The 72,089-nt window shown below is 39.4% G+C and overlaps 3 protein-coding genes across 15 annotated transcripts; 1 reads left to right on the top strand and 2 right to left on the bottom strand.

Annotated features, from left to right (window-relative positions):
* The first annotated feature begins 22,951 nt into the window (after positions 1 to 22,951).
* LOC123500360 (oocyte zinc finger protein XlCOF15-like) lies at positions 22,952 to 61,794 on the top strand. Of its 10 annotated transcripts, none has more exons than XM_045249072.1 (4): positions 22,952 to 23,269; positions 35,717 to 35,860; positions 53,075 to 53,226; positions 61,014 to 61,758. In XM_045249072.1, the coding sequence occupies exons 1-3, from the start codon at positions 23,240 to 23,242 to the stop codon at positions 53,147 to 53,149; spliced, it is 249 nt and encodes an 82-aa protein (XP_045105007.1). In that variant the 5' UTR covers positions 22,952 to 23,239; the 3' UTR covers positions 53,150 to 53,226; positions 61,014 to 61,758. The 10 variants fall into 10 exon arrangements, 4 of the variants coding, with proteins under 4 accessions (XP_045105007.1, XP_045105005.1, XP_045105006.1 ...); XR_006673283.1 differs by lacking the exons at positions 22,952 to 23,269; positions 35,717 to 35,860 and adding exons at positions 48,416 to 48,684; positions 49,193 to 49,315 and having other exon boundaries at positions 61,014 to 61,757; XR_006673287.1 differs by lacking the exons at positions 22,952 to 23,269; positions 35,717 to 35,860 and adding an exon at positions 46,993 to 47,287 and having other exon boundaries at positions 61,014 to 61,757.
* On the bottom strand, positions 31,289 to 34,070 carry LOC123500358 (protein ALP1-like). The gene is made up of 2 exons (XM_045249063.1): positions 33,623 to 34,070; positions 31,289 to 32,360 (listed from the first exon to the last, which is right to left on the bottom strand). Exons 1-2 carry the CDS (start codon positions 34,049 to 34,051, stop codon positions 31,536 to 31,538), a joined length of 1,254 nt encoding a protein of 417 aa, XP_045104998.1. The 5' UTR covers positions 34,052 to 34,070; the 3' UTR covers positions 31,289 to 31,535.
* LOC123500359 (oocyte zinc finger protein XlCOF15-like) lies at positions 43,180 to 49,281 on the bottom strand. Of its 4 annotated transcripts, none has more exons than XM_045249064.1 (2): positions 48,882 to 49,281; positions 43,180 to 44,707 (listed from the first exon to the last, which is right to left on the bottom strand). In XM_045249064.1, the coding sequence occupies exon 2, from the start codon at positions 44,580 to 44,582 to the stop codon at positions 43,845 to 43,847; it is 738 nt and encodes a 245-aa protein (XP_045104999.1). In that variant the 5' UTR covers positions 44,583 to 44,707; positions 48,882 to 49,281; the 3' UTR covers positions 43,180 to 43,844. The 4 variants fall into 4 exon arrangements, with proteins under 4 accessions (XP_045104999.1, XP_045105000.1, XP_045105003.1 ...); XM_045249065.1 differs by having other exon boundaries at positions 48,921 to 49,201; XM_045249068.1 differs by lacking the exon at positions 48,882 to 49,281 and adding an exon at positions 48,746 to 48,769.
* Positions 61,795 to 72,089: the final 10,295 nt, after the last annotated feature.

Here is a 72,089-nt window from a genome sequence, read left to right as displayed (position 1 = left end):
ACAGGTCTGTTGCTGTTTGGCTTTCCTTTGTATTCCTCCTCCTCCTCCTCCTCCTCCTCCTCCTCCTCCTCTCAAAAGATAAGCTACATGCATCCCGCTTGTGTCTAAAATATTAGCAAATGTCACTCTCTCTCTCTCTCTCTCTCTCTCTCTCTCTCTCTCTCTCTCTCTCTCTCTCTCTCTCTCTCTCTCTCTCTCTCTCTCTCTCTCTCTCTCTCTCTCTCTCTCTCTCTCTCGTTTTCTCCGAAGAGAGAAGCGTCCACTCTCCTCTTCGAAGGCGATATAGTGACTAAAAAATAGCAGCATAATACACAAAGACGACAAGTATGACAAGCTTGCATAAGTTTCCCGCGCTCGGGCGCGCGGCACTACCACCCATATATCATACAGATGGGCTTTTTTAACATCCGGCGCGAAGGGGTTAAACTGTTTCACGTCTCAATATATCTTTGCGGGAAACTATATTTTTTAACATCTCTCAGACATCTTCCTTCTCTCAGCTTTTTACTATGCGATCTTGTGCTTCGGATGGCATATTCTTTTCTCAGGATCAGTTTCTCATTATCCACTTGGTCCATTCCGTTGATCAATTTAAAAACTTGTATCAGGTCTCCTCTCTCCCTTCTTTGTTCCAGGGTTGGTAGATCTATAGCCTTTAGTCTCTCTTCATATGTCATCCCTTCAAATTCTGGAACCATTCTTGTAACCAGTTTTTGTAGTCTTTCCAATTTCCTTATGTGTTTCTTTTTATGAGGGCTCCACACTACTCCTGCATATTCCAATCTGGGTCTTATTATAGTACTTATCAATTTCTTCATCATTTCTTTGTCCATGTAGTGAAATGCTACTCCAATATTCCTCAGCAAATTATATGTTTCTCTAAAAATTCTATCAATATTGATAGAATAGTTGATTGTTTTCTTCCATCGTCACTCCTAAGTCCTTTTCCTTTTTTACTTTCTCCAGTTCTACTCCATCTCCCATCTTATAGATTCTTTCACTCTTTCCCATTTCCATGACATGGCTTTTGTTCACATTGAATTCCATTTCCCACTTTTTGCTCCATTCCCATATCTTATTTAGGTCTTCTTGCAGTATTTCACAATGCTCTTTTTGCTTTATAACTCTGCACAGTTTCGTATCATCTGCAAACAGATTTATGTAGCTGTTCACTCCTTCTGGCATGTCGTTAATATAAATGAGGAAAAGTATTGGTGCCAATACTGACCCTTGTGGCACTCCGCTTTCTATTGCTCTCCACTTGGACTTCATATCTTTAACTACTGTCCTTATATCTCTCCCCCTCAAATCATTTTCTATCCATCTCAATGTGCTTCCTTTTAAGCCACCCTTCTCCTCTAACTTCCATAGTAATCTTGCATGTGGCACTTTGTCAAACGCCTTTTTTAAATCCAAATAAATACAGTCAACCCATCTCTCTCTCTCTAGTACTCTATCAACTATTCTAGAATAGAAACTCAATAAATTAGTTACACACGACTGTCTTTTTCTAAAACCAAATTGGCTATTTGATATTAATTTGTTGTCTTCAAGGAACTCGATCCATTGTTTCTTTATTATTCTTTCACACATCTTGCATATTACACTAGTTAGTGATATCGGTCTGTAATTTAAAGGTTCTTCCTTCCTTCCGCTCTTATATATGGGAACCACCTCAGCTCTTTTCCATTCTACTGGTACTGTTCCATTTTCTATTGAGCATTTTATGATGTTGTATATAGGACTTGCTAGTTCTTCCCTACATTCTTTCAGTATTCTGCCTGAGACTTCATCTGTCCCATTGCCTTCTCTTCATCCAGTTCTTTCATTAATTCTTTTATTTCAAGCTTGGTTACTTTAATCTCTTTCATATAGACTGTCTCTCTCTATTACCCTGTGGCCTTTCAAATTTAGATTCCTTAGTAAAGACCTCCTGGAATTTATTATTTAATAGTTCTGCCATACTTTTTGGGTCTTCCACCATCCCGTTCTCTCCTTTTAACCTTTCTATTGTTTCTCTGTCTAGTTTTTCCATTTATGAATCTATAGAACAATTTTGGTTGCTCCTTACTTTTTGACAATGTCCTTTTCAAAGTTCTTTTCCTCTTCCTTCCTCACCTTAACATATTCATTTCTCGCTGCCTTGAAGTTTTCCTTATTTGTTGGATTTCTATTTCTCCACCACCTTTTCCATGCTCCATCTCTTTTCTCCTTTGCCCTAGCACACCTTGCATTAAACCAATCTTTCTTTCTTTCTTCTTTAGGTCTATATTTCGGGACATATTCTCTGACTCCAGTTTTATATATTTCCAAAAATAAGTTATACTTCTCTTGCATCATCTCTGAGTTTTCCATCTCCTCCCAGTTAACGTTTTTAAAATAGTTCCTGAGATTCTCAATATCAGCCTTTCTGTAGTTTAATCAGTCTCCTTTGTATGAATCGTCTCTATCTTCCTTTCCCTCTTCTATATCTATTTCTAATATTGCATGATCACTCTTTCCCAATGGGCACTTATATCTTATATCATCATTCATTTGTATACCTCTTGTAAAAACTAGGTCCAATCTCGCCGGCTCGTCGTTTCCTCTGAATCTTGTGCATTCCTTTACTCTCTGGTCCATCATATTGTCTATCATTAGGTTCCAGAAACTTTCTCCCGGGCTTCTTCCCCCATACCACTCTCATAATTTTCCCAGTCCACTTCTTTACAGTTGAAATCTCCTACTAATATCACTTTTTTCCTTTCTTTAACGATTCTCGTTAGACTCTTTATTGTGTCATCTATCATGTCTCTATATTCTTGATTGGTCCATGAATTTGTTTTTGGTGGCACATATGTTACAATGATTGTTAACTCTTTTTTATTAATATGCATCTTAATATACAATACTTCTGCTTTTCCTTCCCCACATTCCATTTCATTTATCACTATCTCCTTCCTTAACATAATCATGACTCCTCCTCTTCCTTTACCCACTCTGTCTCTTCTCCATACATTATACCAATTATCCAAGACTATTTTGATTGCCTCATTTAGTTTTGTTTCAGCCAGGCATACAATATTTGGATTTTCTTTCTTTATGTAATCTCTTAATTCTAATTTACTTGATAAAACCCCGTCTATGTTCGTATACATCATTTTTAGTCTCTTGCCTTTATCACTTTTAGTTAAACCTGTTCCACTTTTTTCTCTTCCTTCTCGTTTATATACCATTTCCTTATCTTGTCTCCTAGAATTCTCCAAAAAAATGCCTTTTTTTCCTCTTCTGACCTTTCATTATTTTTTTCCCTTACTGCTGCTGCCAGTTCATTGTATCTCTTCCTTTCTTCCTCATTTCTATTTTTCTTTATATAGATATCCTTGCAGCCTTCTGTTTCTCTAAGTTTTGTTGTTCTATATAATATTTCTTCTGTTGCTGCTTGTGATTTTAGTAGTATTTTAATTGGTCTCGTTTTTCCTTCTTGATATGGTCCCATTCTGTTTATTTCTTCTACTTCCTCTGTTTTTTTTTTTTTTTTTTTTTTTTTACTTTCATACTGGCATGCGGACAAGCACATACATAGGCATTCACTCAGGCAAAACAACTTTATTATTTATACATATGGGTACAAAACATGATTTATAGTCCTTCGCAACTAATGGGGCCGCAGATGGCAGCTCTTCTGCAATGGCAAGGCTGATGGGTTGCCGCAGCCAACCTGTCTCGAGGCTCCCGCTCTTGGGTGATTCTTCTACCAATATCATCCAGTAAGTCATTGAAGTCTGGCCCGAGCACACCGCTAGTCTCCACAGCAAGCGGTGAGAAATCATACCTCCGGGCCAGGTCCTCGTAGCGATGGCGCTTGCTGTTCGGGCAGCTCTCCAGCAGCCAAGGCACAGTTATTAATGTGGGTGCTGCAGAAGGTGTTTACACAGGTGGCATCCCACATCAACATCTTGCCTCGTCTGAAGGAAAGACTGTAATGCCGTCTCGGCCGTCCCCACGATCCAGGCCTCTTCAAGGGTGGCTACTATCTCAGCCAGGCGCGGTACACCACGTCGTTGAGAGCAGCATCGTGGCAGGCGTCCGGGATTCCGCTGGCAGGACAAACTGTGGTCCTATCTGTTAAGACTCCACAGCGGCAGCGGTGAGGCTGTTGAACCCGCAGGCCCAGCCTCAATGCAACATTTATTCATACAGCATCATTAGGAGGCCGAGACTCTCTATAGCAGAGAGCCAGGCTCCGCTGTGTGGTGCTGTGGCAGCGAGCGGAGCGGTCGACCTGGTTGGCATGGCTGAGGAGGTCATCAAGGCGGTGTTCAGGCTGCACCGTCATCCTTTCAAGCTCCAGCTCTGCTCAGGTCTGGGCACTTGTTACTGAATCGCTACAGCAGAGTCCAAGCGATCCAGTCTTTTGCCATTGGGGCGGCGGTTGATGGTACAGACCAGGTCCCTGGAGGCCTCTAATGAAGCAATGTAAGCTGGCAGTGCTACATCTATCAACCGTCTCACGCCCAAGCCCCCGTAACTGAGTGGCAAGGAGGCTTGTGTCCAAGAAGAATTGCTGTCAAGCTGGACGTTGCAGCACTGAGATATTGTGTGTGTGTGTGTATTTACCTAATTGTATTTACCTAATTGTAACATACGGGAAAAGAGCTATGCTCGTGTTGTCCCGTCTCCATATCTATTAATGTCCAGCTTTTTCTTAAAATCATGAATATTCCTTGCGTTGATCACTTCCACGTCTAAACTATTCCATGCTTCCACCCTTCTATGAGGGAAGCTATATTTTTTCACATCTCTCCTATAAGTGGCCATTTTTAGTTTTTTCCCATGCCCTCTCGACATTCTTTCATTCCACATACACAGATCTTCCCTATCCATTTTTTCCATGCCAATCATCACTCTGTATATTGCTATCAGGTCTCCCCTTTCTCTTCTGTTTTCCAGGGTCGGAAGTTGCATTCTTTTCAGTCTGTGTGTGTGTGTGTGTGTGTGTGTGTGTGTGTGTGTGTGTGTGTGTGTGTGTGTGTGTGTATTCACCTAGTTCTATTCACGTAGTTGTAATTTTACAGGGCCTGGGTATCATACTCGTGTGGCCCCGTCTCCATATCTACACACATCCAACTTTCCTTTAAAACTATGCACACTCCTCGCTGACACCACCTACTCACTCAAACTATTCCACACCTCCACACATCTTTGTGGGAAACTATATTTCTTCACATCCTTCAAGCATATTCCCGTGGCTATCTTTTTACTATGCAGTCTCGTAGTTCTATTTAAATTTTCCTCTCTCAACATCATTTGCTCATTATCCACTTCATCCAGACCGTTCAACAGTTTATAAACCTGTATTAAATCTCCCCTTTCTCTTCTTTGTTCCAAGGTAAGCAAATTCATTTCTTTTAATCTCTCCTCATAGGTCATTTCTGCCAATTCTGGAACCATTTTTGTTGCCATTCTCTGCAATATCTCCAACTTCCTTATATGCTTCTTTTTATAAGGGGACCAAACCACCCCAGCATATTCCAATCTTGGTCTAATTACCATACTTATTAATTTCTTCATCATATCTTTATCCATATAATGAAAAGCTAATCCAATATTTCTAATCAAATTATATATTTCTCCAAACATCTTGTCAATATGAGCCTCAAACTGCCCATGGTTTTGTATTATCACTCTCAAATCCTTTTCCTTTTCCACCTTTTTCAACACTACTCCTTCACCCATCTTGTATGACCTTCTTGGCCGTCTTCCACTCTTCCCCATCTCCATCACATGACTTTTGCTCAGATTAAATTCCATCCCTCACCTCTTGCTCCATTCCCAAATCCTATCCAGATCTGCCTGTAAAATTTCACAATCTTCTTCACTCTTCACACACCTACACAATTTCGCATCATCCGCAAACAAATTAATATAACTGTTTACTCCCTCTGGCATATCATTAATATAGACAAGGAAAAGTATTGGTGCCAGCACTGAACCTTGTGGGACTCCACTCTCCACCACCAACCAGTCCGACTTTGCATCCCTTATTACCGTTCTCATCTCCCTCCATCTCAAGTAGTTTTCCATCCACTTTAACAATTTTCTCTTCAGTCCTCCATAAATCTCTAATTTCCATAGCAGTCTCATGTGTGGTACCTTGTCAAAAGCTTTTTTTAAATCCAAATATACACAGTCCATCCATCCCTCTCTCTCTCTTGTATTTTGTCAACCACTCTCGAATAAAAGCTCAGTAGATTTGTTACACATGACCTCCCTTTCCTAAAGCCAAATTGATGATCCAATAATAACTTATGATCCTCCAAGAACCATAGCCAATATTTCTTTACCACCCTTTCACAAATCTTACCGACCACACTTTTCAAAGACACAGGGCTATAGTTAAGAGGCTCTTCCTTACTGCCTCCCTTATAAATGGGCACCACTTCAGCTCTTTTCCACTCTACCGGTACTTCCCCGGTTTCTAATGAGCACCTTATAATATCATATAATGGATCTATCAATTCTTCTCTACTTTCCTTCAATAATTTGCCTGAAACTTCATCTGGTCCCATCGCTTTATCATCTTTAAGTTTCTCCAACATTTTATATAACTTTTTAGGTATTTTGATGTCATCCATGTGCACATTTCCTTCTACATTTTGAAGCTTTACATTGTTTCTTTAGTAAATACTTGTTGAAACCTATTATTTAGCAATTCCGTGATATTCTTAGGGTCATCTACTATCCCTTGCTCTCCTTTTAATCTTTCAATGGACTCTCTCTTTTTAAGTTTATCATTTATGAACTTGTAAAACAATTTTGGATGTTCCTTACCCTTGTCTACAGTATCTTTGTCAAATTTTCTTTTTTCCTCCCTCCTTACCCTCACATACTCATTTCTCGCCACTCTATAATCTCCCTATTTAGTATATTCCTGCTCTTTTTCCATCTTTTCCAAGCCACATCTCTCTTTTCTTTAGCCTGAACACAAGTTGCATTAAACCAATCCTTTCTTCCTTCCTCTCTTGGTTTATACTTTGGTACAAATTTCATAACTCCTTCTTTATAATATTTCATAAAAATCTCATATTTTTTTTTTTTTTTTTTGCATTTCTCTGATTTGTAACATCTCCCAATCTAATGTTCTAAAATAATTTTTCAAATTTTCTGTGTCCATCTTTCTATAATTCAATCTACCACTCCTGTATGTCTCATCTCTCCTTCGCTGTGTTATTGCCATCTGCATTTCCATAACCACATGATCACTCTTCCCCAATGGACATTTATATTGTATATCCCCACATAGGTACACTTCTCGTGTTAACACCAAACCCAGTCTAGCAGGTTCATCATCTCCTCTATATCTAGTATTTTCTTTCACCCTCTGTTCCATCATATTTTCCATCATTAGATTAAGGAATCTCTCCCCATGCTTCCTCTCCAACACCACTTACTAGATTTCCCCAATCCACTTCTTTACAATTAAAATCTCCTACTAGTATCATCTTTCTTTTTCCAGTTAATACACTTTCCAAACTCTGTGAAGTATCCTTGATTATATTGTCATATTCCCTTAATGTTCAAGAATTTGTTTTAGGAGGTACATAGGTCACCATGATTATTAATTCTTTTCCATCACTTTTTAACCTTATGCTTATCACTTCTGCATTGTTCTTCCCATACCAAACCTTATCCACATTTATCTCCTTCTTCATCATAATCATAACTCCTCCTCCACCTTTATTTACCCTCTCTATCCTTTCTCCATATATTATATTTATTATCCAAATTTACCTTTGTTTTTTCATGTAATTTTGTCTCAGTCAAACACACTATATCAGGCTTCTCCACCATCACATAGTCTTGCAATTCTAATCTACTTGACAGTATCCCATCTATATTAGTATACATTACGGCCCACCTACTGCTCCCTTTAGGGGTTCCTCTGCATTCCTTCTTTCCACATACCATTTTCTGACTCTCCTATAACTCTCCAAAAAAGATTTTCTTTTTCCTCTTCAGACCATTTATCATTTTTCCTTCTCGCTTCTTCCAACAATTCCTTATATCTTCTCCTCTCTTCCTCATTTCTATTTTTTCTTACATACCTCTTTACAACCTTCTACCTCTCTTAATTTTTTATGTTCTATATAAAATGTCCTCCGCAGTTTGTTGTGACTTCAGTAATACTTTAATCGGTCTCCTTACTCCCTCCTTATACGGACCCAGTCTATGGATCTCTTCCACTTCTTCTTGTAGGTCTTTTTTTCCTCATCATTTAGATTTTTGAACAGATCTCCTGTTTTTAATTTTTCTTTAATTCTCTTAGGCTTATATGTTATATTTTGTTCTTTCATCCCAAATATTAAAACTCTCTTCTTTTTTGCTATTTCTCTTATCAATGTTTCCTTATTCTTCATAACATTAACCAGTTCCTTAGACTTTTCTTTTTTGTCTTCATTCAACTGATCTTTAATTATTTCTTGTAAACCAACCATCTCAGCTTCCCTCGACTCAGTCCATTGTGTTTTCTTCAGTTCCCACTTCCTTTCAAACCTTTCATTTTGCTCACTGATCATTTCCTTAAAGTCATCTTTCTCCTTTACGACTTTCTCCATTTTTTCCTCCAACCGTCTCTTGTATTTTTTCAACCTCCACTCTCAAGTGTGCATTCTCATCCACCAATCGTTTTTCATTTTCCTCCAGTCTCTTAACTCTTTCCTTCAAAGCCTTGCGGAATTCTCTATCCTGCTCCTCCTCACTCCTCTGAACTTTTAATTCCTTCACCAACTCCTCAAATTTCTTCTCTAACATAACCAATCTACCTTGCATTGTTGCCCCTGTTGAAGATGGACTCATATTTTGTATGGCCAATTTTGGTTTTGCTCCCTAGGCCTCATCGGCATATTTTGAATTTGGTAACTTATTTCTTACAGGTCTATCCATTTCATTTCACTCTTCCTGGGAGTGTGTGGGTGTGTGGTGGGGTGCACTGGCAGCCAGGCCTGGTAGCTTTGTGTGTGTGGGGATGCGTTCCTGTTTATGGCTGGCCCTTGTTTGTTTCCCGCGCCGTCGTCTGGAGCACAGAGACTCCAACACCTCCGATTACTATTATGCACACTCCACCAGGCTACGTTCACTCTGTACACTCGTTCACTCGCTCTGGTTGCCCTTTTGTACTAGTGACGGTTCTCACTCCAAGCACATTGTTTAGCATGTGGAGTGTTAGTTAGACTACACTCTGAGCAAGGAGGCACGTCCGCTCTCCATGGAGCGCGGAGTGTGTGTATTTACCTATTTGTGTATTACAGGGCCTGAGCTAAGCTCTCTGTGTCCTGTCTTCTTGTCCATTCCTGTCATATCTCTCTTTCATCTGATTGACACACACCGCGTCAACGACATCACTGCTCAGTTTATTCCACTTATCAATGCTACTCAAACTGTATTTTCTCACATCATTAAGACAGATGTCTTTTATTAGCTTTTTTCCATGTCCTCGGAGATGATTACTTGTGGTCACCTTTATCAACTCTCTGTCCAGCATGTCAATCTTGTTCACCAATTTATACATAGTTATCATGTCTCCTCTTGTTCTTCTCTCTTCTAATGTGGTCAGCCCCAGCTTCCTCAGTCTTTCCTCATAGTCTAACTCCCTGAGTCCTGGTACCATCCTTGTTGCCAGCCTCTGTACCCTTTCTACCTTCTTCATATTTTTCTTCATATGCAGTGACCAGACACAAGCTGCATATTCTAACTTCTTATTAGTACATAATATCTTCATCATTCCTTCATCTAGGTAGTGGAACGCAAGGCCAATACAGGCAACCCCCGTTTAACGAAGGTTCACACAACGAAATTTCGCTATAACGAAGGTTTCATTTAAATACCATCTGCTCATTTAACGAACACCAAACTCGCTTTAACGAAGTTTTATCCAGGTAATTTTTTTCAAAATATGAAAGCCCCACTGTATCATGCAAGCTGACAGGCTTTTGAATACATCAGGAGCTGCTGGTACTAAGGCCTGCCTCAGGAGAAATCCTGAGACACCTGTAGAATAAAGATCAAGATCAAGCCTCTTGTGGACAACACATGTGACTGCATGGAATGAAAGTAAACTAGAAAAGTTAGAAATAGGGCAGAATAGAGTTGCAAGAATGGCACTAAATGCACCTAGATATGCAGCAGTAGACCCTTATGATATTTCACTTTTAGAGAAAGGTATGTAAAGCGACCCTAAGGTATAAGGCTTTAGAGCAATCTGCTAGAATAGTGAGAAAAGTGTTTCTGTGGAATGTCATAGTAGCAAGTATTTCAGGATTTGAAGAGTCCTAATAGCTAGTTCTTTTCAGCATAGACACTTAGAGAAGGACTGACTTTGATTTAGAAATATAGAGAATTTAAGGAAGTAGGATTGAGATAGACAGAGTAGTAAATGTGGGACTGAGTGACTGGAAGAATAGGATTCAGAAGAGTACCTTGAATTATAGAGAGAAAGAGGCCCAATGTATGAAAAGTTATGATGGAAGCCTTTCTTCTCTTCCGAGCTACACTGTGCATATGTGAATGCAAGGAATTATAGATGGTCTGTCCCGCAGCAAAGTGTCCAGATTTCTATGATCTCTGTTGTGAAGTTATGCCAGAGACAGGTATGACATGATGCCTTGGCACATCTTGCATTAAACCAATCTTTCTTTCCTTCTTCTTTAGGTCTATATTTCGGAACATATTCCTGACCCCAGTTTTGTATATTTCAAAATAAGTTATATTTCTCTTGAACCGTTAATGAGTTTTCCATCTCCTCCCAGTTTACGTTTTTAAAATAGTTCTTGAGATTCTCAATATCAGCCTTTCTGTAATTTAATCGGTCTCCTTTGTATGATTCATCTCTATCTTCCTTTCCTTCTTCTATATCCATTTCTAATATTACATGGTCACTCTTTCCCAATGGGCACTTGTATCTTATATCATCGTTAATTGGTATATCCCTTGTAAAACTAGGTCTAATCTTGCCGGCTCATCGTTTCCTCTGAATCTTGTGTTTTCCTTTACTCTTTGGACCATCAAATTATCTATCATTAGGTTCAGGAATCTATCTCCCAGGCATCTTCCCCATACCACTTTCATAATTTTCCCAGTCTACCTCCTTACAGTTGAAATCTCCTACCAATATCACTTTTCTCCTTTCCTTAATGATTCTTGTAAGACTCCTTATTGTGTCATCTATCATGTCTCTATATTCTTGGTTAGTCCATGAGTTTGTTTTTGGTGGCACATATGTTCCAATGATTGTTAACTCCTTTTTATTAATATGCATCTTAACATACAGTATTTCTGATTTTCCTTCCCCAAACTCCACTTGATTTACCACTATCTCCTTCCTTAACATCATCATGACTCCTCCTCCTCCTTTACCCACTCTGTCTCTCCTCCATATATTATACCTTTTATCTATGTCTATTTTTATTGCCTCATTTAACTTTGTTTCCACCAGGCATACAATATCTGGTTCTTCTTTCTTTATGTAATCTCTTAATTCTAATTTACTAGATAAAATCCCATCTATGTTTGTATACATCATTTTTAATCTCTTGTTCTTATCATTTTTAGTTAAACTTGCTCCATTCTTTTCTCTTCTTTCTCTTTTATATACCATTTCCTTATCCTGTCTCCTATAATTCTCCAAAAATGCCTTCTTCTCCTCCTCTGACCTTTCATTATTTTTTCTCTTGCTTCTGCCACCAGTTCATTGTGTCTCTTCCTTTCCTCCTCGTTTCTATTTTTCTTTATATATATATCTTTGCAACCTTCTGTTTCTCTGAGTTTCGTTTTTCTATATAGTACTTCTTCTGCTGCTGCTTGTGATTTTAGTAATATCTTAATTGGTCTCACTGTTCCTTCTTGATATGGTCCCATTCTATGGATTTCTTCTACTTCCTCTTCTAAGTTCTGTCTATCCTCGTCATTCAGATGTTTTAGTAGGTCTTTTACTGATTTCATTTCGTCTTTTTCCCTTCTTGGTCTATATTTAACATTTTTTCTTTCAGTCCAAAAATAATTACACTCTTCTTTTTTCCGCAATTTCTCTTACTAAATTTTCTTTTTCTTGAGGACTCCTATCATTTTGCTTGTCATATTTTCATCTCTTTCTTTTAACTGTTCTTGAAATACTTCTTGAAATGATTCCTTGTCTTTCTTATCTTGGATTCTCCATGCTTGTACTTCTTTTTTAATCACGTCTTGTACTCTTTCTTCTTCTTTGTTAACTAGATCTTTTAGCTTCTCTTTTCTTTCTCGGCTTTACCGAGTCCTTCTTCCATCAATTTCTTATAGTTCGCTATTTGGACTTTTAATTCTTCATTTTCGGTTCTTAGCCTAGTTTCGTTTTCTTCCACTCTTTTTATCCTTTCTTTCAATTTCTGGAGCTCTTTATCCTGTTCTTCATTCTCTTTCATTCCCATACTCTCCTTTATCAATTTATCTAATTTACGTTCGATAGTCAAGACTATCAAATAGTGAAGTTTGCGCCGTATCAAAGCCTTCAAATTCTCTTTCTCCCTCACCAACATTGTCATCATCAGCTTTCATTCTTTCCCTTGTCACATACCTGCATTAAGATGGAATCTCTTTCTCACTCATTATTATTTAACACTGTATTCATGAAAGGAAAAATGAGTCCACACTTTTCGCCCAGGCCACTGTAAACCCAAACAAAGGTAGTGAAGATCAGCTGATTCTCGGGAGCGACGGTATTGCGTCCTTCCTCTACCGCGTCTCGTGTGTGTGTGTGTGTGTGTGTGAGTGATTCCCTTGATCAAATCACTGCCTGGAGATTCATTAGGCAACTGGTGTTTGTGTAATTGAAAAGTATCTTTTTATCTCTATAACCATTAACCAGTGCTGCTTTAATGATATTTTTGACATAATTGGTTTACATCTCAAGTTAGTGTGTGTCTCATAATATTTTTAGCTACATATATTTACAATCTAAAATGTCTGTTTCACTAGATTCAGTAGTGTAACAATGTCAGTGAGGCATATCTGAGCACTGGTTAACCCCTTCAGTACTGGGACACATTTTTACCTTGAGTTTTGGGTATGATTAGACAATTTTGTTAACATTAGGAATGGTCTATGAAGGCCAGAAGATTAATAGTGACAGTCTTCTTTATTTTAATCCCCACATAAGTTTCTGAAGCTGTATAAAATCAGCAAATAGTGAGCAGAATGAATATGTAAGTGTTTTGTGGTACTGAAGGGGTTAAGTGTACCTGTGTGTGATGACTGATTCCTTCCAAGGCACCTGTAGATCTGACTGTACTGAGATGTAAAGTTGTGACTAATATATTTTTGTTCACCAGTGTTTCTCTTCTTGCCCAGTGAGCCTTGAGCCGTGGTGTGGGAGGAAGGATTAGCGTGTCAATACACTACACTATACAATTCATCCTTGGCTTTTTGGTTCAGTATGTGTGTGTTGTGTTGTGGTGTGTGAACTCCCTGCCTCATTCTGTATTTCAATTCCTACGACGACTTCATTGCAGAGGGAGAGCTCCACACATTTAGTTATTTTATTTTTTATTTAATTAATTAATTTTATTTATTATTATTTTATTTATATATTTATTGTTATTTATTTATTCATTTTTTATTTATTTTTTATTTATTTATTTTTTATTTATTTATTTGTTTATTTATTTATTTTTATTTATTTATTTGTTTTTTTTTTTTTTTTTTTTTTTTTTTTTTTTTTATTTTTTATCTGGGACTTTTTTTTTTTTTTTTTTTTTTTTATTTATTTATTTTTTTTTTTTTACCCTTGGCCACTTTTTCCCTGGTACATAAAAAAGAGTGAAGATAACTGGGTGTTCTTTCCTGCCTTCCCTCAAAGTATTCCCTAGACAGTTCTGTAGCTCGCCTTGCAGTCCTTTCAATTTCCAGGAGTCTTGAACAGCACACCAGCAAAGATTTTCATATATTTGTTCTATTACATTCAAGTCAGTGGAATAGTGCAACCTTTTCTGTCCTGAGTGATGGTGTTGTGACTGTCACTTTCAGCAAGTAGTATGTTACGAAGACTACGTTACCTGACTACATTACATAATAAATAGTATTTTTTTTAAATAAAAGTCGAGTACTATTAACCTGAAAAATTAGTGAAAAAATTAGTATGATGATCATTTTGGTTGACTCTCATCCTTTACACTGGCTTGAGACAGTTGAGTTCATTATCAGGAACAATCTTTATGCATAAGCAAGGCACAATGGTGTGGGTCTGTGGAGAAAGATCAGGCAGGATTAAAAGCCGTGTTGTTGTCCGCACGTGGTCCCCCCTGCAAGTAAACAGAGGTTGTGATTGGCCGAGCACGGGGGCGTAGCGAGACGCTCGCAGTTGATTGGCTCGCGCACCACTACCACCAACCATGGGTTATCCCCAGCTTGCACTCACTTCCAATGTTAGTCTCGATTTTTTTGTGTGTGTGAGTTTTGCTCGACTTTAGACCTTCATAACACCCACCAAATGGTCGATTTTGGTATGGCCGACGTGCTTAGGACCTTTTGACACTCTTTGTGAGCATGTTGCCACCCGTAACTCGATTTCACCATTTTTGAGGGTTATCCCCCTCTTGCAATACCAGCCTCATTTACTGTTTTGACAAACAACCATTGCTGGACACGAGAATGATAAAGAAAGAGCTCACAAATACCAATACATTGATATCTGAATTTTGTATAAGTATAGTATATATCTCATTTATAATATATAGTTATCATAGATATTTATGCTTGGGTAGACACGTACTGCCGTCACAGATAGCTGCAGTGGTGGTGGTGGTGGTGGTGTAGCAGGACATACGGTAATGATGCAAGGACGTTATATTGATGGAGACGCTGCGCGCTTATCCCGCTGTGCTACAAAAAGTGAAGCCAGTGGGCGGAGCTTACAATCGTAAACATTGCCTTCTCCCGTGTTAAGCAATGGGAAATTGCCGCTTTCTTTTCATTACTAGAGGAAATCTAAGGAAAACTGATGGTTTAACTAATGTAAACCACATTATAGATTGCTAAATATATCAGGTAGACCTGTTATTAATGGTGTAAGTCTGAAATAGCTGCAATATTGAAGGAAATACAGCAGGACGTTTCCGGGAGAAATTACGGCAATAAGATTACTTTTTCTCGTTTAATGCATGACAAGGAACAAATAGTGAAGAAAAAATTCAGTGATGCTTTGCCAACGCACAGTGACGTGTAATTGCACATCATTCTAAATAAAAGCTAGAGAGAGAGAGAATATTAATTAATGTATATATCTTTGAGAGAGAGAGAGAGAGAGAGAGAGAGAGAGAGAGAGAGATACTAATACATTTATTTGGCTCTATAGTCATGTACATAATGGGCAGTTAACATAGTGTGTTGCGAAGCCAGGCCCGTTAAGCCGAAGCTTTCTTAGGGCCTGTAGATTATTATATGGTGAACATCATAGCAAGGGACTTCTCATATACAAACATATAGCAAAATTAAATAGTATTAGCTGTTACAAAAAAGTATACACATACACAAATTAAATAACGTACAAAAATAGGACCTATTAAATAGTGTTATCTGTTATAAAACCATATATTCAGAGTATGTAGTATTTGTGAAATACTATACATTTATACATTGTCATACGAGGCGAATATTTCTTTTATTAATTTGCATTTAAATGATGGTATATTTCTATCGGATTTTAAGTCTTGAGGTAGATCATTCCAGGCTTTAGCTCCTCTTGACAGGACACTCTGCTTGGCATGCGATGTCCTGCACAGCGGAAGCAGTAGGTCTCGTGTTCTCCGCGTAACATTACTAGGCATTGAAGTAAAGCCACATTCGATGGGAAATGAATATAAAGATTTATGTACAAATAAATGTGTCTGTAGATGTAAAATGTCTGGAAGCTTTAACAATCTTAGATCTCTAAATACATTGTGTGTGTTCGTAGCGTTGTTTGTAAGTAATGACACGTAAAAGTTTCTTTTGAGTAATAAAAATGTTGTTTATATACGTTCCATTCGCCCCTCCCCACACGGCACAACAATATAATAGGTGAGGATATACTAATGTTAACCCCTTCGCACCGGATGTTAAAAAAGCCCGCCTGTATGATATACGGGTGGTAGTGCCGCGCGCCCGAGCGTGGGAAACTCGTGCAAGCTTGTCATACTTGTCGTCTTTGTGTATTATGCTGCTATTTTTTAGTCACTATATCACCATCAAAGAGGAAAGTGGACGCTTCTCTCTTCGGAGAAAAAGAGAGAGAGAGAGTGTGTGTGACATTTGCTAATATTTTATACACAAGCGGGACGCATGTAGCTTATTTTTCGAGAGGAAGAGGGGGAGGGAGGGAAGGGAGAGGGAAACGAAGGGTGGAGAGAGAGAGAGATTAGAAAATTTGTTGTTTTTGTATTTGTGTGTGTGTGTGTGTGTAATTCACTGTTTAATCTGCTGCAGTCTCTGACGAGACAGCCAGACGGTACCCTACGGAACGAGCTCAGAGCTCATTATTTCCGATCTTCGGATAGGCCTGAGACCAGGCACATACCACACACCGGGACAACAAGGTCACAACTCCTCCATTTACATCCCGTACATACTCACTGCTAGGTGAACAGGGGCTACACGTCAAAGGAGACACACCCAAATATCTCCACCCGGCCGGGGAAACGGGTCCTCTGGCTTGTGAAGCCAGAGGACCGGGGTGTGTGTGTGTGTGTTTTCACGAATGTTACAAGGCGGGACGCATGTAACTTATCTTTCGAGAGGGAGAGGGGGAGGGAGGGAATGGAGAGAGAGAGAGAGAGAGAGAGAGATGGAACAGTCTATGCCATTGGGTAATTTTAGACACAAGGTGGGATGCATGTAGCTTATCTTTAGTGATTGGTGGAGACAAGGATGGTGGAAGGAGCACTAGGATTTCAAGGACAGCATACGGCGTGTGTAGTTGGTATCCAACACACTATACGGGACAACTGAACTGAAGAAAGCTCAGAAATGAAATATGACGTCTACGTAGGCGTCACCGTATATGCTATTGGGGCTTCATGACGCCTACATAGGCGTCACCATATTGAAGGGGTTAAATAAATTTGACGTAAACAGTGAACATTCAAGTAATCTCTTATTTTGAAAACTATTCTTGTTAATAAAGATATCTTGGATCTTATCCTGTCAAAGTGTTCTTTCCATTTCAATTTTCTATCGATGATGACTCCTAGAAACCCAAAATCTGAAACTTCATTTAGTGTAATATTATCAATTGTAACTGATGTGTGTGTTTGCCGAGACATAAGTGGATTGGAAACCATGAAATTAGTTTTATTGATATTTAAGGTTAGTTTATTGCTCTTGATCCAATTAGAGACTTTTGACAACTCTGTATTTAAAGTGTTAGTGATACTTTCAAGACTAGATCCTTGAATAGAGATAGTTGTGTCATCAGCGAATAGTAAAAAGCTTAATTTGTTGTTGCTGCAGGTGGTCATTAATATAAATTAAAAAGTATAGGGCCAAGGATTGATCCCTGAGGAACCCCATATGTGACGTTATTACAAGGAGATGAGGCATTGTTAAAAGTGGTGCATTGTTTTCTATGGGATAGGTAACTTTTAAACCAGTTGTTAGCAATACCACGTATTCCATAACAATGCAGTTTATGTAGTAAGATGGAATGAGAGATAGTGCCAAATGCCTTAGTAAGATCACAGAACACAGTTAACTGAAATAATTTGTTATCCATTGCATTGTATATATCTTGACAAAGACTGTAAACTGCTAACTCTGTAGAGAACTTTGGGCGAAAACCATACAGGGATGGCGAAAGAAGTGAATTATTTGTGAGGTAGTCTGTAAGCCTTACAACCATTACTTTCTCCAAAATTTTACTGAAACTGGGCAACATGGAGATTGGTCTGTAATTCTGTGGTAGAGTTGTCACCTTTCTTAAAGACAGGGACAACACATGCGATCTGCAAGTGATGTGGAAACGTTCCCTCCTGAAATGACTTATTTATTATAAATACTAGAAACGGTGAAATGATGTCACAACATTGGATAATAATTTTTGAGTGAATTTCATCATGGCCGGGAGTAGAGATTTTCATATTAAGAATTACAGATTTAACTTCAGCCAGTGTCGTAGGTCTTAAATAAAAGAGTAAGGGACAGGTTCAGGAAGATACGTGTTGAAAGAAGGCTGTATATCTTGGATGTTATTGGCAAGTAAATTACCTATACTGCTAAAATAATCATTAAATGCTTTTGCCACATCATAATTATTAGTAATAGTACCTCCATTAAAGTGAAATGATGGTGGAGATTTCGGATATGTTTTTCCCATTAAGCTATTAATAGTTCTCCAGGTCTTCTTTGTATCTCCAGCACAGTCTCTTAATTTGTTCTTATAATAATTTTCCTTGGCTGATCTTATGATGGATGTCACTATTTCTGAAAGATTTAAAAGTTGTTTCTTACATTAAGGGCCATTTGGCGTAAAGTGCTTGTAGTTTATTGCGTTGCTTAATTAATAGGAGAATAGCTGGCGTGATGTATGGCTTGCCCAAGTGTTTTTCTTTAATTATGGTAGTAGATACAGTAAAGTGTAGGTTGTAAAGTTCAATAAATTTCTCTATATACTGGTTGAAAAGATCATTTACATCACAATTTGTTGAATGTAGTTGCCAGTCATAGTGAGATAGATTGAGTTTAAAGGCATTTACCTCTTCATCTGTAAATTTCCTATTAATGAAAGTTACTGATTGAGGGCTACTGTTGTTCTTCATGTAAAATGAGCTGAAAATAGGTAAATGGTCACTGATTGAGTTATTTAATATTCCACTGGAAATATAATGATCAATGTCGTTTGTCCAGATGTGGTCTATAATAGTTGCTGAATGACTAGTTACACGTGTTGGCTTATTTATGGTAGAGAAAAAAGAATAGCTATGGAACATATTCACGAGATCTTGGGCGCTTCTTTCGTGATCATTCAAGATATTAATATTGTAATCACCCATGATATAAATTGGTATTCTGCATTTGGATGTAGAAGTAATAATGTCTATCATAGAAGCAAGAAAATCATCAACATCAGAATTAGGTCTATATATCATTTCTACAATGAATTTTTGTGGCTGGGTTATTTGAAGAAACAAGGATTCAATGTGTGGCAGCTGGAAACATAGATTACTAAGTAAGGAAGTCTGGAATGATATGTTGACGTATACAGCCACATCCCCACCTTGAGTACTCTTGTTGTTATAGTATGTGGTATATCCTTCAATGGAATACAGTTCACAAATAATATCGTTAAGGTGTGTTTCACAAAATCCTATCACATCAAATTTCTTATTGCTAACGACAAGACACTGATTGACAAAGCTATCTAAATGAAGAGGCAAGCTGCTGATATTAACTGCTAGCAAGTTCAAGGCTTGAGGCAATTTATCACTAATTGCATTAGTATCACAAAATAAGTAATTACATGATGGTTCCCAGGTATTATTTTCAATGGTGAGGTGAGTAACATTGTTACAATCATAATATCTGAAAGGCTTGTAAATCATATTATCAATAACATGTAATGGGAAACTGTGTATAGTATTATTGTTTAAATGATGCATCAAATCGTTATCATCTAAATTGGAAAAAGGGAAAATATCATGATCCATAAAGGTATGGAAAACATTAAATTACCCAAGCAAAAACACTTTCCTGGAGGAAGTACGTATTACTTCGTGCCTTTCCGTGTTCTGTAGCTAAGACGCTGGGACGGCGGGAAACCGACCGTGGTGTTTTCTTCGCATCCATCACTGAGACGCTCACACCCACAGCTCCAGCAGGGTCCCGGGCGTTGACCACAGCAGACAATCCATCGCTGACGGTACCAGAGGAACCACTGGTCAAAACCCTTGTTGGAACCGACCACAACGATTGGTGCTGCGGCAGCACCACCACCGGTGATATTCACAGCTACTGCTTCACTTGTGATCCCGCTGTTCGAACCGGGGTTTACTGTTCTCTCTTTGATTATCAATTTAGTATGGCGGAAAAAAGCCACTTTACCTTCACTCTTGGCCTGTTTTAGCTGTGGGAGCTGTGCCTTCTTGATTTCTTGAGAAGCCGTGTATAAGTCTTCATTTACATATATGCGAGATCCACGAAGCTTCACAACGTTCCGCATAACTGCTTCACGGTCACAAAATCTTGTGAAACGGGCAATGATGGGGCGTTGACGGTTTTGATAGTGTTGACCCACTCTATGAGCACGCTCGAGCTGAATATTCAGCAACTGAAGTTTGTTTTCAATAAGATCACTCACTTTCTTGGCAGACTGCTCCCATGTTTCGTTCGAGTCTTCCTCAATTCCAACGAACTGAAGATTATTGCGCCGATTATAGTCTTCTTGATAGTTGCATCGGCGGGTCAGTATTTCAATAGATTTGAGACTTGCTTGTTGATCTTCTGAGAGCTTGTTGATGAGTTGTCTATCATTCGAGCTTTGCTGTTTCAGGTGGTTCACTTGATGTTTCAGGTCATCCACTTCTTTTTGCGAAAACTCCAAACTTGTCCTGAGTTCTTGCACTGTAGACCGGAGTTCTTCGCACTGCTCATTGACTGATTTCACAAATATCTCCATGGCTCCACGATAACTTTGTTCCTGTGCAGCCAGCAGTGTTTTTAGAACAGAGGAATCCATTGCAGACCAGTAGTTGATAGTCAAGGTGTTAGACGGAGCGAGGTCCAGACACGTCCACTCGCTACAGTGGTTGGAGAGAGAGAGAGAGAGAGAGAGATACTGATACTGATACATTTTATTGGCCCAAGAAAAGAATCATACAATATACATTTAGTTATATATACAAATCATAGGGCTAAGTCTGTTGAGTTAAGCTCTTAAACAGACCTGAATTATATACTAACAGTCATTAGCCCACAAGGGCAAAAATGGGCCTTCTAAAAATAAGTAACTAAGAAAAAAATAAATAAATAATAAAATAAAATATATATATATATATATATATATATATATATATATATATATATATATATATATATATATATATATATATATATATATACAAGTATTACACAAATTAAAACTACTTGCAATAAATACTATTACAGTGTGTTCCCTAAGTACATTTTCTTTAATTTATTTTTAAATACATTACAAGAAGGGCTATCGTTCACGTCTTGGGGAAGTTGGTACCACTGCTTCACTCCTCTGTATGTTATATACCTTTGAGCATGTGATGTTCTATACAATGGTAGTATTAAGTTATTTGTCCTACGAGAATTATAGGTATTTGGCATAAACTGAAAACCACAGTCAACTTGAAAATTATGAATTGATTTATAAATAAAGTTACAATTTTGCAAAGTTATATCATACAGGTTTAACAAATTAAAGTTTTTGAAAAGCGGTTGTGTATGTGCATACCTATTACTGCTGGACATGACACGTAGCAATTTTTTTTTTAATAATAGATAAGGCTTCAAGGTCAGTGTTTATAGTCCCCCCCAGATTGCACAACAGTACATAAGATGAGGATATGCTAAAGCTAAGTAAATTTGCCTAATACAATCCACTGTTAAAGACCTGCGTATTTTGTATAATATACCAATTATCTTACTGAGCCTTGTACAGGTCTCATTGACATGACCACTCCACCTCAACTTGCTGTCTATAGTTACCCCTAAAAATTTACATTGTTCCACTTGGTCTAGTAATATGTTATCTAAATATATTTCTTTAGGTGGTGATTGATGTAATAATGATGAAGAGATCATATAATGAGTTTTGGAAACATTAATTGTTAGTTTGTTGCTTCTAATCCAATTTAAAACTTTCAGCATTTCTGAATTTAGGGTATTCTTTAATTCATGCAAATTATTACCTTGTATATATATGGTGGTGTCGTCAGCAAACAAAAGCAATTTTAATTTATTAGTAGTGCGCGTTATGTCATTTATATACAATAAAAATATAATTGGACCCAAAATTGATCCCTGAGGTACACCATGGGTGAGAGGAGAAAATGATGACACAGAATTATTAACAACTGTACATTGTTTTCGGAAGCCAAGGTAACTTTTAAACCACTGAAGAGTTATTCCCCGAACACCATAAATATTTAGTTTCCTTATCAAAATTGAATGTGATATACAATCAAAAGCTTTAGAAAGATCTCAGAATAACGAGATTTGAAATTCCTTATTATCAATAGTATTATTTATATTTTTGCACAACTGATAAACAGCAAGCTCAGTGGAGTAGCCATGACGGAACCCGTACTGAACATCAGTTAGAATTTTACAATTCGAGATATGATTAAACAATCGTACAACAACAACCTTTTCAAAAATTTATCTGAAACTTGGAAATATAGATATAGGCCTTTAATTTAAGTGAAGAGTTTTTTCCCCTTTTTTTATAAACAGGGATAACTTTAGCAATCTGCAACTGTTGAGGAAAAGAACCTTCTTTAAAGGAACTGTTAATTATATGGACAAGAAAGGGGGAAATTTCATTAGAACATTCTTAGAGAGAGAGAGAGAGAATATTAATGTACATAGCTTAAAGAGAGAGAGAGAGAGAGAGAGAGAGAGAGAGAGAGAGAGAGAGAGAGAGAGATAGATTAATTTATATATCAGAGAGAGAGAGAGAGAGAGAGAGAGAGAGAGAGAGAAACATTTGAACATTTATTTATAGGCAGGGAGTACATGTTATTATGTAATCTTACTACATAAGCCCTTTTTTAAACGCTAGCTTTTCAGGCAACTTGTAAAAATGTAACACAAACATACACACACAAGAATGAAAATAATGAAAACTAATTAACTTACACATAAACAAGTAAAGAAAATACAAATACGTACAAAAATAAATAAATAAATAAATAAAAACAAATCTAAGTAATTCTGATGACGTATGTACACAAAATGGGGCTAAGAATGAAACCTGAGTAGTTATTATTATTATCACAAACTAAGTGAAAAATAACGATCATCTTCGGTAAAAACAAGCACAAGAGTGTATAGTACATTTTAGACAAGCATTGGTAATTATTTAGGATGTCTTTTTCATTTATTTTTTGAAAGTTGCTAATGATGGTGAATTTTGAATGCAAGTGGGGATTTGGTTCCAGTGTACAGGTCCCAAGTGTTGTGGTGACCGACGACATTTTAAGAGACGATGAGGGGGAGGACGTAGTTGGTGACAATGACGTGTATCTTGGGTATTGGGTATTGGGTAAGGAGGACAGTTTGCGTGGATATCTTGTTAGCGTACATTAACCCCTTCAATACTGTGACATGTTTTCATATTTATTCTGCTTACTACTGTTTGGCAATTTTAAAGAGCTGCAGAAACTCATTTGGGAATCAAAATAGTGAAGATTCTGTGCATTAATCTTTTGACCTCCAAAGATTCTTCCTAATGTAAATGAACTCATCTTATCATTCTCAAAACTCGTGGGAAAAATTCGTCCCAGCACTGAAGAGGTTAAAGCAGATATAGCAATTTTGGTTATGTCTTCTAATCTTAGGGAGGAGTATGTTGTAATTAAGGGCTATTTGTAATTATTCTAACAATTTTTTTGAGTTGAAGTTATAAAGGCATCAGGTAAGTAGGATATGTAGTGCACCATATTGGATTACAGTAGGTAAGTAAAGGGTGGATATGGGCATAATATATACATTTCAATACCTGTAGGGGCATTAGATCTTTAATTTGATGGAGTAAGGCAATGTGTCTGGAAATTCTTATGGTGAGATTATCAATATGAAGTTTAAAATTCATGGATTTATCATAAATCATACCAAAGAATTTAGTGTGGGAGGATCTAGAAATATTACTATTATCAACATGGAGTGGGGGTAGCTGGTGATATTTTCTAGTTGTAAATAACATGAAGTATGCTTTATCAGTGTTGATAGGAAGTCTACTGGATGTGCACCATTGGTATGATTGATGAAGTTCATTGTGTGCTGTATTGATTATATGTTCTGGGTGTTGACCAGTTAAGTACAGTGTCATATCATCAGCAAATAGGATGGTTTTTGAGTCTGTTAGTACATCAGATATGTCATTTATGTATATTAAAAAAAGGATTGGGCCTAGAATACTACCCTGAGGGACTCCAAGTTGAATGTTGTTGAACATGGAACAATTACCTTTAAGTACAGTTTGGTGGGTTCTATTTGTCAAGTAATCTTTGAATCATGAATGTATGGGACCACGTATGCCATAATGATATACTGTAGTTTATCTAAGAGGATTTTGTGGTTAACACTCAAATGCTTTGGCAAAATCAATAAACACAGACAGAACTGATAGTTTGTTGTCAATAGTGGAGTAAATGTCTGATGAAAACAGGTTTAATGCTTGAAAAGTGTTATAGTTACGTCTAAACCCAAATTGTGTTGGGTTTAGTATATTATTTTTCTCTAAATAACTCATTAAGTGTTTTTTCATTAAAGACTTTAAGATTTTTGAGAATATATGTAGATCAGAGATTGGGCAGTAGTTTTTAGGGATATTATTTGTGCCACTTTTCAGAATAGGGGTGACTTTTGCTTGTTTTAGTACAGATGTGAAAGTCCCTGTTGTAATAGATTGATTGAAGAGGATGGTTAATGGTATGGCTAATAGCTCAGGATTATGTTTTAGTACCAAAACTGAAATCTCATTTACACTAGAGTTTTTGTTTTCTAGTGATGTGAGAGCTTTTTTTGTATCATAGATAGATACTGGTGGCAGCAACATAGAATGACAGAAATGTTTTTTAGGTAATGAAGTGTGCTTCTGTCAGACTTAGGTAGTTTATCATTTAGCTCGGGGCGATATTGCAAAAGTAATTATTGAAGGACTGAGCTATGTCAAGAGGTGTATCTAAAGTTGCATTATTGTAGTGCAGGGTTGTTGCATTCTGTTTCAAGTCTGTATTGTTTCTTATGTGATTAATCATTTGCCAAAAATTTTTAGTATTATTTCTGAAATTACAAAAAATCTGGTGATAATAGTTAGACTTTGTCTCTGTAATTAGTTTTGTCACATGATTATGGTAATCTTTATAAAAAGTATGAGTTACTAAACCCATCTTATAGCTCTTAATAAAATACATTTGTGTTTTATAGAGTTTAGTAGACCAGTCGTGATGCAAGCGCTTTTGTAGCCTTTTACTCGAGATATATTTTGTTTTTAGAGGGAAACATGCATTATACAAAGTGTTTATTTTATTTTTGAAAGTGTTGAAGCTTTCTTTTGTATCAGAAGAAGACAACACATCGCCCCACATTGCTTTAGATAATTCATTTGTGAAGAGATTAGGGTTTGAGTTGTTGAAGATCCTAAAGTTGATTTTATGCTTGAAGTCTAGAGTCAAATTTAGAGTTATGTTAATAAGTATAGGTAAATGATCAGATAGGATTAAATGGATGATGCCAGAGGAAGATGGTGGAGTAAAATCTGTCCAGATTTGATCCAGTAAGGATGTTGACCAAGATCAGGGTTGTCTGGGAATCTTGTTGGGCAGGAAATATGGGGAAAGTAGTTTAAGGCATGCATTGTATTAAGGAAAATATTTGTAGGGAGGTGAGCAGAATGTTCTAACAGATTAATATTAAAATCTCCAAGTAGAATAGTTTTATTACATCTAAATATATCATTAGAGAATATTATTATAGGAGGAGGTAATAGACACCTACGGAAACAATAACTTACTCCCAGTGAGATCTAATAGCACTAGTTCAAGAGGTGCTGTGAACCTTCCATTAAAGCTAATTGTGATCTCACAACTTTGTGTCTCACAACTCAAGGGGGTAGTCACAGCCTACCCTCTAAAGACAGCTCTCCTTCTTCACACAAAACTACATGCAATTACCACACATACACCCTTCACTCCAAATCAAAATTTAAAAGAAAAATGGGACCCAAAATAAACAACGCCTCGGAGTCCCCCTCTGGGGAGGGGACCAAAAATGTCCCCAGGTCGGACACCTCTCCTGTTTAAGACCACAAATGCCTTGACACCTCCCTCAACTTTTTCTACATTAACTTCTGCAACATTCGCGGTCTTAGATCTAATTTTCAATCTGTGGAACACCACCTCTCCTCTACTAAACCTCATCTTCTTTTCCTCACCAAAACACAGCTATCTGAGGCAACTGACAGTAGCCCCTTCTCTGTTCCCTCCTACTTTCTCTATTCTCATTTTCATTCCAAAGCTGGATGTTGCGTCTATGTACGCAACGACTTAACTTGCTCTCGTGCCCACGCTCTTGAGTCTTCGAATTTTCCACCATCTGGCTACGACTTAACAGTCACTCTCAAACTAAATTCATCTGTGCTGTTTATCTCTCCCTAACTCTTCTGACTATAGTAATTTCTTCGACTACTTAACTTCTAAAGTGGAGCACATTCTGTCCCTCTACCCTTTCGCTGAGATTTCCATTCTTGGAGATTTCAATGTTCACCACCAGCTTTGGCTTTCCTCTCCCTTCACTGACCACCCTGGTGAACTAGCCTTCAACTTTGCTATCCTCCATGACCTAGAGCAACTGGTGCAACACCCTACTCGTATTCCTGACCGTCTTGGAGACACGCCCAACATTCTTGATCTCTTCCTCACCTCTAACCCTTCTGCTTATGCTGTCACCCTTTCATCTCCGTTGGGCTCCTCCGATCACAATCTCATTTCTGTATCTTGTCCTATTTTTCCAATCCCTCCGCAGGATCCCCAAAGCGAAGGTGCCTCTGGCGTTTTGCCTCTGCCAGTTGGGGGACCTGAGGAGGTATTATGCTGATTTTCCTGGAATGATTATTGCTTCCGTGTCAGAGACCCATCTCTTTGTGCTGAACGCATAACAGAGGTGTTAGTATCTGGCATGGAGGCGTACATTCCTCATTCTTTTCTCAACCTAAACCTTCTAAACCTTGGTTTAACTCAGCCTGTTCTCGTGCTATACATGATAGAGAGGTTGCCCACAAAAGGTACTTGAGCCTTCCATCTCCTGAATCTCATGCACTTTATATCTCTGCCCGGAATCATGCCAAGTCTGTTCTTCAACTTGCCAAACACTCTTTCATAAATAGGAAATGTCAAAATCTTTCAAACTCAAACTCTCCTCGTGACTTCTGGCATCTAGCCAAAAACATCTCAAATAACTTCACTTCTTCATCTTTCCCTCCTTTATTTCATCCTGATGGCACCACTGCCATCTCTTCTGTCTCTAAAGCTGAACTCTTTTCTCAAACCTTTGCTCACAACTCCACCTTGGACGATTCTGGGCTTGTCCCTCCCTCTCCTCCTCCTCTGACTATTTCATGTCTACAATCAAAATTCTTCGTAATGATGTTTTCCATGCCCTTGCTGGCCTAAACCCTCGGAAGGCTTATGGACCTGATGGGGTCCCTCCTATTGTTCTCAAAAACTGTGCTTCTGTGCTTGCACCTTGCCTGGCCAAACTCTTCCAACTTTGTCTATCGACTTCTACCTTTCCTTCCTGCTGGAAGTTCGCCTACATTCAGCCTGTTCCTAAAAGGGTGACCGTTCTAACCCCTCAAACTACCGTCCTATAGCTTTAATCTCTTGCTTGTCTAAAGTTTTTGAATCTATCCTGAATAGGAAGATTCTCAAACATCTGTCACTTCACAATCTTCTGTCTGATCGCCAGTATGGCTTCCGTCAAGGTCGCTCTACTGGTGATCTTCTGGCTTTCCTTACTGAGTCTTGGTCATCCTCTTTTAGAGATTTCGGTGAAACTTTTGCTGTTGCGTTAGACATATCAAAAGCTTTTGATAGAGTCTGGCATAAAGCTTTGATTTCAAAACTGCCCTCCTACGGCTTCTATCCTTCTCTGCAACTTTATCTCAAGTTTCCTTTCCGACCGCTCTATTGCTGCTGTGGTAGACGGCTACTGTTCTTCTCCTAAACCTATTAATAGTGGTGTTCCTCAGGGTTCTGTCCTGTCACCCACTCTCTTTCTATTATTCATTAATGACCTTCTTAACCAAACTTCTTGCCCTATCCACTCCTACGCTGATGATACCACCCTACATCTTTCCACGTTCTTTCAGAGACGTCCAACCCTTCAGGAAATCAACAGATCACGCGGGGACGCCACGGAACGCCTGACTTCCGATCTTTCTAAGATTTCCGATTGGGGCAGAGAAAATCTAGTAGTTTTCAATGCCTCAAAACTCAATTCCTCCATCTATCAACTCGACACAACCTTCCAGACAACTATCCCCTCTTCTTCAATGACACTCAACTGTCTCCCTCTTCCACAATGAATATCCTCGGTCTGTCCTTTGCTCATAATCTTAACTGGAAACTTCACATCTCATCTCTTGCTAAAACAGCTTCTATGAAATTAGGTGTTCTGAGGCGTCTCCGACAGTTTTTCTCGCCCTCCAACTGCTTACTCTGTATAAGGGCCTTATCCGTCCCTGTATGGAGTACTCTTCGCATGTTTGGGGGGTTCCAGTCACACAGCTTTGCTTGATAGGGTGGAATCAAAAGCTCTTCGTCTCATCAACTCCCATCCTCTGACTAACTGTCTTCAGTCTCTTTCTCACCGCCGAAATGTTGCATCCCTTTCTATATTTTATCGCTATTTTCATGGTAACTGTTCTACTGATCTTGCTAACTGCATGCCTCCCTCCTCCTGCGGCCACGCTGCACAAGGCTTTCTTCTTCCTCTCATCCCTATTCTGTCCAACTCTCTAATGCAAGAGTTAACCAGTACGCTCAATCATTCATCCCTTTCACTGGTAAACTCTGGAACTCCCTCCCTGCATCTGTATTTCTGAATTCCTACAACTTGTCATCTTTTAAGAGGGAGGTATCGAGGCATTTGCTCCCCTAATTCTGGCTGACGGTTTTGGCACTTTTTGAAGTCTTTGGAGAGCCAGCACTCAAGTGGGCTTTTTCTAACTTTCTTTTTTTTTGCCCTTGGCTGGCCCTCTTCCCTACGTAAAAAAAAAAAAAAAAAAAAAAATTAGAAATGGTATTGAATTCATTGACTACAATATGTTTGCTGTAGGGTCTATACATAACTGAAATAACATATGAGGAATTTAATATTTTTAGTTTAGTTGTGCAGATTTCTATGTCATCATTTATGAAACAGTAATCGTGTATTAGTTCAAAGGAAAAAATATCTTTAATGAAAATTCTTATGCCACTGTGTTCTCTATTTGAGGAGTCTCGTGCTGAAGTAGCGTAACCGCCACCCTGACCATTTTTGAGTTAGTACCGGTTCCCGGTAGATGGCAGTCTCGTACGCCACATGACAACATAGAAACACCCGATAGCCACCTCTATGACCCCAAGGCAGAGGGTTTAGAGTTAGGTACCAACACGCTATAAATGTGTGGAGGAGGTCTGAAATTCCAGAGTTGAAGTAGCTTATGAGCCACCACGAGCTAGCCAATGGGAGCGCGGGTTGCGGGAAAGCCACCGCTTGGCCAATCATGGCCACGTTACCATCCCGCTTCTTCAGTCAGGTGGCGCCATTCATACAACACGTGTTGCATCTCCCTGGGAACTCTCCCTGTTTTCAGCCATTTTCTTGTGGATTTACCTGCCAAAATGAGTGACCAGAGTGGAGGGGAGGTGTCAGTGCTTAAGGTGAGTAAGCATAGATGGCCGGAAACGAGGGAAGAAAACATGAGGAAGGCAAAGAGAAACCGAGGTGAGGAGTATGTGAGTCAGGGAGGGAAGGTTGTGGCGGCACGAAAGGTTAGCCCAGATTGTAAGTGCAAAAATAAGTGTTTTGCCAAGGTTGGTGCTGATAATATTAAAGTGATACTTGATGCCTTTTGGGTCAACACCTCATTATCAATAGAGTTAGGATGAGTAGGAAGGAGCAAGGATAGGGGGAGCAGGAGGTAGCAGAGTTAGAGTGAGTAGAAAGGATCAGGGTTAAGTTGAGCAGGAGGAGCAGGTTAGGATGCACAGGAAGTGGTAGGGTTAGGGTGAGCAGGAAGGAAGAGTGTTAGGGTAGGAAGGAGTGAAAGTAGGATGAATAAGAAATAGCATGGTTAGGATGGGCAAGAGAGTAGGGATAGGGTGGTAGGAAGGATAAGAAATAAGGTGAGGAGAACGAGCAGGAGTTTGAAGGAACAAAAGTAGGCTGGGTAGTAAGGAACAATAGTAGGATGTGTAGGAAGGAACAAAAGTAAGGTGGGTAGGAAGGAATTAAAATAGAGAGGGTAGGAAGGAGAGAGAGAGAGAGAATATGAGGAGCCCCAAGGAGAAGGGGCCAAAACGCCAAAAAGTAAGTTTTGAGTTATTCGCCTTTAAAGTCCAGGAAGTAGTATACAGTAAAAAAAAAGATATTAAGTAAGGGTATGATACATCAAAAGAAAGGTCTTGACGTCGCAAATTAAATGGGATAACAAGTGTTTGTGTAAAACCCAAAAAACACCAACAAACACCAAATGGTGTTTTTTTAGGTATACGTGTTTCTTATTCAAATGTATTCAAACTCGGCACAGTAAAAGTATCATGTAAGTTAAGTAAAGTGTGAAAATTTTAGATCGATATTCCTATTTTCCTATTTTTTATGATTTTTTGTATTTAGTTTTGGTGTTCTAAAGGCTAGTACACACCTGCATACCTCGTCGCGCGACTTTGCTTGCAGCGACGTGTCGCACCTTGTATGCGCATACATGTCTTGCGACAAATCCTTGTCGCGGCTTGTTGCAGTTCGTGTTCTGCGGCCAAATTCCCATGTCGCTGGTTACCCGATCGGAATGGGTTACAAAGTGCGACAAAGTGCGACGGTATACAGAATAGACACGTTGTTGCCAGTGTGTACGACATCTGCAACGGTATACGAGACATAGCCACCTTGGCCAGTAGTGTCTCTAGCTACCAAGTGAGTCGGGTGTTTTCGGATTGAGAGCAATGTGGTCCAATGACAAAGTTTTGAAGTTTATAGAAGACTATCATGGATTTACCTGCCTTTGGGACGTAACCTGTTCAGATTATAAAACCGTGTGAAAAGGAAAGCAGCACTGGAATCACTGGCTACAGTGCATGAGGTTCCCGTGGGAGATATCGAGAAGAAAATTCATAATTTAAAAAGTTCGTTCTACCGAGAGCGAAAAAAAGTGAAACATTCGAGTGGGCAGTCTCCTAAGAAATCCACATGGTTTGCATATGAATATTTATTATTCCTATTACCATTTAATGAATCTAAAGGCAGCCGGAACACAGATTCGGAGGATACAATCCCAAATACGGGAGAAAAGGAAGATGAGGTAAGTGAATAATAGTTTATTGAACATTTCAATTACAGTTAGCTACATATTGTTGCATATTGTATTTATAGCAGTTACCCACAAAACTAATTTGCTGTTAATAATTATAAAGAAAATGTATGTATTAGGTATACTAAAACATTCTGATACTGTCAATTACGAGCAAAAGATTAACTAACATTGTATTAGATAGGTATGCTATTGAACTTTAGTCTGTGATTAGCTATTGTACACATGATCTACGATATTAGATTATGGCGTCATACTGCCAAGGCACAGTTCCCTGTTCAGAAACAAAATAGCTGCAAAATTCATCACGGATTTTATGTAAGTTATCCGAAGCTCTTCGTGGAACATGCATCAAATCCAACAAACGATCACATTCATTGATGTCTCTTCTCCAAGATCCTGCTATCATATTGCCATCTGTGTCACAAGAGTCGAAACTTCCAGGAGGCGTGTAGCTCTGTCTTGAAACAGAATTCCTGCGTAAAAAGTTGTGCAAATATATGCATGCTAAAACCACAGATTCAACTTTACATGGTTGTAAAGCAATGGGCTTAAGAAACACTCTGAATTTACATGACATTATTCCAAACACATTTTCTATGATCCTTCGAGCTCTACTTAGTCTGTAGTTGAACACTCGTTTAGGGATGTCTAATGCACGACCAGGGTATGGTTTCATCAAGTATGAGGACATAGCAAAAGCGTCATCTCCTACTAGAACATACGGTACCGGCTCCGTTCTACCTGGTAATGCCTCAACACTGGGTACATGTGCCGAATTGTTCTCTAGGGTATTATACAATGAGGTGAACTTAAAAACACCCCCGTCAGAAATGCGGCCTTGACACCCAACATCAGCGTACAAAAAGTTGTAGTTACCATCTGCAACACCAAGCAACACTATACTAAAGGTGTTTTTGTAGTTGTAATACAAACTGCCGCTATGGGCAGGTGCAATCATCTGAATGTGCTTGCCATCAATGCTCCCTAAGCAGTGTGGAAAATTCCATCTTGTCTCGAAGTCATTAGCAACAATTCTCCATTCAGCTTCGGAAGATGGTTTCTGCAATAAGAAAGTAATAACAATAATTAATCATTTTTAAACATTTCGTACAGTGAAAGTACCTATGCTCATCATTTAGAAAGTTTTCACCGAATATTTCCCGATCATTGGTTGTAACGTAAAAGGTGCATACGTAGAAAGGAACAATGTACTATCGGACAGACAGACGGACAGACAGACGGACGGACACGCCTCGTTTAATAATATATATGATTTGTGTTTCAGGACCGCTCTGGGAATGCGGACATGGAGGTTCAAGTAGCCGCTGAGGAGCAAGGAACTACTTCTAATAATGAAGAAATTGAAGAAAAGGACGATGGCCACCCATTCCAAACTCCAAGAATACCTCCTAAACGTGCCCGAAAGAGTGGAAGCTCCCCCTGTGATTGAAGCTGTAGATTGCATGAAATCTCTCTCACACATTGTTTCTGCGAGAGATGAGAATACAGCATTCGGTGAATTCGTTGCAAATAAGATGAAAAACTGCAACAGACCCAAGGTGGAGATTTCTTTAGCTCAGCGTTACATCAACGATATCTTATTTCGATTGGACATGGGACAGTTATCTGAAGACATTCAAGCTATGCAGAACACATATCCATCTTCCGCCCGTGTCTTATCACATTCACCCCTGTCAGACTATTCACATCTCAGTTGTCATTCATCTCCTGTTCCACCTTGCTCATCATCAGCTACACCGTATGTATCACCTGTTCCTGATCAACAATCACAGTCAGCAGCGTCTGTATCACCTGTTCCTGATCAACAATCACAGTCAGCAGCGTCTGTATCACCTGTTCCTGATCAACAATCACAGTCAGCAGCGTCTGTATCACTTGTTCCTGATCAACAATCACAGTCAGCAGCTGGTACCAGGGATTATTTAGACGTGGTAGATTTGTTAAAATTGTAATATGCAAAATAAATATGCCTAAAGTACTAAAAGAATGTCAAGGAAATTATTATTATTTTGTTCATTAACTTCAGCATTATCACACAAGCTTGTATTGTATTTTATTTGAAAGTAATGTGGTGCATTGTATCATGCAGTTGACATAAAATATTGTTTTTATTTTAATGTCTATAGTTCATGTGTTACTCGAAACGTTCGAGAACAGTAATTATTACTGGTAATGCTTTATTTCTGTTTATGTCATTTGTTGCTTACATTCTCTGATTGTAATGGAAAAAGGAATCACATGTTATTTGTTAAAACAGAACATTAATAAAATTGTAAGTCTGAATTTGTTATAACTACATACCTTCACATATTGTTTCAGTGCTGAAATAATTGCTTCGCAAACTTCTGGGACTATTTGTGATATTGCCTGTTTTGATATCCTGAATGTGTACATGAGGCTTGCGAAGGAGTCTCCACTTGCAAGGAATCGCAGTGTGACACCAAGTCGAACAGACGCTGGTATTGTTTCTCTAAATTTGGTGTCCTGTTTCATTATTTGCCCTCCGACCATCAGAAGTAACTCTTCGAAATCTGTAGGTGTTAGGCGGGTGAAATTTGTGAAACCCGTGGCGTCGTTCAGTTTCAATTTATCCAATAGTCCAACAGCAAATCTCGGCCCCTCCTCAAACAAATCGCGACACCACCAACGTTTGCGTTTTCTGTTTCTTCCATCTTCATCGGCAATTATCACTAGGCACGCGCTCACCCCGCACAGAGCAATGTCCTCCATGACTGCCGAGCAGAAACTACATGAAAAATAACAATGGTAGTGTGGACGCTAAACGCTCATGCAACGGTGTCGAGCGACCGTATATAAACAATGTCGAGCCACCGTCTATATACGGTCGCTCGACAAGTCGCGCGACGAGGTATGCAGGTGTGTACTAGCCTTAATAGGTGTTTTATGTGTTTATGTGTTTGCATGTGATCATTCGATCTCTTTTAGCCTTCTTCACGTTACACACCCACTTGTCAGGCTGCCCTTTCCTACTAGGGGTGTGCACAGAAGTCCCCGGCACACTGCTATCACCAACATCCGCCTTAATGTTCACTAATTACGTGAAAATTCAACAAAAATCAGAGCGAACAAGAACCGTGTGTTTTACCAGGCGTGGGTAAAAAGACTGAAGCTCTGTCGCTTATGAAACAACGCCGCTGATTGGCTGAGCGGGCGGAGCAAAACACGGAGAGATGATACCAGTGCTGTCATTGGCTGCCGGGCGGGCTTGTATTGGCCCGTCCTGTCCGGAGTTTGTATACCTCATCATGTTTTTCTTCCATTGACAGCACCCTATTTTCAACCTTCAGGGAAAGGGTTTTAGAGTGGATATTTTGCTGTTTTCTCTTTGGGGATAGATAGACAGTGCTTCCATCTACCGAAAACCGTTGTTAACTAATTTTCCACCGAGGTGGCGGTTTGGCCCCTTCTCCTCGGGGCTCCTCATATTAATTAATGTATATATCTTGAGAGAGAGAGAGAGAGAGAGAGAGAGAGAATATTAATTAATGTATAAAGCTTAAAGAGACAGACAGAGAGAGAGAGAGAGTATATTGACATGTTAAGTAATTGCTATACCAAGAAAGCTCAACATTCAGGCAAAGTTTCACCAGATACATATACAGTTTACTTACCCTTCATTTAAATGCACACGTATATATACATGTCTACATCTACACATGCACATGTATATACACGTGACCTTGTTCAGTGATAGGTTTGCATCAAAGACAGCTTCCACCTCTCACCCAAGTCCACCAAAGCTGGAAAACACTGTATTATCTCATTTGTTTGTATGATTTGCCGTCTAACTCTTGGTGGCACAGTATGCCACGACTATTGTGAGTCTGTTAAGGTGACACACATGGTAGGCAGCCTCCAAACATGCACATAAGACGGAAAACAAGGAACGTAACTCAGGCGTTCCCATGTGTTTTCCATGGGCAGCAGAGGGCCGGCAGTCCTGGCTAGTTTTGCACCCTGGGCGAACAATCCGTTGGCGTCTCCCCCCACCCCTTGCCCCCTCCCTCAGAGAAGAGGAAGAGGTATCCTAATATTATGGTATTATAATAATGCATAGGTGTCAGTGTATCCCCCACCCCCCCTCCCCCTTGCCTTCCCCTGAGTGACATACATACACACTCTCTGCAGCGGCAGATTGATCCCCTTCTCCCCTCCCCCTTCACCTTTTCTGACAGACACACAACCTGTGTAACTCTCACCAACAAGCTGATGCAACACCAGCACCCACTGCACCAACTTCACCTGGAAATGACCACTATTAGTCCATAAGACCGACAATTTTTTTTCTATGCACTTTTTTTTTTTTGTTTTTGGTTTTTGGTTTTTGTTTCTGTTTTTGTTTCTGTTTCTTAATTTTTGTACACCCCCGAATAGATTGCATCTGGTCGCCCACATTGCCCACAGCAAAAACCAGCTGTGGACAGTGGTATGGTGGCAGCCTGGGAGGTGGTCATCCCAGCGAGGGCACGCTGTGTGGAGGTGACTCGCTCAGATAAACAAACATGGATAGGTAGACAGGTAGATAATTAAATAGATTTGTATACAGATAAGACAGTTAAATGTGCATGTAAATGTATATATTCCTCTTTTTATAATCACTTCACTCTGGTTTATTGTCAAAAATATTCATATATCACACTCAGAGCTCACTTGCACCACCCTTGGTGTAGGACTACCCCTGAGACCATCGAACATTCCCTGCTTCAATGCCCATGCTTCCACTCTCACCATACTGCACTACGCTCCCGGGTCTCCGCCCTGGCCATCACAACACTCGACCTGCCCACCGTCCTGGCGGCCTCAGGCATCTACCCCTCCTGGCAACCTGCTGTCCTTTGCCTTACTTGTGCCTTCTTGAGGAAGACCAGCCAGCTACCACACCTGTGATGACACAGGAGTATCCCAAGGCTCATAAGGATCCAATAGTTAAGGCCACGAAGATTTATGGATCCTTATGAGCCCTGGGGTAGTCTTGAGTGGGTATCACAGGCATGGTAGTGGGCCAATCTTCCTCAAGAAGGCACAAGTAAGGCTTAGGACAGCAGGTTGCTGGGAGGGATGGACGCCTGAGGCCGCCAGGAGGGTGGGCAGGTTGAGTGTTGTGTTGGCCAGGGCGGAGAGCCAGGAGCGTAGTGCAGTGGTGAGAGTGGAGGCATGGACATTGAAGCAGGAAATGTTCAATGGTCTCAGGGGTAGTCCTACACCAAGGGCAGAAGGTCAGGAGACAGACGCAGGGGGTTCAAGTGAGCTTCGAGTGTGATATGACCCAGGCAGAGGCAGGCGATGACTGCTGTAGCTTGCATCCCTTCACGTGACTGACTGACTGTGAATCTTGTAACGGTGCTCATCCTCTCCTGCTGATGGATACCCCCCATCCCTCACTCCCTTACTACTTGCGACCCGCGCCATTTGTTACAAGCTAGCCTCCCTAATCAATTCCTCCAAGCTGCCCATTGAACCCATATATCCTTCTAGAATCCTTGGGCCCAGCTAGCCAGTCAGACCCTGACCTCTGCCCATGTCACACGCACCCAAGCAACTGTGCGCCAAGCCATGATCTGACCCTGCCTGCCATCTTGAGACTAATTTTTATATTTGCTTTGTAATGCCCAATAGTTGTGCTGTGTGTCACTGCTATAACAGAAAAAGGAAGACAAAATGATAGCTACATTGCACTTTTCCATACACTCATCTAACTCATCCAGAATTAGGTCAGGCTTGTGAGGTGGTGGCAAAGCGTCTCTTCCTCCCTCACAATAAATTTTGGTACAATGTTAAACAGTTCTGAGAGCTATGCCAGTGTTCGTGGCATTTCTTGATTTCACATATTTTCTCTCACTAAGGCACAAATAACTGAGATTTGGGTCTTACTACTTAGTTTTCTAGGTCCCATAATATGTAGTAACAGGGCAGAATGGTAAGCTCATGAATCCACAAAAAGAGGCCATGGTGGGGAGGGTGAAAGAAAATTTAAATTCAAGCATACGAGCAATAAATGAATGTTAATTGTGGGGCTCACATGACATTTATGTGCAGCCGAGACCAAAATAAGCCAACGGGATGGAAGACACTGTATATCTGGACCGTGCGCCACACTTTCAGAATAGTGTTCACCCCAGAGTGGTGAATCATGAGGATTCACCGCTCACGACACAAACTATTCATATTCAGACTTCAGGACATAGCTTGTACTGCTTGTCTCCGGTATGCAGTACTCTTCACATGTTTGGGGGCGTTCCACTCACACAGTTTTATTACTTAGGGTGGAATCAAAAGCTTTTCATCTCAACAACTCCCCTCTTCTGACTGACTGTCTTCAGCCTCTTTCTCACTGCCGAAATGTCACATCTCTCTATTGCTATTTTCGTGCTAACTGCTTGCCTCCCCGTCCTCCAGCAGCCTCGTTGCACAAGGCTTTCTTCTTCCTCTCATCCCTATTCTATCCAACTCTTTAATGCAAGAGTTAACAAGTATTCTCACTCATTCATACCTTTCTCTGATAAACTCTGAAACTCCTCCCTGCTTCTGTATTTCCATCTTCCTACAACTTGACTTCTTTTAAGAGGGTCTCAAGACATTTGTCCCTGAATTTTGGAAAACTCCCATGACTTTTAAGGCAATCCAGTGGGCCTTTTTTTTTTCCCATATTTTATTGCCCTTGGCCAGTTATCCATCCTTCATAATATATATATATATATATATATATATATATATATATATATATATATATATATATATATATATATATATATATATATATATATATATATATATATATATATCCTTACTGGGTTTTCAGTTCTTTATTTTCTTCTTGTAAATTACACTGCTTTTTTCTAAGTTTATCACATTTGTATCAAATCACTGAGGCAAATTTCCATGAGAATCATTTTCCTGATATGAATTTTGCTTTGGAGTTTCTGTCTTCCATAATTCGATGGAAGGGCAATTTGCACGTTTCCTCTTTCCCTCAAAGTAAAACCCATGGCCGTGCATTTTATGTATATTTATCTCAAAATTCTTACTTACTGTATGGAGACATGACCCTGCACTAACACAGCCCTGTTTCCCTACTACACATTTCTACATAAATTTTCATTGACTGCTGGCTTTTGCTTACTGGATATCAGCTGCTCCCATGTCCACTCTCCACCAGGATGCATTGTGTGTGTGTGTATTTACCTATTTGTGTATTACAGGGCCCGAGCTAAGCTCTCTGTGTCCTGTCTCCTTGTCTACTCCTGTCATATCTCTCTTTCATCTGATTGACACACACCGTGTCAACGACATCACTGCTCAGTTTATTCCACTTATCAATGCTACGATGCGGGAAACTGTGCTTTCTCACGTCATTTGGACAGATGTCTTTTATTAATTTTTTTCCATGTCCTCGGAGATGATTACTTGTGGTCACCTTTATCAATTCTCTGTCCAATATGTCAATCTTGTTCACCAATTTATACATAGTTATCATGTCTCCTCTTGTTCTTCTCTCTTCTAATGTGGTCAGCCCCAGTTTACTCAGTCTTTCCTCATAGTCTAACTCCCTGAGTCCTGGTACCATCCTTGTTGCCAGCCTCTGTACCCTTTCCACCTTCTTCACATTTTTCTTCATGTGTGGTGACCAGACACATGCTGCATATTCTAACTGGGGTCTTATTAAAGTGCATAGTATCATCTTCATCATTCCTTCATCTAGGTAGTGGAATGCAAGGCCAATATTTTGAAGCATGTTATATGTTTACAAAAATATCTTGTTAATGTGTTTCTCTGGTGAAAAAATGTTTTGTACGGTTACTTCTAAGTCTTTCTCCTCATTGGTCTCTTTAATTTTCTCATCACCCAGTCTGTAATCCCAGTTTGGTCTGTATCTACTTCTTCCCATTTTCATAACATGGCTCTTGTTTATATTAAATTCCATCTGCCATTCTTTACTCCACTCATATATTTTATCAAGATCTTCCTGTACCTTGTTACAATCTTCCACATTCTTAACTCTCCTCATAATTTTAGTATCGACCGCAAACATATTCATGTAACTGTCAATTCCTACTGGCATGTCATTAACATAAATCAAAAACATGATAGGACCCTTGTGGAACTCCACTGGTTACCTTTTTCCACTCTGACTTCTTTCCTTTCACCACTGTTCGCATTTCTCTTCCCACTAAGTAATTTTCCATCCATTTTGCTAGTTTATCACTTACTCCTCCAATCTTCTTTAGTTTCCACATCAGTCTATTGTGTGGCACTTTATCAAAGGCCTTTCTCAAGTCCAGGTAGATAGCATCCACCCATCCCTCTCTATGTTGTAGTATGTCAGTCACTCTTGAATAAAAACATAATAAATTGGATACGCACGATCTTCCTTTTCTGAAACCAAACTGCCTTTCACTCAGAATGTTTTCACTTTCTAGATACTCACTCCACTTAGCTTTAATTACTTCTTCACATACCTTGCACAATATACTAGTCAACGATACTGGTCTATAATTTAACGGTTCCATTCTACTTCCATTCTTATATATAGGCACAATGTCAGCTCTTTTCCACTCTTTCGGGACTATTCCTGTTCGTATGGAGGTTTCCACAATATCAAATATGGGGTTCAACAATTGATCCTTACATTCTTTCAGCAACCTCCCAGATATGCCATCAGGCCCCATTGATTTATTAATATCCAAATTGCTTATAATTTTCCTTACATCTTCTTTAGTAACCATGATGTCCTGCATTTGCTTTATTTCCGTAGGCCCTTCTCCTATAAAATGCTCCTCCTTTGTAAACACTTTGCAAAAGTTGTCGTTCAAAATTTCAGCTATATCTCTAGCATCCTCATATACTTCTTCCCATTTTTACCTTTTCTATTGCCTCCCTTTTATTTAGTTTTCCATTTATGAATTTGTAAAACATTTTAGGGTCACTATCACAGTTTTCCACCACCCTCTGTTCATATTCCTTTTGTGCTGTTCTCCTTACTTCAACATATCTATTCCTTGCTGTTTTGTAAACTTCTCTTGATAATACATCACTGTTTTTCTTAAGTTTCTTCCATGCCTTTTCTTTGTTCTTTTTTGCTTCTTCACAATTTCTATTAAACCACTGTTTATTATTTAAAGTCCTCTTTCTGTAATATGGCACAAACTTTTTCACAGCAGAGTTATACAAATCCATAAATTTATCGTATTTCAATTGCATATCCCGTTCCTGGTATACCACAGACCAGTCAATTTCATTAAAGAATTCTCTTATATGGTTGTAATTTGCCCTGACATAATTTAATTTTTCCTCCCTGTGCTCCACACTCTTTTCCATGCTTAATTTCGTATCCAGCTCAAAGCTTAGGACATCATGGTCGCTTTTCCCCAAGGGACATTCATGTTCAATTTCCTCTTTTAGAGAGATGCCCCTAGCAAATACCAAATCCAACCTTGCTGCAACATCTTATTCCCTGCACCTTGTTGGTGACCTCACCCACTGTGTCATCAAGTTATTTGTGTGTGTGTGTGTGTGTGTGTGTGTGTGTCTTTTTACCTAGTTGTAGTTTTACAGGGCCTGGGCTTTATGCTCATGTGGCCCCGTCTCCATATCTACACTTATCCAATCTTACATTAAAAGTATGCACACTCGTTGCAGACACTACTTCTTCATTTAAACTGTTCCACGTCTCAATACATCTTTGCGGGAAACTATATTATTTAACATCTCTCAGACATCTTCCTTTTCTCAGCTTTTTACTATGCGATCCTGTGCTTCGGATGCCATATTCTTCTCTCAGGATCAGTTTCTCATTATCCACTTGGTCCATTCCGTTTATCAATTTATAAACTTGTATCAGGTCTCCTCTCTCCCTTCTTTGTTCCAGGGTTGGTAAATCCATAGCCTTTAGTCTCTCCTCATATGTCATCCCTTCAAATTCTGGGACCATTCTTGTAGCCATTTTTTGTAGTCTCTCCAATTTCCTTATGTGTTTCTTTTTATGTGGGGTCCACACTACTCCTGCATATTCCAATCTGGGTCTTATTATAGTACTTATCAATTTCTTCATCATTTCTTTGTCCATGTAGTGAAATGCTACTCCAATATTCCTTAGCAAATTATATGTTTCTCTAAAAATTTTATCAGTATGGCTTACTGGTTGATTGTTTTCTTCCATCGTCACTCCTAAGTCCTTTTCTTTTTTTACTTTCTCCAGTTCTACTCCATCTCCCATCTTATAGATTCTCACAGGTCGTCTTTCACTCTTTCCCATTTCCATGACATGGCTTTTGTTCACATTGAATGACGTTTCCCACTTTTTACTCCATTTCCAGATCTTATTTAGGTCTTCTTGCAGTATTTCACAATCCTCTTTTTGCTTTATAACTCTGCACAGTTTCATATCATCTGCAAACAGATTCAAGTAGCTGTTCACTCCTTCTGGCATGTCATTAATATATATGAGGAAAAGTATTGGTGCCAATACTGACCCCTGTGGCACTCTGCTTTCTACTGCTCTCCATTTGGAATAATAAAGAAACAATGGATTGAGTTCCTTGAAGACAACAAATTAATATCAAATAGCCAATTTGGTTTTAGAAAAAGATGGTTGTATGTAAGTAATTTATTGAGTTTTTATTCTAGAATAGTTGATAGAGTACTAGAGAGAGAGAGATGGGTTGACTGTATTTATTTGGATTTAAAAAAGGCGTTTGACAAAGTGCCACATGGAAGATTACTATGGAAGTTAGAGGAGAAGGGTGGCTTAAAAGGAAGCACATTGAGATGGATGGAAAATGATTTGAGGGGGAGAGCAGTAGAAAGCGGAGTGCCACAGGGGTCATTATTAGCACCAATACTTTTCCTCGTATATAAAAACAACATGCCAGGGGGAGTGAACAGTTACATAAATCTGTTTGCAGATGATACATAACTGTGCAGAGTTATAAAGTAAAAAGAGGATTGTGAAATACTGCAAAAAGACATAAATAAGATCTGGGAATGGAGTAAAAAAGTGGGAAATGGAATTCAATGTGAACAAAAGCCATGTCATGGAAATGGGAAAGAGTGAAAGACAACCTGTGGGAATCTATGAGATGGGAGATGGAGTAGAACTGGAGAAAGTAAAAAAGGAAAAGGACTTAGGAGTGACAATGGAAGAATAACAATCAACCAGTAAGCCATATTGATAGAATTTTCAGAGAAACATAATTTGCTAAGGAATATTGGAGTAGCATTTCACTACATGAACAAAGAAATGATGAAGAAATTGATAAGTACTATAATAAGACCCAGATTGGAATATGCAGGAGTAGTGTGGACCCCTCATAAAAAGAAACACATAAGGAAGTTGGAGAGACTACAAAAAATGGCTACAAGAATGGTCACAGAATTTGAAGGGATGACATATGAGGAGAGACTAAAGGCTATAGATCTACCAACCCAGGAACACAGAAGGGAGAGAGGGGATCTGATACAAGTTTATAAATTGATCAACGAAATGGACCAGTGGATAATGAGAAACTGATCCTGAGAGAAGAATATGACATTCGAAGCACAAGATTGCATAGTAAAAAGCTGAGAAAGGGAAGATGTCTGAGAGATGTTAGAAATTACAGTTTCCCGGAAAGATGTGTTGAGACGTGGAACAGTTTGAGTGAAAAAGTGGTGTCTGCAACAAGTGTGCATACTTTTAAAGTAAGATTGGATAAGTGTAGATGTGGAGATGGGGCCACGCGAGCATAAAGCCCAGGCCCTGTAAAACTACAACTAGGTAAATAAAATTATATATTGATTGACAGGTAGATCATGAAATATGTAAATGCATAGATAAATAGATAGAAAGAAGACGATACACATTGATAGACAGTTTTGTTATCAATAATAAGACAACTTTTATTAACAAGACCACTGATATAATTAAACAGTAAAAAGTTAAGGAGACCTTTTTTTCATTCCTTCTTTCATTTTTCCCTTCATAAATGACAGCATTAAAATATCTAAACATCGAAAGGACCAACAAGCAAAATATATCTGGTTTTCATGTTGCTCATATCTTTATTTCTCTCTCTCTCTCTCTCTCTCTCTCTTCTTTTACAAGTACAGTGTATTTTTTTGTTTGTATTTTTAATAGTTTCTTTATTTCCTTTAGTCTGCGGTGGGTTTTCTTAGAGGTCTTTTTTGTGACACTTGAGGAAAGGAGCGTGTGGTGGGAGACTGAAGGAAGCGGAAACACAACACTTGAAGGAAGAAGAGAACAGAAAGACGGTGGTTACAATATGTTAATTTCTTCACTTGTAATCTACATACCACCACACACGACTAACAAGACTTTGAAGTTTGTTTTAACCTCAAATGTTGAAAAGAAACTACACTTAACAATAAGTCACAGACACAAGATTACTCCCTCACAGCAGACACAAGGCCACGACTGCCACTACAGGCCTAACACACTGCCTACCACTGCCGCCACACACTCACACAGGGGTAGTTGTGGCCCCACCAATCCACACAACACACCACCTCAAAAATGGATCTTCACATGCCGGGCAATTTCATGCTTTGTCTTGAAACACTTGCCACAAACATCACACTTGAACTCCCTCAAGTCAGTGTGTCTGAAGGCGTGTCTGTCAAGAGTAGCAATGGTAGGAAATCTTTTACCACATTCCTCACACTCATAATCTTTAACACTTCTGTGTGTCAGAGTGTGTGTGGTGAGATTATACTTTGTGGTGAATTTCTTTCCACATTCAAGACACTCATAATTTCTCACACCACTGTGTATCAGGGTGTGTTTGGTGAGGTGAGCCTTTTTAGTAAATTTCTTGCCACATTCCAGACACTCATAATTTCTGATACCACTGTGTATCAGGCTGTGTGTGGTGAGGCTAGACTTTGTGGTAAATTTCTTTCCACATTCCAGACAGTCATGATTCCTACCACCACTGTGTGTCAGGGTGTGTATGGCGAGATCAGACCTTGTGATGAATTTCTTTTCACATTCCACACACTCATAATTCTTAACACCACTGTGCCTCAGGGTGTGTGTGTTGAGTTCAGACTTTGCGACAAATTTCTTTCCACATTCCAGACACTTATAATTTCTAACACCTCTGTGCCTCAGGGTGTGTAGTCTGAGCCCTTCTCTGGATGCTAAAATTTTATCACACTGCTGACACAAAAATTTTCTCTCTCCTCTGTGGCCAGAGCTGCCTGCTTCACCCGAGGCAGACTCCTGCTGCTGCTGTTGTTCACTCATGCTGCTGCCTGGCCTCACCTCTCCACTGCAGTGCTACTCCCGACAACAAATCCCATGGCATTTGCTGCAGGAACCATCGAGAAAGCCGGCTGGAGGGAGCCATGTCAGGCACCCAGCCTGGACACCTGCAACAACAGTCACAGTGAGAACACCAAAAGCCATTGGCCACTGGCCAGGGTCAACTATAATTCTAAAGATAAAAAAGGTCTACTCAAGTGCCAGACCAGTAAGTGAATGCCAAAGAGAAAAATTGAACTTCAGAGGATAAGTGTGTTGAAAAGAAAGAAACAAATACACAAAGGAGGAAAAAAGAGTGAGCCCCTTGAATTATAGAGCAGTGTCACTAACCAGTGTTGTGGAAAAGATCTGTGAAATTGTTATCAAAGAAAAATGGTTCCAGTATCTGGAGAGAAAGGAAATAATAAATAACTTCCAATTTGGTTTCTGGAAAGGAAGATCATGCATAACAAATTGACTAAGCTTTTATACAAGAGTAACAGATGAAGTACAGGGAGAGATGGATGGGTTGACACAGTGTATCTGGATATTAAGAAGGCTTTCAACAGAGTACCACAGAGAACACTCCTATGGAAATTAGAGCACTTTTTTTTTGTGTAAGAGGAAGAACTGCCAAGGGCAACAAAAATGAATTAGAAAAAAAAAAGGCCCACTGGAATTGCAATCTCCAGAAAAGATGGGAAGAATCAGTCAAAAGCCTGGGAAAAATGTCTTGACACCTCTCTCTTGAAAGAAGTTAAGTCGTAGGAAGATAAAAATACAGAAGCAGGCAGAGCAGGCAGGGAGTTCCTGAGGTGTGAATGATTGAGAGTACTGGTTAACTCTTGTATTAGAGAGTTGGACACAATAGGGATGAGAGGAACAAGAAAGCCTTGTGCCTTGAGGCTGCAGGAGGAGGAGAAGCATGCAGTTAGCAAGATCAGTAGAGCAGTTACCATGAAAATAGCAATGAAAGATAGAAAGTGGCTAAAGACAATCAGTCAGAGGAGGGGAGTTGATGAGGCAAATAGCTTTTATTCCACCTTATCTAATAAAGCTGTGTGAGTGGAACCCTCCCAAGCATGCGAAGAGTACTCCATACAAGGACGGATAAAGCCCTTGTAGAGAGTTAGCAGTTGGAGGGGCAAGAAAAACTAGCAGAGACACCACAGAATGCCTAACTTCAGTGAAGCTGTTTTAGCAAGAGATGAGATGTAAAGTTTCTAGTTAAGATTGTGAGTAAAGAACAGACCAAGGACTGTGGAAGAGGGAGACAGTTGAGTGTCACTAAAGAAGAGGGGATAGTTGTCTGGAAGATTGCATCAAGTTGATAGATGGAGGAATTGAGTTTTTGACGCATTGAAAACTACTAAGTTTTCTCTGTCCAAGTCAGAAATCTGTGGTAAAGCAACTAGCAGATTGCTACAAGGGTCAGTGTTAGCTCCCATTATGTTTCAGATTTATGTAAATGATATTCACAATGAGATAAAAGAGTTACATTAATCTATTTGTTGATAATGCAAAGCTACTAAGAGTTATCAAACCCAGTAGGACTGTTTGCTGTTACAAGAGAATATAAACAAGATCTATGAGTGGAGTAAGAAGTTGAAATTGGAGCTGAATGCCAAGAAATGTCATGCAATGGAACTAGGAAGGAAAAAAAGACTGGTATAGGACTATTTGATGGGAAAGGAGCAAATAATGAAGACTAAAGAGGAAAAAGATCTGAGAGTGATTATACAGGAAAATCTGAACCCTGAAAAACACAGGAGCAAGATATTTGGTATATCATATAAAATGTTGACTAATATAAGAGTGGCATTTCAATTCATGGATAAAGATATGATGAAAAACATCATCACAAGCGTGATACACCCAAGGCTGGAATATGCAGCAGTGGTGTGGTCTCCAAGCTCTAAAAAGGATATAAGAAAATTGGAAAGGATACAGAAGATTGCTACAAAGATGGTGCCAGAATTAATGGACCTCGCACATGAGGAACGAATGAAGGAAATGGGATTGCCAACCTCATAAGATAGAAGAGAACGTGGGGACCTAATAACAATGTGTAAGATAGTAAATGATATTGAAAAATAGACAAAGAAGACCTGGTGCTGTTGGCGGAAGAAGATGGAAGGACAAGAGGACATGACAAGAAGATCAGGATGAGGCAGTGTGCGAAGGATGTTGGAAAATAGTTTTCCACACAGAATGATGGAAAAATGGAATGCATTAGATAAGAAAAGGCTTCCTCACTCGGGGCAACGGTTTCCTAGCGGGTAGGCTTTGAGATAGGAGGTGCCCCAAAAAGTATCCCCTTTAGCTCATAAGTTCATGTGAAAAGCCCACATGGTATAAATAAAAAAAAAGGTATGAATGATTGAGAGTACTGGTTAACTCTTGCATTAGAGAGTTAGACAGAATAGAGGTGAGAGGAAGAAGAAAGTCTTATGCAGCAGAGTTTACCAGAGAAAGGTATGAGTGATTGAGAGTACTGGTTAACTCTTGCCATGCTTAGAGTGAATTATAGTATTGCTGTTTCTTGTGAGAGAGTAGAGCACGTCAGCTAAGTTGTTTTCACCATGGACGCTCAATGCTTGGACTGTGAGTTCAGGCTTTTTGTCTTTAGTTCTATCACAGGTACACCAGAAATGCAAGAGACTCATTCGACGTGTGTGCATCAAGAATTGATTTTGCTTCCCAACATTGTGAGTAATACCCAATATCCAGCACTGGTTAAGGGTTGCAGCTGCAGCTAGCATTGCTGTGGTTTTGATGAACACAGTTGCTGGTGATTCACTACATTTGTGGCTGTATCCACTATATTTAGCTAAAAGTCACATTTTTTTTCCTTATTTCAATTTACAAAGCAACTTTTATCCTCATTTTCTCTATCCAAGTTAAAAATTATCATTAAGTTAGGTTAGGTTAGATTAGGGTTTGGTTAGCAACAGGAGGATGTCTGGAAGGGTGCAGCGCCCTCCCAGCTAGGTTATAATGTTAAAACAGAGTGGCTGTGATGAACGTTGCTGTTATTGGTGAGAAGTGTTGCCAATGCTTCCATATATTTTTTACACATGTTAAAATTAGATTAGGTTAGATCAAAGTTTGATTAGGATTTAATTAATTCCCCTAGAGGGGTCCACTAGGGCACAACACTCCCCTCACAGCTACTTTAAAGCTTTGGATTTAAGAATTAGGTTAGGTTAAGTTGCAGGGAGATCCGGGGTGGGCACAGCCATCCCCCCACAGCTAGGTTAGGTAAGGTTAGGGTTTGGTTGGCAACATGTGGGCAGGGGAGTTGGGGGGAGGGGGGTTAGCTTATAATGTTAGGTTTAGTATTTCTTTTGGCTTCATTACATGTAGCGGACAGGTCCACAAATGTAGCGAATCGTTGGCAAATATTTTGCAACAAAAATTCTTATGATTTTTTGTGGGCTAAGTAATGGCATTTTCCCCTTAGATTTTTTTTTTTTTTTTTTTTTTTTTTTTATTGACTTGTCTATTTTAACTTTCCCCACCTGTTTCCCCTAAAGGTTCCCAAATTTGCTGCTCTTGAGAAAGGACTGGTGATGACAGGAAGGAAGGAAGGATTTGCTGTGAATATTTATCTTTGTCACTAATCAAATCAAACATTATAGTCTCCCAGCCGGGACCTGCACCTTTCTGGACTACCTTCCCCAAGACTCATTAACCAAACCTTGATTTGATGCACGTCAAACAAACTATAAATTGTTAATATATATATATATATATATATATATATATATATATATATATATATATATATATATATATATACCAAAAAAATAAATTAATAAAAAAAAAGCATTACAAGACCTCGCAGATAATAGTGTTTGGTTTGGTTAGTGAGTCTTTGGGTGGTTCGAGGGGGCGCAGCCACCCCTCACCACACCTAGGTTATAATGTTGGGCTTAGTTATTCAGGTTAGTGAGGTTTCCATCACAGGTAGTGGTGTAGTGGATGGATACAGCCATGGTACAATAACGTTATTGTACCATGGATACAGCCGTCAACAACGAATCAATCGTTGGACACGCCGCTCGGCAATAACAAAGCAACGCTCGCCGCTGTCACCATCAAAGTAAATTGTTGTTGTTTTGTGTGAGTGTGTGTGTGATTTTGTTGAGTTTTGCACTGCACACCACTCGATTTGATGTTCCTCCACCCAAAAACACCGATTTCCCACAGATCCCCCAAGACGGCTGGTAATGAGAGCTGGGCATAACACTTCCTCCACACGCAATAACAAACAAATAACCCAAGTCAACCTTGCATTACCTAGGTACACACACACACACACACAGCTCTCTTCTTTACTTCTGTCTAGCCTTGCCTCGCATCTCTCTTTCCTCCCAAGCCTCCTCTGGTCACCTCTCTGCCATCTCCCTCCCTCAGTAGGCTGGCAGGAGGAAAGGGCGACGTGAACGCTTGAGGTGACAGGAGAGCGTCAGGACAATTAAGCCATCGACCGATTATCGGCGCCGATATCAAGCATTTGACGTATATCGACATCCACCTTTTTTTATTTTTTTTATTCGACGGCCGATAAGAGATTGATTTAAAACTGGGTTATTTTGGTTCTGATGCAGCCACGCCTCTCTGTCTGCTGTCACTACTCTGTCTCCTGCATTGTCCCACCCACAGCACCATCTGATTGGTTACAAGCAGAGCCACGGTAACAGCTGAAAAAAAAATTATTAACGTGAAGTAAGGTGAGTATATTACCCAATATGTAATCATGTCATGTGATCCAGAGAAGGACCGATCGTAGACACTGTGACAAACATTAAATTGAGGTTATAACATTGGATTTAGTAACCCTTGGGGAGGATCTGGATATAATGTCAGGGAACAAAATGTGTTGGCAACAAATCCAAATCCACGGATAGTGAATCGCTGGCAATGCTGCTCAACAACAATGCCACACATTCTTGAGCTCTTCCTCACCTCTAATTCTTCAGCTTGTGCTGTTACCCTCTCTTCTCTGTTGAGTTTCTCAGATTACAATCTCATATCTGTATCATGTCCTATTTCTTCAATCCCTCCTCAGGATCCCTCAAGGTGGAGGTGCCATTTGCATTTTGCCTCAAGATTCCAGTTGGGGGACCTGAGGAGGTATTATGTTGACTCCCTAGAATGATTACTGTTTCTGTGTCAGAGACCCATCTCTGTTGCTGAACGCCTAACAGAGGTGATAGTGTCTGGTATGGAGGCGTACATTCCTCATCCTTTTTTCTCAATCTAAATTTCCTTCTTGCTGGAAGTTTGCCTACATTCAACCTATTTCTAAAAAGAGTGACCGTTCTGATCCCTCAAACAACTGCCCTATAGCTTTAATCTCATCCTTGTGTAATGTGTTTTAATCTATCCTCAATATGATGATTCTTAAACGTCTCATTTCAAAATCTTCTATCTGATCGCCAGTATGGCTTCCGTCAGGGTCCCCCTACTGGTGATCTGGCATTCCTCATTGACTCTTGGTCATCTTCTTATAGAGATTTCTGTGAAACCTTTGCTGCTGTGTTATATGCATCAAAAGCTTTTGATATAGTCCTGCACAAAGCTTTGATCTCAAAACTACCCTCATGTGACTTCTGTCCTTCTTTCTGCAACTCTGTCTCTAGTTTCCTCTCTATTTTATTGCTGCTGTGATAGACAGCCACTGTTCTTCTAAATGTATCAACTGTTGTGTTCCTCAGAGTTCTTTCTGTCCTGTCACCTGCTCTCTTCCTATTATTCATTAATGATCTTAACCAACCTTCTTGCCCTATCCACTCTTACACTTATGATACCACCCCACACCTTTCCACCTTTTTAGTGATGACCAACCCTTCAGGAAGACAACAGATCATGCAGGGACACCACACAATGCCTGACGAGATCTTTTTAAGATTTCTGATTGGGGCAGAGAAAACTTAGTAGTGTTCAATGCCTCAAAAATTCAATTCCTCCATCTATCAACTGGTCACAGCCTTCCAGACAATTATCCCCTCTTCAATGACACTCAACTGTCTCCCTCTTCCACACTAAATATCCTCGGTTTATCCTTTACTCATAATCTTAACTGGAAACTTCACATCTCATCTCTTGCTAAAACAGCTGCTATGAAGTTAGGTGTTTTGAGGCGTCTCCGTCAATTTTTCTCGCCCCTCCATCTGCTAACTCTGTATAAGGGCCTTGTCCATCCTTGTATGAAATACTCATCACATGTTTGGGAGAGTTCTACTTACAGAGTTTTATTAGATAGAGTGGAATAAAAAAGCTTTACATCTCATCAACTCCCCTCCTCTGACTGACTGTCTTCAGCCTCTTTCTCACTGCCAAAATGTTGCATCTCTTACTATTTTGTACTGTTTTTTTCATGCTAATTGCTCTTCTGACCTTGCTAACTGCATGCCTCATTGCACAAGGCTTTCTTCTTCCTCTCACCCTTATTTTGTCCAACTCTGTAATGCAAGAGTTAACCAGTACTCTAAATCATTCATACCTTTCTCTGGTAAACTCTGGAACTCCCTGCCTGCTTCTGTATTTCCAATTTCTTATGACTTGACTTCATTTAAGAGGGAGGTCTCAAGACATTTATCACGGTCTTTTGGCTAACCCTCTTGAACTTGTAAGGGACTGGTGACTGAGAGGGACTTTTGGTTTTATAAATATACATCATTTTGTTGCCCTTCGCCAATTTTTCCCCTTACATGAAAAAAAAAGCAAAAAAAAACAAAGTATTGTTAGAGATTTTTATGTGATTTTGTTGATTTCTGACCTGTTTAGTTGATTTGATGCTCCTCCACCGAAAAAACCAAGGATTGCTCTCAGGTTCCCCAAGATCACTGGGAATGAGAGGTAAGCATTAGAGCTGAAAGATAGTCATAACTTGAAAAACATTAATTTGCAATGGAAATTATATATGGTAAAGTGTCCAATAGGTACACAAAAAGAACGTTGAAAATTCCCTTCCCGTGATTGTAGTCTTCCTCCAGATTTGAGAGGCTTGTCCTGCTTAGTGTGATGTTTTGCAGGAATGGCTGTAGTTTTATGTGGTGCAGTGTTTGTAAATGTTGTTACTCATTGTTGAGAGAAATATGCTTCAAATCAGTGTGTGCCCACTTGTCCAGTGTGTACGCAGGTGGTCCAGTAGGAACTCTTAGCCTTTCAACTTAAACAGTGTGATAGAAGAGTGCTTCCTTTCTACCTGTGATCTACTTCATTCAGTGCTCTACTAAACTGTTATACAAGTATCACTTGAGACTTGACATATACAGCACGGATTTTTTTAAGGATTTTTTAAGGAAACAAAATTTCAACAGTTTTTTTCTATGATAATTGTGTGTGACGTACACATGATTTTGGTGTGTCCTTAACATAAGATACAGCCTTGTTATAAGTGAGTAAATACAAAGATCAGCACAAGAATGTCTGTAAACATTAAGGAAACACCTCCTTCTGGGCCAAAAAACTTTATTTTTAGTGACTAGTGACAGGAACACCTGCTGCCTCTAACTTGAGTCAATACATTGTGACTGATTCTGATGGATGATGCACAGGCCACCACATTTAGTGCATGACACACACAGTTTCTGGTTGGTTGGTGGCAGAGTTGTCAGGTTAGGCCTTAAAAGGCCAATTTGACCTTTTAAGAGGAATGTTGGCCTTCAAAAATTTAGGTCTACATGCCAAAGATTTTGGCCTTTTCTTGGCCTTCTCTGTTGCTCAAGATAGTCAGCATATATAAACTGTTGTCCTCCCAAAATCATTGTATTATAAGTTAATGCAAGAAAATGGGTTTCAAAATTATCTTGATACAAATTTTTGGCTCTAAATATTGCAAAAAAATATGGACCTGATGGAGTCCCTCTTATTGTTCTCAAAAACTGTGCTTCCGTGCTTGCACCTTACCTGGCCAAACTCTTTCAATTTTGCCCATCAGCAAACCTTTCCTTCTAGCTGAAGTTTGTCTACGTTAAGCCTGTTCCTAAAAAGGGTGACTTCTTATCCCTCAAACTACCGTCATATAGCTTTAATCTCTTGCTTGTCTCAAGTGTTTAATCTATCTCAAACACCAGTCACTTCACAATCTTCTATCTGATTGCCAGTATGGCTTCCATCAAGGTTGATCTACTGGTGATCTTCTGGCTTTCCTTACTGAGTCTTGGTCATCCTCTTTTAGAGATTTCAGTGAAACTTTTGTTTTTGTGTTAAACATATCAAAAGCTTTTGATAGAGTCTGGCACAAAGCCTTGATTCCCAAACTGCCCTCCTACGGTTTTTATCCTTCTCTCTGCAACTTTATCTCAAGTGTCCTTCTTCATTGTTTTATTGCTGCTGTGGTGTTCTTCAGGGTTCTGTCCTGTCTCCCACTCTCTATTATTCATTAATGATCTTAACCTAACTTCTTGCCCTATCCACTCCAACCTAACTTCTTGCCCTATCCACTCCTATGCTGATGATAACATCTTTCCACATCTTTTCAGAGACGTCCAATCCTCCAGGAAGTCAACAGATCACGCAAGAATGCCACAGAACACCCGACTTCTGATCTTTCTTAAGCCGTGTCCACACTATCAAGCATGCTTGACGGGCAAGCAGTGATACCAGATCCCGTTCCAATACATAAACAAGGAGGGTGAGTGGCAGGCACGAAGGTGACGTCAGAAGTGAGGAGACTGTGGGCAAACAAGCAGATAACTGTCTGTGAGTGAGTTTGCACATATGCTCTACCTCAAGTGGGTATCTTGTTTTGTTATGTATGGTTCCACTTTTGCTAGGAGTGTGGAAACTATTCACATCCATTCTTATATACTGGATAAAACCATCTTCAGGCTTGTCGTGGAGTTCGCGATATATAGTTGCATGACTTCCCAACTCTCCTCTTCTCCTCAACCAGTCCTTGCACCACACACGCCTCTGTGCTCTGGCTTGTTTTTGCTTTTCCATACACACCCCAAGAATGATCCCACACAAGGCTATTTCCTTCCTCTCAACGGTGTTCGGCATGGTGAGACAGGTCCTGCACCCCACTCTTCAGCAGGGTCAGAGTGAAACTAAACCATGAACCTGTATTTGACACCACTCATCAGTTTACAACTTTGCCCGTCAGTCTTTGCCCGGTGAAGGAGTAGATATTGTGGGCTAAACTACATCTGATAGCACTGTTTGTTGCCAGATCCTTGCCTGTGGTTTTCCCGCTTCTGATGTCATCAACCCTCATTCTCACTACCTATTGTGATCTGGTATCACTGTTTGTCCGTCGAGCATGCTCGATAATGTGGACACGGCTTTAGATTTCTTATTAGGGCAGAGAAAACTTAGTAGTGTTCAATTGCCTCAAAAACTCAATTTTTCCATCTATCAATTTGGCACAGCCTTCCAGACAACTATCCCCTCTTCTTCAATGACATTCAACCGTCTCCCTCTTCCACACTGAATATCCTTAGTCTGTCCTTTACTCATACTCAAAACTGGAATCTTCACATCTCATCTCTTGCTAAAATAGCTTCTATGAAGTTGGGCATTCTGAGGTGTCTCCGCCAGTTTTTCTCACCTCTCCAGCTGCTAACTCTGTTCAAGGGTCTTATCTGTTCTTGTATAGAATACTCTTTGTATGTTTGGAGGGGGGGGGAGCTTCCCAGTCATACAGTTTTGTTAAATAGGGTGGAATCAAAAGCTTTTCGTCTCATCAGCTCCACTTCTCTGACTAACTGTCTTCAGCCTCTTTCTCACCGATGGAATGTTGCAGCTCTTTCTATCTTTTATTGCTATTTTCATGCTAACTGCTCTTTTTGTACTGGGGGGAGATCAAGGATAGACCACAAGTTGGAACAGTGGTGTACTCTGGGATGAGTTTCACCCTGCAACACAGTGATCTGGATCGTACAAAGTAATAAACATAACGACGCTACAAAATCGTGTGAGGACCACCATAATATTAATCCAGTGTGCAGCACAACCACACCGTCACACTATCTCACACAATAAAAGCAGACTGCTGTTACACAAAAAGATAGTGAACAAATAACACAGCATGACAACTTCATATGGCATCACATAGATATATTACATAAATATAACATCTCATAGGGAACAAATTTATAATATTCAGCTGGACATCAAGCTGGAGCTGAACAATTTTTTAACCCATACATGCCTCACTGCTGCCCCTCGTGCCACACACACAAATTTATATCAACTCACTTCACTGGCCTCACCATCACGAGCCTTCAGATCCCAGTAGCAGAGCACCCTGTGGCTACTATGTGTGCTACTGTAACTGCACACTGTGCCTGCTGAAAGCCATATGTTCAATAAAGAATCTGTTTCACAGCCGAAGCAAACCCAAAAGGGGCAGAGACAGTAATCACTATGTTCATGAATAATATCACTATTATTTTCCATGAATTAAACACTAACAGTTTTCAATCCTTATCAGTATACAGTACATACCTCCATGCTATGGCTCCAACACCAGGTAACACCCAGCCACGCCCGACAACTAGTCACCTGTGATTGATTGATTTCTTTATTGGCTATTTGCATTACAAATAATATTACATACATAAGTTGTTAAAGCCTACGTCCATTGAGCCGTGGCTCTTTTATGGACTTTGATTCAGTACAAACAACTATAAAGTAGACGTATCAGCCTTTAGCTTTAGTTGTCACTAGATATTCACTTATTAATACAAAGAAAAACAAATCCCTATAACAAGTGTATTCCATATAGTAATACTTAACACGTCATTTATAAATTGAGGGAAGGCAATAACAATAACAATAATAATAATAATAATAACAAAATACTATAACAAAATATCAATAAGGTAATAATAATAATAACAACAATGATAAATATTAACAAAACAATAACAATAAATATTAATAAAATAGTAACAAAATATCAATAACGTAATAATAATAATAATAATAATAATAATAATAATAATAATAATAATGAGCACCATGCAGTGATGGCCCCCTGTCCTGTCAGCCGGCTGACTGGGCAGGATGGGAAACAAAATGATGCTCCAAATGTGCAATGCAAGAAAACCCAATGAAATGATTCACTGCTTCAAATAATCATTTTCTCCAATATAATAATAATCATGCTAATGATACACTTTTGATTTTGCTAACTGCATGCCTCCCCTGCACAAGGCTCTCTTCTTCCTCTCTCCCCTATTCTGTCCAGTTCTCTAATGCAAGAGTTAACCAGTACTCTCAATCACTCATACCTTTCTCTGGTAAACTCTGCTGATACAAATGTTTCAAGATCAGAGTTTTTTTTTATGGAACAAGTTGAGTTCATAACCTGAGGCACTACTCCTGTCTTCATTTTGTCCCTTATGGAGTACATTCCAGATTTCAGGTTTTTGGTAATGATTGAAAGTTCTTTTTGAACATGTGTAAACCTCCTACTCTTTCCACATTAATCTATCACATGTACAGTGCAACAAAGCTCTTTTTGAACATGTGTAAACCTCCTATTCTTTCCACATTAATGGATCACAGTACAGTGCAACAGCATATTAACAACATTGTTTCTGCAGCTCAGTCCTGAAGCCTTTCAATCAATGCTTCCAAATGTTCCTTGTTGCCAGCCTCTGCACCCTTTCCATCTTCACATGTTTTTTCATATAAGGTGACCAGGTGACTGCTTCACACTCTAACTGAGGTCTTACACGGTGCTTAGTACTTTCCTCATCATTCCTTCATCCAGATAGTGAAATGCAAGTTTTATATTCTGAAGCATATTATGTTTTTCCAAATATCTTGATATGTTTCTCTGGTGACAGGTTGTTTTTGTGCAATTACACCTAAGTCCTCTTCTCTGGCCTCTCCAATGATCTCTTCTCCCAGTTTATAAGCCTTGTATGGCCTGTATTTACTTTTTCCCATTTTAATAACATGGCACTTGCTTATATTAAACTCCATTTGCCACTGTTTACTCCACTCGTATATCTTGTCCAGATCCTCCTGTAGCATATTACAATCTTCCAGGTTTTTTACTCCTCATTATCTTGGTAGTGTGTGTATTTACCTAGTTGTAGTTTTACAGGGCCTGGGCTTTATGCTCATGTGGCCCCGTCTCCATATCTACACTTATCCAATCTTACTTTAAAAGTATGCACACTCGTTGCAGACACTACTCTTCATTTAAACTGTTCCACGTCTCAATACATCTTTGCGGGAAACTATACGTACTTTTTAATTTCTCTTACACATCTTCCCTTCCTCAGCTTCTTACTATGTGATCTTGTGCTTCGACTGGCATATTCTTCTATCAGGATCAAATAGTCATTGTCCACTTGGTCCATTCCGTTTATCAATTTATAAGCTTGTATGAGATCCCTCTCTCCCTTCTCTGCTCCAATGTTGGAAGATCCATAGCCTTTAGTCTCTCCTCATATGTCATCCCTTCAAATTCTGGAACCATTCTTGTAGCCATTTTTTGTAGTCTCTCCAGCTTTCTTATGTGTTTCTTTTTGTGAGGGGTCCACACTACTCCTGCATATTCCAATCTGGGTCTTATTATAGTACTTATCAGTTTCTTCATCATTTCTTTGTCCATGTAGTGAAATGCTACTCCAATATTCCTTAGCAAATTGTATGTCTCTCTGAAAATTCCATCGTCACTCCCAAATCCTTTTCCTTTTTTACTTTCTCCAGTTCTACTCCATCTCCCATCTTATAGATTCCCACAGGTCGTCTTTCACTCTTTTCCATTTCCATGACATGGCTTTTGTCCACATTGAATTCCATTTCCCACTTTTTACTCCATTCCCATATCTTATTTAGGTCTTCTTGCAGTATTTCACAATCCCCTTATTGCTTTATAACTCTGCACAGTTTCGCATCGTCCACAAACAGATTTATGTAGCTGTTCACTCCCCCTGGCATGTTGTTTATATATATGAGGAAAAGTATTGATGCCAATACTGACCCCTGTGGCACTCCGCTTTCTACTGCTCTCCACTTTGACTTCATATCTTTAACTACCATCCTTATTTCTCTCCTCCTCAAATAATTTTCCATCCATCTCAATGTGTTTCCTTTTAAACCACCCTTCTCCTCTAATTTCCACAGTAATCTTGCATGTGGCACTTTATCAAATGCCTTTTTTAAATCCAAATAAATACAGTCAACCCATCCTCTCTCTTGTACCCTGTCAACTATTCTAGAGTAGAAACTCAGTAAATTTGTTACACACGACCGACCTTTTCTAAAACCAAATTGGCTATTTGATATTAATTTGTTGTCTTCAAGGAACTCGATCCATTGTTTCTTTATTATTCTTTCACACATCTTGCATATTACACTAGTTAGTGATACCGGTCTGTAATTTAAAGGTTCTTCCTTCCTTCCGCTCTTATATATGGGAACCACCTCAGCTCTTTTCCATTCTACTGGTACTGTTCCATTTTCTATTGAGCATTTTATGATGTTGTATATAGGACTTGCTAGTTCTTCCCTACATTCTTTCAGTATTCTGCCTGAGACTTCATCCGGTCCCATTGCCTTTTCTTCATCCAGTTCCTTCATTAACTTCTTTTATTTCAAGCTTGGTTACTTTAATCTCTTTCATATAGATTGTCTCTATTACCCTGTGGCCTTTCAAATTTGGATTCCTTAGTAAAGACCTCCTGGAATTATTATTTAATAGTTCTGCCATACTTTTTGGGTCTTCCACCATCCCATTTTCTCCTTTTAACTTTTCTATTGTTTCTTTTTGTCTTATTTTCCATTTATGAATCTGTAGAACAATTTTGGTTGCTCCTTGCATTTTTCGACTATGTCCTTTTCATAGATCCTCTCCTCTTCCTTCCTCACTTTAACATATTTTTCGACAATGTCCTTTTCAAAGTTCTTTTCCTCTTCCTTCCTCACTTTAACATATTCATTTTTGCTATCTTGAAGTTTTCCTTATTTACCGCATTTCTGTTTCTCCTCCACCTTTTCCATGCTCCATCTCTTTCTCCTTTGCCCTAGCACACCTTGCATTAAACCAATCTTTCTTTCCTTCTTCTTTAGGTCTATATTTGGGACATATTCCTGACTCCTGTTTTGTATATTTCCAAAATAAGTTATATTTCTCTTGCAATCCTCTGAGTTTTCCATCTCCTCCCAGTTACGTTTTAAAATAGTTCTTGAGATTCTCAATATCAGCCTTTCTATAGTTTAATCGGTCCTCTTTGTATGATTCATCTCTATCTTCTTTTCCCTCTTTTATATCCATTTCTAATATTATATGATCAATCTTTCCCAATGGGCACTTATATCTTATACCAATCTCGCCTGCTCGTCATTTCCTCTGAATCTTGTGCATTCCTTTACTCTCTGGTCCATCATATTGTCTATCATTAGGTTCAGGAATCTTTCTCCCCAGGCTTCTTCCCCCATACCACTTTCATAATTTTCCCAGTCCACTTCTTTACAGTTGAAATTTCCTACTAATATCACTTTTCTCCTTTCTTTAACGATTCTCATTAGACTCCTTATTGTGTCATCTATCATGTCTTTATATTCTTGATTGGTCCATGAATTTGTTTTTGGTGGCACATATGTTACAATGATTGTTAACTCTTTTTTATTAATATGCATCTTAACATACAGTACTTCTGCTTTTCCTTCCCCACATTCCACTTGGTTTATCACTATCTCCTTCCTTAACATCATCATGACTCCTCCTCCTCCTTTACCCACTCTGTCTCTCCCCCATACATTATACCTATTATCCAAGACTATTTTGATTTCCTCATTTAGTTTTGTTTCAGCCAGGCATACAATATCCGGATTTTCTTTCTTTATGTAATCTCTTAATTCTAATTTACTTGATAAAACCCCGTCTATGTTTGTATACATCATTTTTAGTCTCTTGCCTTTATCACTTTTGGTTAAACCTGTTCCACTTTTTTCTCTTCCTTCTCGTTTATATACCATTTCTTATCCTGTCTCCTAGAATTCTCAAAAAAACAGCAAACAGTCCTACTGGGTTTGATAACTCTTAGTAGCTTTGCATCATCAACAAATAGATTAATGTAACTCTTTATCTCATTGTGAATATCATTTACATAAATCTGAAACATAATGGGAGCTAACACTGACCCTTGTAGCAATCTGCTAGTTGCTTTACCACTTATTTCTGACTTGGACAGAGAAAACTTAGTAGTTTTCAATGTCAAAAACTCAATTCCTCCATCTATCAACTTGATGCAATCTTCCAGACAACTATCCCCTCTTCTTTAGTGACACTCAACTGTCTCCCTCTTCCACACTGAATATCCTTGGTCTGTTCTTTACTCACAATCTTAACTGGAAACTTCACATCTCATCTTTTGCTAAAACAGCTTCAATGAAGTTTCATTCTGTATGTCTCTGCTAGTTTTTCTTGCCCCTCCAACTGCTAACTCTCTACAAGGGCTTTATCCGTCCTTGTATGGAGTACTCTTCGCATGCTTGGGGGGTTTCCACTCACACAGCTTTATTAGATAAGGTGGAATAAAAGCTATTTGCCTCATCAACTCCCCTCCTCTGACTGATTGTCTTTAGCCTCTTTCTATCTTTCATTGCTATTTTCATGGTAACTGCTCTACTGATCTTGCTAACTGCATGCTTCTCCTCCTCCTGCGACCTCAAGGCACAAGGCTTTCTTCTTCCTCTCATCCCTATTGTGTCCAACTCTCTAATACAAGAGTTAACCAGTACTCTCAATCATTCACAACTCAGGAACTCCCTGCCTGCTCTGCCTGCTTCTGTATTTTTATCTTCCTACTTCTTTCAAGACTTTTTTCCCAACTTCTTTCAAGAGAGAGGTGTCAAGACATTTTTCCCAGGCTTTTGACTGATTCTTCCCATCTTTTCTGGAGATTGCAATTCCAGTGGGCCTTTTTTTTTTTCTAATTCATTTTTGTTGCCCTTGGCAGTTCTCCCTCTTACAAAAAAAAAAAAAATTTCCAATTTCCAAGAGTGTTCTCTGTGGTACTCTGTTGAAAGCCTTCTTAATATCCAGATACACTGTGTCAACCCATCCATCTCTCCCTGTACTTCATCTGTTACTCTTGTATAAAAGCTTAGTCAATTTGTTATGCATGATCTTCCTTTCCGGAAACCAAATTGGAAGTTATTTATTATTTCCTTTCTCTCAGATACTGGAACCATTTTCTTTGATAACAATTTCACAGATCTTTTCCACAACACTGGTTAGTGACACTGCTCTATAATTCAAGGCTCACTCTTTTTCCTCCTTTGTGTATTTGTTTCTTTCTTTTCAACACACTTATCCTCTGAAGTTCAATTTTTCTCTTTGGCATCACTTACTGGTCTGGCACTTGAGTAGACCTTTTTTTCTTTAGAATTATAGTTGACCCTGGCCAGTGGCCAATGGCTTTGGTGTTCTCACTGTGACTGTTGTTGCAGGTGTCCAGGCCGGGTGCCTGACATGGCTCCCTCCAGCCGGCTTTCCTGATGGGTTCCTGCAGCAAATGCCATGGGATTTGTTGTCAGTAGCACTGCAGTAGAGAGGTGAGGCCAGGCAGCAGCATGAGTGAACAACAGCAGCAGCAGGAGTCTGCCTCAGGTGAGGCAGGCAGCTCTGGCCACAGAGGAGAGAGAAAATTTTTGTGTCAGCAGTGTGATAAAATTTTAGCATCCAGAGAAGGCCTCAGACTACACACCCTGAGGCACAGAGGTGTTAGAAATTATAAGTGTCTGGAATGTGGAAAGAAATTTGTCACAAAGTCTGATCTCAACACACACACCCTGAGGCATAGTGGTGTTAAGAATTATGAGTGTGTGGAATGTGAAAAGAAATTCATCACAAGGTCTGATCTTGCCATACACACCCTGACACACAGTGGTGGTAGGAATCATGACTGTCTGGAATGTGGAAAGAAATTTACCACAAAGTCTAGCCTCACCACACACAGCCTGATACACAGTGGTATCAGAAATCATGAGTGTCTGGAATGTGGCAAGAAATTTACTAAAAAGGGTCACCTCACCAAACACACCCTGATACACAGTGGTGTGAGAAATTATGAGTGTCTTGAATGTGGAAAGAAATTCACCACAAAGTATAATCTCACCACACACACACTGACACACAGAAGTGTTAAAGATTATGAGTGTGAGGAATGTGGTAAAGATTTCCTACCATTGCTACTCTTGACAGACACGCCTTCAGACACACTGACTTGAGGAGTTCATGTGATGTTTGTGGCAAGTGTTTCAAGACAAAGCATGAAATTGCCCGGCATGTGAAGATCCATTTTGAGGTGGTGTGTTGTGTGGATTGGTCCACAACTACCCCTGTGTGAGTGTGTTCAGTGGTAGGCAGTGTGTTAGGCCTGTAGTGGCAGTCTCCTTGTGTCTGCTGTGAGGAGTAATCATGTGTCTGTGACTTATTGTTAAGTGTAGTTTCTTTTCAACATTTGAGGTTAAAACAAACTTCAAAGTCTTGTTAGTCGTGTGTGGTGGTATGTAGATTACAAGTGAAGAAATTAACATATTGTAACCACCGTCTTTCTGTTCTCTTCTTCCTTCAAGTGTTGTGTTTCCGCTTCCTTCAGTCTCCCACCACACGTCCTTTCCTCAAGTGTCACAAAAAAGACCTCTAAGAAAACCCACTGCAGACTAAAAAAAATAAAGAAACTATTAAAAATACAAAAAAATACACTGTACTTGTAAAAGAAAAGAGAGAGAGAGAGAGAAATAAAGATATGAGCAATATGAAAACCAGATATATTTTGCTTGTTGGTCCTTTCGATGTTTAGATATTTTAATGCTGTCATTTATGAAGGGAAAAATGAAAGAAGGAATGAAAAAAAGGTCTCCTTAACTTTTTACTGTTTAATTATATCAGTGGTCTTGTTAATAAAAGTTGTCTTATTATTGATAACAAAACTGTCTATCAATGTGTATCGCCTTCTTTCTATCTATTTATCTATGCATTTACATATTTCATGATGTACCTGTCAATCAATATAGAATTTTATTTACCTAGTTGTAGTTTTACAGGGCCTGGGCTTTATGCTCGTGTGGCCCCATCTCCACATCTACACTTATCCAGTCTTACTTTAAAAGTATGCACACTCGTTGCAGACACCACTTTTTCACTCAAACTGTTCCACGTCTCAACACATCTTTGATCAATTTATAAACTTGTATCAGATCCCCTCTCTCCCTTCTCTGTTCCAGGGTTGGTAGATCCATAGCCTTTAGTCTCTCCTCATATGTCATCCCTTCAAATTCTGGAACCATTCTTGTAGGCATTTTTTGTAGTCTCTCCAACTTCCTTATGTGTTTCTTTTTATGAGGGGTCCACACTACTGCATATTCCAATCTGGGTCTTATTATAGTACTTATCAATTTCTTCATTTCTTTATCCATGTAGTGAAATACTACTCCAATATTCCTTAGCAAATTATATGTCTCTCTGAAAATTCTATCAATATGGCTTACCGGTTGATTGTTTTCTTCCTAAGTCCTTTTCCTCTTTGACTTTCTCCAGTTCTACTCCATCTCCCATCTCATAGATTCCCACGGGTCGTCTTTCACTCTTTCCCATTTCCATGACATGGCTTTTGTCCACATTGAATTCCATTTCCCACTTTTTTACTCCATTCCCAGATCTTATTTAGGTGTTCTTGCAGTATTTCACAATCCTCTTTTTGCTTTATAACTCTGCACAGTTTCGTATCATCCACAAACAGATTTATGTAGCTGTTCACTCCTTCTGGCATGTCGTTAATATAAATGAGGAAAAGTATTGGTGCCAATACTGACCCCTGTGGCACTCCGCTTTCTACTGCTCTCCACTTGGACTTCATATCTTTAACTACCGTCCTTATTTCTCTCCCCCTCAAATAATTTTCTATCCATCTCAATGTGCTTCCTTTTAAGCCACCCTTCTCCTCTAACTTCCATAGTAATCTTGCATGTGGCACTTTGTCAAACACCTTTTTTAAATCCAAATAAATACAGTCAACCCATCCCTCTCTCTCTTGTACTCTATCAACTATTCTAGAATAGAAACTCAATAAATTAGTTACACAGACCATCTTTTCTAAAACCAAATTGGCTATTTGATATTAATTTGTTGTCTTCAAGGAACTCAATCCATTGTTTCTTTATTATTCTTTCACACATCTTGCATATTACACTAGTTAGTGATACCAGTCTGTAATTTAAAGGTTCTTCCTTCCTTCCGCTCTTATATATGGGAACCACCTCAGCTCTTTTCCATTCTACTGGTACTGTTCCATTTTCTATTGAGCATTTTATGATGTTGTATATAGGACTTGCTAGTTCTTCCTACATTCTTTCAGTATTCTGCTAGCTTCATGCTGTTTCCATTTCAATTTTCTTTGAGCACTTTAAATTTTCAAGATATTGGCTTATACTTGTCTAGCTAGCCTGATTCTTTCAGTATTCTGCCTGAGACTTCATCTGGTCCCATTGCCTTCTCTTCATCCAGTTCCTTCATTAACTCTTTTATTTCAAGCTTGGTTACTTTAATCTCTTTCATATAGACTGTCTCTATTACCCTGTGGCCTTTCAAATTTGGATTCCTTAGTAAAAACACTCCTGGAATTTATTATTTAATAGTTCTGCCATACTTTTGGGTCTTCCATCATCCCGTTCTCTCCTTTTAACCTTTCCATTGTTTCTTTTTGCCTAATTTTTCCATTTATGAATCTGTAGAACAATTTTGGTTGCTACTTAAATTTTTCGACAATGTCCTTTTCTAAGTTCTTTTCCTCTTCCTTCTTCACCTTAACATATTCATTTATCGCTGCCTTGAAGTTTTCCTTATTTACTGGATTTCTATTTCTCCTCCACCTTTTTCATGCTCCATTTCTTTTCTCCTTTGCCTAGCACACCTTGCATTAAACCAATCTTTCTTTCCTTCTTCTTTAGGTCTATATTTGGGACATATTCCTGACTCCTGTTTTGTATATTTCCAAAAATAAGTTATACTTCTCGTGCACCCCCTCAGAGTTTTCCATCTCCTTCCAGTTTACGTCTTTAAAATAGTTCTTGAGATTATCAGCCTTTCTGTAATTTAATTGGTCTCCTTTGTATGAATCGTCTCTATCTTCCTTTCCCTGTTCTATATCCATTTATAATATATGGTCACTCTTTCCTAATGGGCACTTATATCTTATATCAGCATTCATTTGTATAGCACTTGTAAAAATTAGGTCCAATCTCGCCAGCTCCTCGTTTCCTCTGAATCTTGTGCATTCCTTTACTCTCTGGTCCATCATATTGTCTATCATTAGGTTCAAGAATCTTTCTCCCCCAGGCTTCTTCCCCCATACCACTTTCATAATTTTCCCAGTCCACTTCTTTACAGTTGAAATCTCCTACTAATATCACTTTTCTCCTTTCTTTAACAATTCTCGTTAGACTCCTTATTGTGTCATCTATCATGTCTCTATATTCTTGATTGGTCCATGAATTTGTTTTTGGTGGCACATATGTTACAATGATTGTTAACTCTTTTTTATTAATATGCATCTTAATATACAATACTTCTGCTTTTCCTTCCCCACATTCCACTTGGTTGATCACTATCTCCTTCCTTAACATTATCATGACTCCTCCTCCTTTACCCACTCTGTCTTTCCTCCATACATTATACTTATTATCCAAGTCTATTTTGATTGCCTCATTTAGTTTTGTTTCAGCCAGGCATACAATATCTGGATTTTCTTTCTTTATGTAATCTCTTAATTCTAGTTTACTTGATAAAACCCCGTCTATGTTCGTATACATCATTTTTAGTCTTTTGCCTTTATCATTTTTAGTTAAACTTGTTCCACTTTTTTTCTCTTCCTTCTCTTTTATATACCATTTCCTTATCCTGTCTCCTAGAATTCTCCAAAAAAAAAAATTTTTTTTCCTCTTCTGACCATTCATTATTTTTTTTCCCTTGCTGCTGCCAGTTCGTTGTATTTCTTCCTTTCTTCCTCATTTCTATTTTTTCTGTGTGTGTGTTTCACTGTTTGATCTGCTGCAGTCTCTGACGAGACAGCCAGACGTTACCCTATGGAACGAGCTCAGAGCTCATTATTTCCGATCTTCGGATAGGCCTGAGACCAGCACACACCACACACCGGGACAACAAGGTCACAACTCCTCAATTTACATCCCGTAACAACTTACTGCTAGGTGAACAGGGCCTACACGTGAAAGGAGACACACCCAAATATCTCCACCCGGCCGGGGAATCGAACCCCGGTCCTCTGGTTTGTGTGTGTGTGTGTGTGTGTATTTACCTAGTTGTAGTTTTACAGAGCCTGGGCTTTATGCTTGTGTGGCCCCGTCTCCATATCTACACTTATCCAATTTTTCTTTAAAATTATGCACACTCGTTGCTGACACCACTTCTTCACTCAGACTGTTCCATGTCTCAACACATCTTTGCGGGAAACTATATTTTTTAACATCTCTCAGACATCTTCTCTTTCTCAGCTTTTTACTATACGATCTTGTGCTTCGAATGTCATATTCTCTTCTCGGGATCAGTTTCTCATTATCCACTTGGTCCATTCTATTGATCAGTTTATAAACTTGTATCAGATCCCGTCTCTCCTTCTCTGTTCCAGGGTTGGGGTGTGTGTGTGTGTGTGTGTATTTACCTAGTTGTAGTTTTACAGGGCCTGGGCTTTATGCTGGTGTGGCCCCATCTCCACATCTACGCTTATCCAATCTTACTTTATAAGTATGCACACTCATTGCAGACACTACTTTTCATTCAAACTGTTCCACGTCTCAATACATCGTTGCGGGAAACTATACTTTTTAACATCTTTTAAGGCGGTGTCACACTAGCACTTTTTCCGTCGTTTTTCTCAAAATCGACAATATTTTGGGTGCGGCCTGTCACACAAACGGTGTTTCGTCGTCACTTCCCGGCGTCCCGCCAACACAGTGTACACACAAACCTGGAGGCCACGCTGCGGCAAAGATACGCTGCTCTGAATGTAATACTGTGTATTACGAAACTTAGACGAGCTAAACAAGCCAAAAAGCGTGCATGGATGCGTTCATGGTTAGTGGTAGAACCAATGCACGTAGAAGCAGGTTGAGAAGACGCGGCAAGTCTTGTGGTCTTGACGCAATGTTCCCGGAAGTTCCCACCGCAAGGTGGCACTACACGACGAAAGCTTTGATGGAACACAACAGAATAGTTAAGTATAGATTTGCCTGGTAATGATGCGGGGCGTCTAATTATCTATGGTGCAGTCATTCTGTCGAGGTTGTACCGCATGGAATACCTTGGAATGGCCTCAAAATTGAAGGAAACCATGAGAAATATATGGACCAGCATTGTTTTCGGCAAAAAAAAAAAAAAAATGGCATTTAATCGAAAAGGCACAAGAGCCGTGACGTCACAAGTGATCTTGATCTTGATCTTGATGTTGCAGGCCAAAATATTTACCATTTTTTTTTTTTTTTTTTTATTTATACCATGTGGGCTTTTCACGGAATTTCTGGGCTAAAGGGGATACTTTTTGGGTACCCCCTATCTCAAAGCCCACCCGCTAGGAAACCGTTGCCCCGAGTGAGGAAGCCCAACCTACACTCGGTCCGTGGACAGGATTCGAACCCGTGCGCTTGGAGACCACTCGGATCCCAAAGCACGCATGGTTCCACTGTACCACGATGGATGTTTGAGATATTTTGACGTATTTGTACATCATGAGTAATGTTTGATGATGAATGGGCGAAGTATTAGTGACATGGGCATCTAAAATAGTGAAAGAAATGTTATATAATGTATATGCGAATACTGCGATGATAAATGTGGATATGGCACGTAGCCCCTGGGGCCCTGACCCTCGTGTTTATCGCCGTTTGGTCTAACGGTTTGAGTCTGGTGTGACGTAGCGAGGTATCAGAGACTTCAGAGTACGATACAACAAGAGGTGGTGAGTTGCTGGGGACGAGGGAGTGTATGAGTGTCAGGAAGGGAGACCTGTTTGGTGTGGTGGCGCGGAAACGGATCACCTAATAGTATCGCAGCCACACCTGCGCCGCTCATGCATCTAGACGACCGCAAGGCTGGAAACCGGATCGGGAAAACTCCACTACACTACACCGGGGGAGAGAGTGAAAAAAAAAAGTTGGAGTTAATTTTTGTCATGTGGCGCTTTTGAGTTTTGTTTTATTGTTATTTTTATTATTATTATTATTATTATTATTATTATTATTATTATTATTATTATTATTATGTAAAAGATTGGAATGTTTTACATTGGTAAAACTGCCGCTTCCCCCTGGACAATACATGTACTCGTACATGCATCAGGTCTGGAATACTCTTTCAAACCTTGCTGTTGTGTATGGCAACCAAACCTTTGTCCGCCAACAAACAATACCATCCAAAAAGTACAGCCTAATTTCAAACTGCAAAAAATTTCCCCCTGCAGTTAATCAGTACTGTCATTATTGAGGAGAAGCAGTTAGCCATCCCTTATATTACTCAAGTATCAGGTTCATAACTCACTATGCGTCACGACCCCTACACATGTACATGTACGTCCCTTTATCTAGAGTCTAAACGTAAAGCATCAATCCCTAGTTCCGAAAAACTCTGGGTCTTGGTATGTAAACAAAGGCGGAAAATTTGCAGACGGAAACGATCCTTATCGTCTGACAAATTCATGCGATAAGTTCATGCGGAACGGTGAAAATAGACGGAAAATTGATCGACGGAAAAAGTGCTAGTGTGACACCGCCTTTTACACATCTTCCCTTCCTCAGCTTCTTACTATGCGATCTTGTGCTTCGACTGTGTGTGTGTGTGTGTGTGTGTGTGTGTATTTCACTGTTTGATCTGGTGCAGTCTCTGACGAGACAGCCAGACGTTACCCTAGGAACGAGCTCAGAGCTCATTATTTCCGATCTTCGGATAGGCCTGAGACCAGGCACACAACACACACCGGGACAACAAGGTCACAGCTCCTCGATTTACATCCCGTACCTACTCACTGCTAGGTGAACAGGGGCTACACGTCAAAGGAGACACACCCAAATATCTCCACCCGGCCGGGAATCGAACCCCGGTCCTCTGGCTTGTGAAGCCAGCGCTCTAACCACTGAGCTACCGGGCGTGTGTGTGTGTGTGTGTGTGTGTGTGTGTGTGTGTTTGTGCGTGCGTGCGTGTGTGTACTTACCTAGTTGTATATTACAGGGTTCGAGTGGGGCTCATAGTGACTTGTCTCCATATCTTATTTTAGCCAATTTTTTTTTAGATTTGTGCACACTTTCTGCTGTTACAATCTCATCGTTCAAGCTGTTGTAGATGTCCACTGTTCTATGTGGAAACTAAGCTTTTTATTGTTTCTCAAACTTGGGTGACCAGATTTCTGAGACAAATTCCGGGGACATTTTCAGTTCAGGAGGTAAAAACATGTAGTGTTTTGCACTGGAAAAACTAAAACGGGGACACTATTCGTACTATTTCTAAACCAGCAATCAAAAGTTTCTCTCGCCTTATTTACCCAAGTTGCAAAGAAAAAAAAATCTCTACCTGATGAAATATCTGAGATCATGAACACCCATTAGCTGTTAAAATGTGTCCGCTATACACTTCACCGTCTTCACGGAAACAAAGGCCTTCTCCTTATTCTTGACATTCTAAAAGAGTAATGATAAAAGAACATAATTATCATAATCAAAAGGAATAGTTTTTTTTAACGCATCAAGTGATCTTTCAGTTACAGAAAACCGGGGATAGCAGTAGCCGGGGAGCATATTTACCAAGTCTGGAAGGGTTCGTCCACGGGCCGTGGTTCGTCCCGGGACGAAATTAGAGCCAATCATAGCGCGAGCTGACTATGACGTCACCATGACGTCGCCAGAGAGCGAGGAAGTGGCGGAAAAATCATACTTACCTGGCACAGGGGACACTGATCATGAAGGCGATGCTCTCAGGAAGAGGCTGTGTGTGTGTGTGTGTGTGTGTGTGTGTGTGTGTGTGTGTGTGTGTGTGTGTGTGTGGAGTGCCAGAGAGAGAGAGAGAGAGAGAGAGAGAGAGAGAGAGAGAGAGAGAGAGAGAGAGAGAGAGAGGGAGAGAGTTGTCTCCATAGAAGTGTATAGTTCCAAGGCTAGTTTAATCAAAGAAACAAAGACTTTCGATATGTAACATGCATATGGTAACATTATTGATAGGTAGTGTAGTGCAGCACAACATTGGAATACAGTGCATAAACAATACTCCCTTGTGAAGTTTCAAAAATCTGCTGGTAACATTTTGCCTTTCCGCCTCGGGGTCTAATTTTGTTCAGTGCTGATGTCTAAGTGAGTTGTGTATATGCACTAAAACATTAAAATTCACTACCAGAACACTCAGTCATCCAGCAAACAGAGGAAATGTGCAAGGTTTACTGCCTATTGATTTGATGCCAACGTCGACGAGCCGAAAGATGCCTCCACGAATTGATCTTACAAGCAGCCACTATATAGTTAAATTAGATAAAATGGGTTTGTAGATTTTAACCCCAATATATAACTAGCACATCATGCACAAGTGTTGTTTAGTTGTAGAACTTGTATGCCCCTTTCGTGTTTAGAACTGGTCTACTAATACATCTTGGGTCTATCTACCTGATTGTATTTATAATGCTTGTAAGAGCAGGAAAGGAGACAATATTTTACCATTAAATGTTCATCAGTAATATTCATTATCTTAGAAAAACAGTCACCAGCAAGGATAGGATTACATGTTGCCTTTCCTGCTTGTTTTTACCTTTGTATTCCACAATGATCAGAGCTGGCATTTTTTTTTTTTTATTTACTACAGTATAGCTCTCTCTCTCTCTCTCTCTCTCTCTCTCTCTCTCTCTCTCTCTCTCTCTCTCTCTCCACCAACAAACACACGGCTTCTTCCTGAGAGCACCACCTTCATGATCACAGCGAGCTTTTCCGCCACTTCCTCGCTCTCTGGCGACGTCATGGTGACGTCATGGTCAGCTCGCGCTATGATTGGCTCTAATTTCGTCCCAGGACGAACCCTTCCAGACTTGGTAAATATGCAGCCGGGGACAGCAGTAGCCGGGGACAGGTCACTGAAACCGGGGACGTCTGGTCACCCTACTCAAACATTGACTTTTCTTGAACTTCTTAGAATGTTCTCTTGTCTGTCTATCTCCATTTTCAATCAGTGGTGCCAGGTCTTGTCTATCTATCTGTTCCATACTGTTCACTATCTTGTACATCGTTATTAGATCTTCTCCATCCTGTCTATCCTTCAAAGTTCTGAGCTCCATTTCCTTTATTTAGTGTATCTTCATAGGAAAGGTCCTTTTTTCTGACACCATTTTTGTTGCTATGCTTTGGATTCTTTATCATTTCTGATGTCCTTCTGCATGTGTGGTGGCCACATGTGATCAGGGTAGGGTGTCTTGTATAGGATAGCAAAGTTGAAGGCTAGTCATCAGGGTGGTCAGTAAAGGGATAGGAAAGGCAAAGCTGGTGGTGAACACTGAAAACTCCAATAATGGAGATCTCCGCAAAGGATAGAGGGACAGGAAAAAAAAAAAAAAAAAAAAAATATATAATATATATATATATATATATATATATATATATATATATATATATATATATATATATATATATATATATATATATATATATATATATATATATATATATATATATATATATATATATATATATATATATATATATATATATATATATATATATATATATATATATATATATATATATATATATATATATATATATATATATATATATATATATATATATATATATATATATATATATATATATATATATATATATATACTGATCCTCAAACAGGGTTAATACGATGTATGGGAAAAGTGTGTTGGAACATCCCTCTTCAATGCGTTCGAGTCACACAAAGGTGGAAATACAGAAGCCTTGGCCAGGAAGCACCATGAGTGCCCAGCTGCAGCAGCAGCAGCAGGAGTAGCAGCAGTCTGCCTCAGGTATGGGGAGGCGCAGGCGTGGTGGCAGGAGTCACCAGGAGGAGGCAGTCACAGAGTAAAGGCCAAGCCAGGCTTGAGTGCCAGCTGTGTGATAAACTTATGATATAATAGTGTGCTGTAGTACCACACTCTGAGACACAGCGGTGTCAACGATCATGACCATGAAGTGTGGCAAGTTTACCACAATGGGTTGGCTCAACAAACACATCAAAACACACAGCGGTGCAACAATCATAAGTGAAGATTGTCGCTAGAAATTTAGGTTAGGTAAAGTCAATCTCACTTGACACACCTTGAGACACATGCAGCTGTGTCAGGAATTATGAGTGTGAGAAGTGTGACGAGAAATACCACCTCTGCACCTTTCAACGTCTTTTCATTGATGAGCAACCCTTCAGAGAGTGAGTTAACAGATCATGCAAGGACGTCACAAAACACCTCACCTCAGATCTAGCTAGATTTTCTGATGGGGAGGAATCAAAACTTTTTGTCTTATCAA

Source organism: Portunus trituberculatus, unplaced genomic scaffold, assembly GCF_017591435.1.
Source record: "Portunus trituberculatus isolate SZX2019 unplaced genomic scaffold, ASM1759143v1 PGA_scaffold_205__4_contigs__length_1045770, whole genome shotgun sequence".
Lineage (NCBI taxonomy): Eukaryota > Metazoa > Arthropoda > Malacostraca > Decapoda > Portunidae > Portunus > Portunus trituberculatus.
This window is presented reverse-complemented; position numbering and strand designations above follow the sequence as displayed.

Bases quoted from the DNA above. Each gene is read 5' to 3' on its own strand.
- LOC123500360 (XM_045249070.1), top strand. From the start codon at position 61,137: ATGAGTGAACAACAGCAGCAGCAGGAGTCTGCCTCAGGTGAGGCAGGC.
- LOC123500359 (XM_045249064.1), bottom strand. From the start codon at position 44,582: ATGAGTGAACAACAGCAGCAGCAGGAGTCTGCCTCGGGTGAAGCAGGC.
- LOC123500358 (XM_045249063.1), bottom strand. From the start codon at position 34,051: ATGGAGGACATTGCTCTGTGCGGGGTGAGCGCGTGCCTAGTGATAATT. The intron at 32,361-33,622 runs GTATGTAGTTAT...TTCTTATTGCAG, and splicing joins CACTGAAACAATATGTGAAG to AAACCATCTTCCGAAGCTGA.